Genomic DNA, 72,089 nt, shown 5'->3' on the forward strand with positions numbered 1-72,089 from the left:
CTAAAAGCCGCTTCACAACTGAACTGGCCCCTGTAAAAATAGCCTTATGAAATTTTCTTGAAAATGTGAGAAATTGTTGCTAAAGTTCTAAGCCTTGTGACGTCATAGCAAAATAAAATGACGTTCAAAAAACGACATATGTGGGATGTTAATTAGCAACAATTTTGTGTGGTATAACTGCCTGTCTTACAAGCAGATACATTTACATTTAGAAAAATGCTAATTTTTGCAATATTTCACAAAATTTTGGTGTTTTTCACTGGTAAATATTGAATTTATCGACCACATTTTGCCACTATCATAAAGTCCAATGTGTCACGAGAAAACAATCTCAGAATCGCTTAGAAAGGTAAAAGCATTCCGGAGTTATTACCACATAAAGTGAAATATGTCCGATTTGAAAAAATGGGTCTGGTCCTGAAGGCCAAAATGAGCTTGGTCCTGAAGGGGTTAAGCAAGTGAAATGCAGCTCGATCGGGTTGAGATCTGGTGATTGACTTGGCCATTGCAGAATATTCCACTTCTTTGTCTTAAAAAAAAAAACCTGGGTTGCTTTCGCAGTATGTTTTGGGTCATTGTCCATCAGTACAGAGAAGCGATGTCCCATCTAGAGTGCCTTTAGCAGCCATGCATGCCCATGCCATCATACTGCCCCCACCATGTCATCACACTGCCTCCACCATGCCATCACACTGCCTCCACCATGCCATCACACTGCCCCTACCATGCCATCACACTGCCCCCACCATGTTTTACAGAGGATGTGCTGTGCTTTGGATCATGAGCCGTTCCAAGCCTTCTCCCTACTTTCTTCCTCTCATCATTCTGGTACCGGTTGATCTTAGTTTCATGCTGTTCCAGAACTGGGCGGCTTCTTTACACGTTGTTTGGTAAAGTCTAATCTGGTCTTTCTATTTTTGAGGCTGATTAATGGTTTGCACCTTGTGGTGGACCCGCTGTATTTGCTCTCATGAAGTCTTCTCTTTATGGTAGACTTAGATACTGACACACCTGGAATTAAATCCAGATGTTTTACCTGCTTAATTGATGATGGCTTAATGGGGGAATAGCCCATGCAGCTCATTAAATAGCTCTTGAGATAATTGTCCAATTACCTTTGGTCCCTTGAAATTAATTCTGGACCTAACTGTACCTCACACCACATAACTACATACATAATAATGTATATATTATAGGTAACAAATACAACAGTGCCTTCTACTTGACAGATCAACGCCACACGCTCCCATAAATCCAGTTTTCCTGACCCAATTCTAATAAAATCTATGAAACACCTGTGGGGGCAAAATGCTCACTAAACCCCTAGATGGATTCCTCAAGGGGTGTAGTTTTCTCAATGGAGTCACTTTTTTGGCGTTTTCACTGTTTTGGTCCCACAGGGGCCTTGCAAATGCGACATGGCCTGCGCAAACCATTCCTGCTAAATTTGAGCTCCAAAAGCCAAATAGCGCTCTTTCCCTTCTAAGCTCCGCCGTGTGTCCAAACATCCGTTTATAACCACATGTGGGGTATTGTTTTACTCTGGAGAAATTGCTTTACAAATGTTGTGGTGCTTTTTCTCCTTTAGTCCTCGTGGAAATTAGAAAAAATTTGCTAAACCTACATTTTCTTTGAAATAATGCCGATTTTCATTTTCACGGCCTACTTCCAATAATTTCTGCAAAAAATCTGCGGGGTCAAAATGCTCACTATACCCCTAGATAATTTCCTCAAGGGGTGTAGTTTCCCAAATGGGGTCACTTTTGGTGGATTTCCACTGTTTTGGCACCGAAAGAGCCCTTGAAACCTGACATGGTGCCTAAAATATTTTCTAGTAAAAAGGAGGCCCAAAATCCACTATGTGCTCCTTTGCTTCTGAGGCCGGTGCTTCAGTCTATTACCGCACATGTGGGATATTTCTAAAAACTGCAGAATCTGGGCAATAAATATTGAGTTGCGTTTCTCTGGTAAAAACTTCTGTATTACAAAAAAATAGATTAAAAATGAATTTCTGCAAAAAAAAAATGACATTTGAAAATTTCACCTCTGTTGCTTTAATTCCTGTGAAACGTTTAAAGGGTTAAGAAACTTTCTAAATGCTGTTTTGAATACTTTGAGGGGTGAAGTTTTTAAAATGGGGTGACTTTTTGGCAGTTTCTAATATATAAGGCCCTAAAAGCCGCTTCACAACTGAACTGGCCCCTGTAAAAATAGCCTTATGAAATTTTCTTGAAAATGTGAGAAATTGTTGCTAAAGTTCTAAGCCTTGTGACGTCATAGCAAAATAAAATGACGTTCAAAAAACGACATATGTGGGATGTTAATTAGCAACAATTTTGTGTGGTATAACTGCCTGTCTTACAAGCAGATACATTTACATTTAGAAAAATGCTAATTTTTGCAATATTTCACAAAATTTTGGTGTTTTTCACTGGTAAATATTGAATTTATCGACCACATTTTGCCACTATCATAAAGTCCAATGTGTCACGAGAAAACAATCTCAGAATCGCTTAGAAAGGTAAAAGCATTCCGGAGTTATTACCACATAAAGTGAAATATGTCCGATTTGAAAAAATGGGTCTGGTCCTGAAGGCCAAAATGAGCTTGGTCCTGAAGGGGTTAAGCAAGTGAAATGCAGCTCGATCGGGTTGAGATCTGGTGATTGACTTGGCCATTGCAGAATATTCCACTTCTTTGTCTTAAAAAAAAACTCCTGGGTTGCTTTCGCAGTATGTTTTGGGTCATTGTCCATCAGTACAGAGAAGCGATGTCCCATCTAGAGTGCCTTTAGCAGCCATGCATGCCCATGCCATCATACTGCCCCCACCATGTCATCACACTGCCTCCACCATGCCATCACACTGCCTCCACCATGCCATCACACTGCCCCTACCATGCCATCACACTGCCCCCACCATGTTTTACAGAGGATGTGCTGTGCTTTGGATCATGAGCCGTTCCAAGCCTTCTCCCTACTTTCTTCCTCTCATCATTCTGGTACCGGTTGATCTTAGTTTCATGCTGTTCCAGAACTGGGCGGCTTCTTTACACGTTGTTTGGTAAAGTCTAATCTGGTCTTTCTATTTTTGAGGCTGATTAATGGTTTGCACCTTGTGGTGGACCCGCTGTATTTGCTCTCATGAAGTCTTCTCTTTATGGTAGACTTAGATACTGACACACCTGGAATTAAATCCAGACGTTTTACCTGCTTAATTGATGATGGCTTAATGGGGGAATAGCCCATGCAGCTCATTAAATAGCTCTTGAGATAATTGTCCAATTACCTTTGGTCCCTTGAAATTAATTCTGGACCTAACTGTACCTCACACCACATAACTACATACATAATAATGTATATATTATAGGTAACAAATACAACAGTGCCTTCTACTTGACAGATCAACGCCACACGCTCCCATAAATCCAGTTTTCCTGACACCATTCTCGTCTAATAAAATTTAAAGAGGTATTCCCATCTTAGGCATTTATGGCATATCTACGGGAACCCTCGTCTTTGGGGATAACAGGGGTCTGGTATTTCCTTGTTGCGAAATTTTAATGGGAAATGATGTACTAGGGTAACTTGACCCCATTCTCTCAATAGGTGAAGGACCTAGAGGTGTAAACTGTACCTATCAGGCACTTATGGCATACCCTGTGGATGTGCCGTAAAAGCCTAAGATGGGAATATCTCTTTAGCTATCTGCTATATAAGGTAAAAATGTATGACTTTCCAGTAATATTAACTATTGTCATATGTATTATACCTAACTATTAGACATAGATAAACCCTCTGGGGGGGGGGGAGGTGATGTAAAATTTAAGCATCATGGAGATTAGGTCAACCAATCAAGATGCAGATTTAATTTTTCCAGAGCAGTTGTAATAAAAGCTGCACTGTGATTGGTTGCTATGAGCAATAAGGTCAGTTTTACGATTAGACAGATTTGATAAATGAGGCCTTTTTGATAAAAGATCCCACTGGAGTCCCCACTAAATCCTCCACATGCTAAGCATGGTATTATCCTATGATATTAAAGTAATAGTAATGAATGGCTGGTAAGAACACTATAATATTCCCAAACGCCAAAGAGGAGAAAATGTGACAAAAGCAATCAATGAAAAAAAAAGATATCAGAAATAATAATCAATTAGGCCCTGTTAGCGACTGATTTAAAGTTTCAGCTTATAACCGAAACCACAACGCACTGCCAGATTCTTTGTGCGACTAATACCACAAGTACCCAATTGACTTACAATGGCATCCATCGGGGTCTGATGTGGTGTCCATTGTTTTGACGGGAGAAAAAGCGCTGCTTCCAGCACTACTCTTACCATCAACTCTATCAACTGAGGCTCCAACGCAGATCTGAACATAGCCTTATAATAAATGTCTTCTGAACATCACTTTCTCTATATAATATCTGCACCGTTACGAAAGACTGAATAAGAACATTTCACCGACCCAGTTTATACATGAGCTCCATTAAGAACATTTCACCGACCCAGTTTATACATGAGCTCCATTAAGTTTTTCACTTCATTGTTTATTACTGAAGTTTTATGTTAATAATGTGACAACAAATTATTAATTCTTCCATGATAATAACAAAATTAAAATCTCTTCCTAATTTTTCCAAAGTTAATGTGACATCTGAGCCTAAAGAAAAACCTAAGGATTGTAAAGATGATCAAAGCCTGAAGGCATATGAACAGGAGAAAGATAAGCTGACAACCAGCTATGTGGAACAACAAATTCTCCAACATTACCATCAGATCCAAGATCAAATCCACATCCATGAGACCCTATACATACAATATTATAGTGGTCAGGATCGTGAGAAACATGCTGGAGAGGAGACAGAGGACAGTAAAGGCAGCGCGACACGAAAGACATCACAAAGTTGCAGCAGTTGTCGTGAAGAAAAAAGTGACAATGCCTGTCTGGAAGAGCCGGTGGCCACATCTACTTATAAGAAGAAGACTGCCACAGTAGCCCTATCTCTGAAAACCTTTACTTTCCACACACTATTAGTAAAAGGAGGTTTCGGAAAAGTTTTGGTGGCAACAGATGTCATCCGGAAAGAACATGTTGCCATTAAAGTGGTCAACAAGAAGATACACACAGAGTATGGGTACAACCTGGCAGAACGTGAGATTCTCCATCTATCACACGAGAACCACTACCTAGTTCATGGCCTTGCTGCCTTCCAGACTGAGAGCTACGTCTATTATGTGATGGAACTGGCCACCAGGGGGGACCTAAATGATTTTATTGAGATGAACCTTCGTCTGGATATTCCCACGTCAAGATTCATAACAGCAGAAGTGGTTTGCAGTCTGCAGCTCCTGCATAAAAAAGGCATCATATACCGCGACCTGAAGCCCAAAAACATCCTACTGACCAGAGAGGGCCACATCAAATTAGCCGATTTTGGTATTTCTATCATGAATGGGTATGAACGCACTGCAGAGCGTTTCAGAGGAACACCAGGATACGCTGCCCCAGAAATGGTCAAGTGCCTGGAACATGGACGAGAGGTTGACTTCTTTGCTCTGGGAGTGACTTTGTACAAAATGTCCTCGGGTAGGCACCCTTTCTACGGCACAACAAAGGAATTGATTAATTATGCTGTCACCACCAAAACGCCTTCCTACCCAGAGTACCTAACCCCTGAGACAGTGCAGATCTTAAAAGGGCTTCTAAACAAAAACAAGCACAGACGGCTGGGAGTCAAAGGAAACATCAGAAAACATAAATTTTTCTCAGCTGTGAACTGGAATGATGTGGAAAACCGGACAGCAGTTCCCCCTCAGATACTCGTGTCAGTTCCTGAGTACCTAAACGTTACTTCTACTCTGCGCTACAAGGAAGAGCCGTACAGCATAAAGTCTCAGAAGCTGTTTGAAGACTTCAGCTTTGTATGTCCTGCGTGGTCTGAAAACTATCATCCCACCAACATCGTGTAGATCACTGACTGGGTGGTCAAACTGTTTTCCAAATGGCCATCCACAAAATAAAAACAGGACGGGACTGCTGGACTCACGACTTCTAACTGGTCTACATGACTAGAAGGAGGTGTACATTACCACCTTATATTTATAGCTCTAATAAATATTATAACATCACTGCCGTAATGTCATTACTTTAGGTCACTTTTTTTGAAGTTTAGTTATTGTATTGTTGTTATTGTTATATGCTCTATTATAATAAAGGAGTTCTCCAACCACAGACGTTTATGGCATATCCTGTGGATGTCTAATAGGCGTGTGACCCACACATATCGTGAGAATAGATGTCCCCTATTCCCATCCCACTGTTTAAGCGGGTGCTGGCCCACACACTCAGACATAGCTTGAGTGGAGAGGTGGGGGCACATGTGCGTGTCTCTCTCCACTCCAGTATATTAGAAGCTCATCTCAGCTGTTGTATAGCTCCCATAGACTTGAATGAAGAGAACAGAACATATGCGAGTCCACCTCCAGATTCAAATTCTACTTGGATATAGCCCAGAAGTGGGAGACCTACCTGTCAGCCATTTCTATGGGAAAGGATATGTCATAAATATCTACGATGGGAAAATCCCTACAGGATACGAACACACAGGACAGAAACGCTGCGTAAAAGTACACAGCGTATCTGTCCTGGAAGTCGCAGGGAATTCTGCCCTAAAAACCGCACCAAATTGTGGTGCAGTTTTTCAGGCGGCATGTCCACTGCGGAAATCCATCAGATCTATGGCATACAGGCAGGGCCGCCATCAGGGGGGTATTAGGGGTACTGATGTGAGGGGCCCGGCCAAACCTAATTGAAAGGGGGGGCCCGGCAACTGCCGCGACTTGCCTTTGGTAGAAAAAAACAGGCCCCTGCAAAGGAGCCCGTTTTTTTCACCAAAAGAATGTCGTGAGCTGCGGGCCCCCCCAATCTCATGGGGGCCGTCAAACACCGCCGATCGATCGTGCGCACCCGCAATCTCCCGCGCGTGTGCACTCGCGAGCGCGCACCTGCGAAAGCCCGCACTCGCGACAGCCCGCGCGCGCAGCCGTGGAAGCGCACACCCGTGACAGCCTGATCGCCCGCGCGCGCACCTGCGAACGAAGCACGCGCAGCCGCGGACACACGTGGACCCAACTTACCTGGAGCCTGGCTGGAGATGAAGGACTGGACGTCTGGACCGAAGGCATCGCCTGGAAGACATTGCCTGACGAGGACTGGAGTGGTAGCCAGCAGCTCTTCTGACACAGTGAGTAAAGTGTCTCAAAGTGCTGTTTAAATATGGCCCTGTTCACACAGAGTATTTTGCAGGCAGAAAAAAATCTGCCTCAAAATTCCTTAAAGAATTTTGAGGCAGATTTTGACCTGCCCACACTATCTTGCCGCGTTTTTTTTCTGCGTTTTTTGCCCGCGGCGATTGAGGACAGCACACAAAAAACGCAGCGAAAAATGCATTTTCTGCCTCCCATTGATTCCGCGGCAAGAAAGGACGTGCTGCTTTTTCTTTTTTCCGTGACTGGCTCCCATTGATTTCAGATTAAATCAATGGGAGGTGGTTTTGGAAGTTGTTTGGTGCTGATTCTGACGCAGTGTCCGAGTCAATATCAAGGCCCAAAAACTCTGTGAACTGGGCCTTATTGTTAGGGCTTATTCAGACGAACGTGTAATACGTCCGTGCCACGCGCGTGATTTTCACGCGCCTCGCACGGACCTATGTTAGTCTATGGGGCCGTGCAGACTGTCAGTGATTTTCACAAAGCGTGTGTCCGCTGCGTAAAACTCACGACATGTCCGATATTTGTGCGTTGTTCACGCATCACGCACCCATTGAAGTCAATGGGTGCGTGAAAATCACGCCCAGCACTTCCGCAGCAGTATAAACTATGAATGAAAACAGAAAAGCACCACGTGCTACAAACATACAAACAGAGTGTCATAATGATGGCGGCTGCGCGAAAATCGTGCAGCCGCGCATCATACGCTTCTGACACACGGAGCTGTTATGGACCTTTTGCATGCGCAAAACACCACATTTTTTGCGCGCGCAAAAAGCACACGCTTGTGTAAATCCGGCCTTAGGGTAGGAACACACTAGGCATGAACACTGCGGATTTTAGCCAAAAAACGTGGCAAGCTAGTGTGGGCAGGTCAAAATCTGCCTCAAAATTCGGTGTGCGCTTCCAGGCGGGTGCGCGGGCGGTCGTGCACGCTCGAGAGTTTGCGGGTGCGAGCGATCGGTCCCGCGGGCGGTGTTTGACGGCCCCCATGACGAGAGGGGGGGCCCGCAGCTCACGACATTCTTTTGGTGAAAAAAAACGGGCCCCATTGCAGGGGCCTGTTTTTTTTCTACCAAAGGCAAGTCGTGGCAGTTGCCGGGCCCCCCTTTCAATTAGGTTTGGACGGGCCCCTCACATCAGTACCCCTAATACCCCCTAATGGCGGTCCTGGGTAGCATGATATAGTGCTGGACGGAGTACCGTTAACAGGCGGTGCCACGGTAGGGGGGCCCAGAAAATTTAGCTGTATGGGGCCCTGAAATACCTGATGGCGGCCCTGCAAACAGGTCATGCTGCAGATATTTTTTTCTGCCACAAGGGAATGAGGTTTTGGAAAATTTGTTGCAAAATCTCGGTGTGGAATCCACAAGTCTTCCCTTTCTGTACGTGTCCTAAATACTTTATAATTATGATGTGTGAAATAGCTGAAGCAAAGCTTGTTTTTTTAAGCAAAGATCTATTTAACCCCTTAGTGTCTAAGCCTGTTTTAGCCTTGTGGACACAGCCGATTTTTGCAAATCTGACGTGTCACTTTATGTGGTAATTACTCCAGAATGATTTTGCCTATCCAAGCGATTCTGAGATTGTTTTCTCGGGACATGTTGTACTTTATTATACTGAAAAAATGTTGTCGTTAAATTTATTATTTATTTGTAAAAAACACCAAAATTTTGAGAAAATTTGCAAAAATATGCATTTTTCTAAATTGTAATGTATCTGCTTGTAAAACAGATCGTAACACCACACAAAATATTTACTGGTTAACATTTCCTATATGTCTACTTTATGTTTGCATAATTTTTTGAACATGCTTTTATTTTTCTAGGACGTTACAAGGCTTAGAACTTTGGCTGCAATTTCTCGCATTTTCAAGAAAATTTCAAAAGGCTATTTTTTCAGGGACCAGTTCAGTTCTTAAGTGGCTTTGAGAGCCTTATATATTAGAAACCCCCTATAAAACACCCCATTTTAAAAACTGCGCACCTCAAAGTATTCAAAACAGCATTCAGAAATTATTTTAACCCTTTAGGCATTTCACAGGAAATAAAGCAAAGTAGAGGTGAAATTTACAAATTTCAATATTTTTTTTACGAAATTCATTTGTAATACAGTTTTTTCTGTAACACAGAAGGTTTTACCAGAGAAACGCAACTCAATATTTATTGCCCAGATTCTGCAATGTTTAGAAATATCCCACAAGTGGCCCTAGTGTGGTAATGGACTGAAACACAGGCCTTAGAAGCAAAGGAGCACCTGGAGGATTTTGGGGCCACTATTTTATTAGAATATATTTTAGGCACCATGTCAGGTTTGAAGAGGTCTTGTGGTGCCAAAACAGTGGAAACCCCCCAAAAGTGACCCCATTTTGGAAACTAAACCCCTCAAGGAATTTTTCAAGAGGTATAGTTAGCATTTTTAGCCCACAGATTTTTTGCTAAATTTATTGGAACTGGTCTGTGAAAATGAAAATCTACTTTTTTTCTGAAAAAACATACGATGTTTTCATTTTTACAAGGAATAAAGGAGGAAAAGCACCCCAACATTTTGTAAAGCAATGTCTTCCGATTATGGCAATACCCCATATGTGGTAATAAACTGCTGTTTGGACCCACGGCAGGGCTCAGAAGGGAACGAGGGCCATTTGGATTTTGGAGCGCAGATTTTCTGGAATGGTTTTCGGTGCCATGTCGTGCTTGCAAAGCCCTTGAGGGACCATAACAGTGGAAACTCCCCAAAAGTGACCCCATTTTGGAAACGACACCCCTCAAGGAATTTTTCTAAGGGTATAGTTAGCATTTTGGCCCTACACGGTTTTCGCTGAATTTATGGGAATTATGCCGTGAAATTGAAAATCTAAATTTTTTCTAATAAAATGTAGTTTAGCTCCGATTTTTTCATTTTTACCACATAAAGGAGAAAAAACACCCCAATATTTGTAAAGCAAACTCTTCTGAGCACAGCAATATCCCATATGTGGTAATAAACTGCTGTTTGGACACACGGCGGAAGTTAGAAAGGACGGAGCGCCATTTAACTTTTGGAGCTCAAGTTTTGCTGGAATGGTTTGCGGCCCCATGTCACATTTGCAAAGCCACTGAGGGGCCAAAATAATGCAAACCCGGCAAAAGTGACCCCATTTGGGAAACTATACCCCTCGTGGAATTTATCTAGCGGTATAGTGAGCATTTTGACCCCACAGTTTTTTTGCTGAATTATTGGGATTATGCAGTGAAAATGAAAATCTACATTCTTTCCACTAAAATGTTGAATTGTTTTCATTTTCACAAGGAATAAAGGAGAAAAAGCACCCCAACAATTGTAAAGCAATTTCTCCCAAGTACGGCAATACCCCATATGTGGTCATAAACTGTTGCTTGGATAAACCGCAGGGCCCAGAATGGCAGGAGTGCTACTTGGCATGTAGATTTTGGTTGATTGTTCTACGCAATGAAATCCGCAGATGTTATGTGTGTTGCGTTGCGGATTGCTTTCGCGAACAGGATATTTCATCATTCTGGCTGGACCTATGTGTTTCGAGGTCTATAGCCAGACTGAGATGGAATGTTTGAAATAGAGCAGGATGTGATCTGCACCTGAATCCGCAACGATAAATCCGCAGCATTTTACTTTTACATTTTAGCCAAATCCGCTACGGAATCTGCAACTCGGATTATATGCGGCATTGTTGCGGACAGTGTCTGCAGAATTCTGCCACGTCTGAACATGCCCTCAGGAAAGGAGCGCTGTGTGGCTCTATCTATAGGGGCTGTGTGATGCTATCTATAGGGGGGTTGTGTGTGTGTGTCGCTATCTACAGGTTTGTGTGTGTGTGGGTCGAAATCTACAGGGGGGTGTGTTGGTAGTGCTACCTACATGTGTGTTTTGTGTGTGTGTGTGTGTGTGTGGTGGTATCTACAGGGGGGTGTGTGTGGTGCTAGCTACATGGGTGGTTGGCGCTATCTACAGGGGGCACTGTGTATGTGGTGCTTTACTTTACAGTGTGTGACACAATTATAGTCAGGGGCGCAGTGCATGGTGATATTATATTTAGGGGCTGCAGAAATGGGTCATGGCCGGGAGAAGTCGTCATGAGCGCTGGATCGGATGGAGAAGAAAAGAGGAAAAAAAACTACTAGCATCTAAAACTTTGTCACCTGTGAGTCACTGGATTTGTAGAGAATCTGTCCCCTCTCCTGACATGTTTATTCTAGGAAATCTTTGTATTCCACATAAAGTCTTTCTGAAGTCCAGGATTTAAAGAAAAATTGGTGTTACCATTCCCCTTGTCAGGAGGATGTGTCCCTGCACAGTGTAATACTGTCAGTATGTAGGGACACAGCCCTGTGAAAGGGGAATCGTAACACCCATTTGTTAATGCTTGTGCAAAAAGGTAATGTTAGCAATAGTTACGGCGCGGCGGTGGAGAAGGGGGGCCCAAGTTTGGGTAACAGCCCAGGGCCTATGGTCTACTTAATCTGCCACTGCTGTCCATATATAAACAATAAAGTCAGGGGCTCCTCTGGCACGTCGGAATCCCAGGCCAAAGCATTACCAACGCCTGGCTAGGGATATCGCTCATAGAATGAGTCCATGACTTCCCTGTACTTATAAGAGTGCTGGAAGGCAGAGAGGCAAAAAGAAAAAAAAGTTGTTGGTCATTAAGGCCTTTTCAGGCCCGGTCATTGAAAAGTTAAGGGTAGGGAAAACATATAATATCTCACTTTAATTATTGTTAATTAAAATCCATAACTATCCTGGCAAATGCCCACATACAGTGGAGGAAATAAGTATTTGATCCCTTGCTGATTTTGTAAGTTTGCCCACTGTCAAAGTCATGAACAGTCTAGAATTTTTAGGCTAGGTTAATTTTACCAGTGAGACATAGATTATATTAAAAAAAAAGAAAAGAAAATCACAGTCAAAATTATATATATTGTCCATTGCATTTCGCAAACCAAATGTTTTTCTATTGATCAATGGAAAGCTGTTTGTTACATGTTAATTTTAGTTTTATGTTTATATACCTAAAATGCTGTGTATATTTAGGTACATATATTCAACATATATATATATACATTTTTACCATGACTGTACTTTTTGATAATATCATCTGTGAATTACAGACAGGTTATCCCAGCCACATCACTTAAGGCTGCCATGGGACAATCGCCATATTGAATAAAGCATGATAGATGGAAAAATATGTGACATCATAATGTGAGATGCAAGCTGAAAAGACTTTATTCATATTTCATAGCTGGTGACATCCCAATGTCAGATGCCAGGCTGTAGAACCTTATGACATGGCTGGTGACATCACAATGCCAGATGCCAGGCTGTAGAACCTTATTGACATAGCTGGTGACATCACAATGCCAGATGCCAGGCTGTACAACCTTATGACATAGCTGGTGACATCACAATGCCAGATGCCAGGCTGTAGAACCTTATGACATAGTTGGTGACATCACAATGCCAGGTGGCTTCATACACTGGTGCACAGGTTTGGTACTTTGCACTCACACACTGCAGACGAGGAGAGACGCACGTGAGAGCTCAAAAATGCCGAAAGCGAAGAAGAAGACGAAGCATCTAGAGATTGAAGGAGGAGAGGAGAGTAGAGGAGAGGAGAGAGACAAAAAGAATGTAGGAGAAGAGAGAAAGGAGAAGGCGAGTAAGACTAAGTGGAGCAGAACCACTCGCTTCTTAGCGCGCCTACAGAAAGCCTTTGCAAGGCTTACCGGATGTATGCGGAGGAGGAACAACTCCAAGAAGGAAAATAAATGTTCCGGTGAACTCCCAGAACCCAGTAACATGGTTCTAGTGGACGACAAAGGTAGGAAATTATGTAGATTATATAATAATTATAAATACACAGAATAGGCCTCATCAATCAAAACTGTCTAACAGAAAAACTGTTCTTATTACTCATAGCATCCATTAAGAGCCCAGATTTAATTTCTTAATTCGCCCCTTAATCCGAATTTTTCTTTCTTGGATAGTTTTGATAACTCAGGACGGATATCTCTAGATTCTAAGTGTAAAGGAACTCAACATCCAGAAACTGTGCTCCTGTATAATATACAGTTAGGTCCAGAATTATTTGGACAGTGACACAATCTTCATGATTTGGGCTCTGCTGCCACCACATTGGATTTGAAATGAAACAACTGAGATGCAATTGAAGTGGAGACTTTCAGGTTTAATTCAAGGAGATGAACAAAAATATCCTGTGAAACGTTTAGGAATTGCAACCATTTTTCTACACAGCCTCCTCATTCCAGGGGCTCAAAAGTAATTGGACAAATTAACATTACCATAAATAAAATGTTTTTTGTTTTTTTTTAAATACTTTGTAGAAAATCCTTTGCAGGAAATGTCTGCCTGAAGTCTGGAAACCATGGACATCACCAAACGCTCGGTTTCCTCCTTTGTGATGTTTCCCAGGCCTTTACTGCAGCGGTCTTCAGTTGTTACTTTGTGGGTCTTTCTGTCTAAGTTTTCTCTTAAGCAAGTGAAATGCAGCTCGATCAGGTTGAGATCTGGTGATTGACTTGGCCATTGCAGAATATTCCACTTTTTTGTCTTAAAAAAAACTCCTGGGTTGCTTTCGCAGTATATTTTGGGTCATTGTCCATCTGTACAGTGGAGCGATGTCCCATCTAGAGTGCTTTAGCAGCCATGCATGCCCATGCCATCACACTGACCCCACCATGTTTTACAGAGGATGTGCTGTGCTTTGGATCATGAGCCGTTCCAAGCCTTCTCCCTACTTTCTTCCTCTCATCATTCTGGTACCGGTTGATCTTAGTTTCATGCTGTTCCAGAACTGGGCGGCTTCTTTACATGTTGTTTGGTAAAGTCTAATCTGGTCTTTCTATTTTTGAGGCTGATTAATGGTTTGCACCTTGTGGTGGACCCGCTGTATTTGCTCTCATGAAGTCTTCTCTTTATGGTAGACTTAGATACTGACACACCTGGAATCAACTCCAGAAGTTTTACCTGCTTAATTGATGATGGCTTAATGGGGGAATAGCGCATGCAGCTCATTAAATAGCTCTTGAGATAATTGTCCAATTACCTTTGGTCCCTTAAAAAAGAGGCAGCTACATATTAAGGAGCTGATACCCTCAAACTAAAGCTGAGTGTCTGTGCTTTAAACCCATATTGATAATATAACTGTATATTTAATATGCTTTGGTACAAAATGGCAAAACTTGTGTCACTGTCCAAATAATTCTGGACCTAACTGTACCTCACACCACATAACTACATACATAATAATGTATATATTATAGGTAACAAATACAACAGTGCCTTCTACTTGACAGATCAACGCCACGCTCTCCCATAGATCCAGTTTTCCTGACACCATTCTCGTCTAATAAAATTTAAAGAGGTATTCCCATCTTAGGCATTTATGGCATATCTACGGGAACCTTCGCCTTTGGGGATAACAGGGGTCTGGTATTCCCTTGTTGCCGAATTTTAATGGGAAATGATGTACTAGGGTAACTTGACCCCATTCTCTCAATAGGTGAGGGACCTAGAGGTGTAACCTGTACCTATCATGCACTTATGGCATATCCTGTGGATGTGCCATAAAAGCCTAAGATGGGAATATCTCTTTAGCTATCTGCTATATGAAGTAAAAATATCTATTTATGGTGTTACATAATATTACACATTGCTGCGACTTTCCAGTAATATTAACTATTGTTATATGTATTATAGCTAACTATTAGACATAGATAAACCCCCCGGGGGGGGGGGGGGGGATGATTTAAGCATCATGGAGATTAGGTCAACCAATCAAGATGCAGATTTAATTTTTCCAGAGCAGTTGTAATAAAAGCTGCACTGTGATTGGTTGATATGAGCAATAAGGTCAGTTTTACGATTAGACAGATTTGATAAATTAGGCCTATTGGCAGCAGAAAAGATCCCACTGGAGTCCCCACTAAATCCTCCACATTCTAAGCATGGTATTATCCTATGATATTAAAGTAATAGTAATGAATGGCAGGTAAGAACACTATAATATTCCCAAACGCCAAATAGGAGAAAATGAGACAAAAGCGATCAATGAAAAAAAAGATATCAGAAATAATAATCAATTAGACCCTGTTAGCGACTGCGTTAAAGTTTGAGCTTATAACCGAAACCACAACGCAGTGCCAGATTCTTTGTGCGACTAATACCACAAGTACCCAATTGACTTTACAATGGCATCCATCGGGGTCTGATGTGGTGTCCATTGTTTTGACTGGAGAAAAAGCGCTGCTTCCAGCACTACTCTTACCATCAACTCTATCAACTGAGGCTCCAACGCAGATCTGAACATAGCCTTATAATAAATGTCTTCTGAAGATCACTTTCTCTGAAAGACTGAATAAGAACATTTCACCGACCCAGTTTATACATGAGCTCCATTAAGAACATTTCACCGACCCAGTTTATACATGAGCTTCATTAAGTTTTTCACTTCATTGTTTATTACTGAAGTTTTATGTTCATAATGTGACAACAAATTATTAATTCTTCCATGATAATAACAAAATTAAAATCTCTTTCTAATTTTTCCAAAGTTAATGTGACATCTGATCCTAAAGAAAAACCTAAGGGTAAAGATGATCAAAGCCTGAAGGCATATGGACAGGAGAAAGATAAGCTGACAACCAGCTATGTGGAACAACAAATTCTCCAACATTACCATCAGATCCAAGATCAAATCCACATCCATGAGACCCTATACATACAATATTATAGTGGTCAGGATAGTGAGAAACATGCTGGAGATAAGAGCCTGAAGGCAGATAGACAGGAGAAAGACAAGCTGACAAGCTATTATGTGGAACGGCTCATTCTCCAACATTACTGTGAGATCGAAGACCAAATCCACATAATTGAGACCCTATACATACAGTATTATAGTGATCAGGATGGTGAGAACCATGCTGGAGATAAGAGCCTAAAGATCGATGGACAGTCCAAAGACAAGCTAACAACCAGCTATGTAGAACACCAGATTCTCCAACATTACCATGAGATCGAAGACCAAATCCACATCCATGAGACCCTATACATACAGTATTATAGTGGTCTGGATAGTGAGAAACTTGCTGGAGCTAAGAGCCTGAAGATCGATGGACAGGCCAAAGACAAGCTGACAACCAGCTATGTAGAACACCAGATTCTCCAACATTACCATGAGATCGAAGACCAAATCCACATCCATGAGACCCTATACATACAGTATTATAGTGGTCTGGATAGTGAGAAACTTGCTGGAGCTAAGAGCCTGAAGGCCGATGGACAGGCCAAAGACAAGCTGACAACCAGCTATGTGGAACAACAAATTCTCCAACATTATCATGAGATCGAAGACCAAATTCACATCCATGAGACCCTATACATACAGTATTATAGTGGTCTGGATAGTGAGAAACTTGCTGGAGATAAGAGCCTGAAGGCCGATGGACAGGCCAAAGACAAGCTGACAACCAGCTATGTGGAACAACAAATTCTCCAACATTACCATGAGATCGAAGACCAAATCCATATCCTTGAGACCCTATACATACAGTATTATAGTGGTCAGGATAGTGAGAAACATGCTGGAGAGGAGACAGAGGACAGGAAAGGCAGCGTGACACCAAAGACATCACAAAGTTGCAGCAGTTGTCGTGAAGAAAAAAGTGACAATGCCTGTCTGGAAGAGCCGGTGGCCACATCTATCTATAAGAAGAAGACTGCCACTGTAGCCCTATCTCTGAAAACCTTTACTTTCCACACACTATTAGCAAAAGGGGGTTTCGGAAAAGTTTTGTTGGCAACAGATGTAATCCGGAAAGAACATGTTGCCATTAAAGTGGTCAACAAGAAGATACACACAGAGTATGGCTACAACCTGGCAGAACGTGAGATTCTCCATCTATCACACGAGAACCACTACCTAGTTCATGGCCTTGCTGCCTTCCAGACTGAGAGCTACGTCTATTATGTGATGGAACTGGCCACCAGGGGGGACCTAAATGATTTTATTGAAATGAACCTTCGCCTGGATTTCCCCACGTCAAGATTCATAACAGCAGAAGTGGTTTGCGGTCTGCAGTTCCTGCATAAAAAAGGCATCATACACCGCGACCTGAAGCCCAAAAACATCCTACTGACCAGAGAGGGCCACATCAAATTAGCCGATTTTGGTATTTCTATCATGAATGCGTATGAGCGCACTGCAGAGCGTTTCAGGGGAACACCAGGATACGCTGCCCCAGAAATGGTCAAGTGCCTGGAACATGGACGAGAGGTTGACTTCTTTGCTCTGGGAGTGACTTTGTACAAAATGTCCTCGGGTAGGCACCCTTTCTACGGCACAACAAAGGAATTGATTAATTATGCTGTCACCACCAAAACGCCTTCCTACCCAGAGTTCCTAACCCCTGAGACAGTGCAGATCTTAAAAGGGCTTCTAAACAAAAACAACCACAGACGGCTGGGAGTCAAAGGAAACATCAGAAAACATAAATTTTTCTCAGCTGTGAACTGGAATGATGTGGAAAACCGGACAGCAGTTCCCCCTCAGATACTCGTGTCAGTTCCTGAGTACCTAAACGTTACTTCCACTCTGCGCTACAAGGAAGAGCCGTACAGCATAAAGTCTCAGAAGCTGTTTGAAGACTTCAGCTTTGTATGTCCTGCGTGGTCTGAAAACTATCATCCCACCAACATCATGTAGATCACTGACTGGGTGGTCAAACTGTTTTCCAAATGGCCGTCCAGAAAATAAAAACAGGACGGGACTGCTGGACTCACAACTTCTAACTGGTCTACATGACTAGAAGGAGCTGTACATTACCACCTTATATTTATAGCTCTAATAAATATTATAACATCACTGCCGTAATGTCATTACTTTAGGTCACTTTTTTAGAACTTGAGTTATTGTATTGTTGTTATTGTTATATACTGTTATAACTGTTATATACTGTTATATACACATGTGCGTGTTTCTCTCTCCACTCCAGTATATTAGAAGCTCAGCTCAGCTGTTGTATAGCTCCCATAGACTTGAATGAAGAGAACAGAACATATGCGAGTCCACCTCCAGATTCAAATTCTACCTGGATGTGGCCCAGAGGTGGGAGACCAACCTGTCAGCCATTTCTATGGGAAAGGATATGTGATAAATATCTACGATGGGAAAACCCCTACCGGATACGAACACACAGGACAGAAACGCTGCGTAAAAGTACACAGCGTATCTGTCCTGGAAGTCGCAGGGAATTCTGCCCGAAAAACTGCACCAAATTGTGGTGCAGTTTTTCAGGCGGCATGTCCACTGCAGAAATCCATCAGATCTATGGCATACAGGTCATGCTGCGGATATTTTTTTCTGCCACAAGTGAATGAGGTTTTGGAAAATTTGTTGCAAATTCTCGGTGTGGAATCCACAAGTCCTCCCTTTCTGTACGTGTCCTAAATACTTTATAATTATGATGTGTGAAATAGCTGAAGCAAAGCTTGTTTTTTTAAGCAAAGATCTATTTAACCCCTTAGCCCTTATTCACACAACAGTGAAAAACGGCCATGTGATGGCCGTCCTTTTAAAACATGGCCGATTTCAGAGCAATGATATTCTATGGGTGCATTCACACGGCCGTTTTTTTAACGGCCGGTGAATAATGGCCGTCAAAAAATAGGACATGTCCTATTTTTGGGTCGTTTTAACGGCCTGACGGCGCCCATAGAATTCAATGGATCAGTTTTTAACGGCTGTCAATACATGTAACAACCGTTAAAAACGGATCTGTTACATGGGGATTGGCAAGGGAACCACTAGTTCCCTTGCTGGCTATCGTTGGCATACTCACTGTTGCAGCGCTTCTGCAGGTGTGGTCACTCGTCTTCACGGGTTTGAAGGCGCCTCGATGACGTCATCGCCCCGTCGCGCTGCCTTGCCAGATCCCGTGCAGACAAGTGACCACTCCTGAAGAAGACAAGAGACGGCGTTGCACCCGTGAGTATGTGGCATCATCTACAGGGAGGCTGGTATGGCATCTACAGGGAGGCTGGTGTGGCACGATGTACAGGGAGGCTGGTGAGGCATCTACAGGGAGGCAGTGTGGCATCTACAGGGAGGCTGGTGTGACACGATCTACAGGGATGCTGGTGTGGCATCTAAAGGGAGGGTGGTGTGGCATCATCTACAGGGAGGCAGGTGTGGCATCATCTACAGGGAGGCTGGTGTGGCACGATCTACAGGGAGGCAGGTGTGGAATGATCTACAGGGAGGCAGGTGTGGCATGATATGCAGGGAGGCTGGTGTGGCATGATCTACAGGGAGGCTGGTGTGGCATGATCTAAAGGGAGGCTGGTGTGGCATCATCTACAGGGAGGCTGGTGTGGCATCATCTACAGGGAATCGTGTGTCATCATATACAGGGAGGTGTGTGGCATCATATACAGGGAGGCTGGTGTGGCATCATCTACAGGGAGGCTGGTGTGGCATCATATACAGGGAGGCTGTAAATAGTGTCTAGGTGAACATGTGACCTTCCTTTGGGTGTTTTCAGGGGGCTGGGACAAAAAAAGCCTGACCAATGAAATTCATCCGTTTTTTTAACGGCCATGAAAAACTGATGCATAATGGATGTAAAACGGCCATTAAAAACGGACAGATGGACTGGAAATGGATGAAAATTTGGAGATAAACGGATGCAAAATAGCCATGAAAAACTGACAGTTGATCAGTTTTTAATGGACATTTTTTTTCACTGTCGTGTGAATGAGGCCTTAGTGTCTAAGCCTGTTTTGGCCTTGTGGACACAGCCGATTTTTGCAAATTTGACACGTGTCACTTTATGTGGTAATAACTCCAGAATGCTTTTGCCTATCCAAGCGATTCTGAGAATGTTTTCTCGTGAAATGTTGTACTTTATGATACTGAAAAAAATATAGTCGTTAAATTCAATATTTATTTGTAAAAAACACCAAAATGTAGAGAAAATTTGCAAAAATCTGCATTTTTTTAAATTGTAATGTATCTGCTTGTAAAACAGATCTTAACACCACACAAAATATTTACTAGTTAACATTTCCTAAATGGCTACTTTATGTTTGCATCGTTTTTTGAACGTGCTTTTATTTTTCTAGGACGTTACAAGGCTTAGAACTTTAGCTGCAATTTCTCGCATTTTCAAGAAAATTTCAAAAGGCCATTTTTTCAGGAACCAGTTCAGTTCTGAAGTGGCTTTGAGAGCCTTATATATTAGAAACCCCCTATAAGACACCACATTTTAAAAACTGCATACCTCAAAGTATTCAAAACAGCATTCAGAAATTATTTTAACCCTTTAGGCATTTCACAGGAAATAAAGCAAAGTAGAGGTGAAATTTACAAATTTCAATTTTTTTTTAACGAAATTTGTAATATAGTTTTTTCTGTAACACAGAAGGTTTTACCAGAGAAACGCAACTCACAATTTTTCTAGGGGTATAGTTAGCATTTTGACCCTGCACGGTTTTTGCTGAATTTATGGGAATTATGCCATGAAATTGAAAATCTAAATTTTTTCTAATAAAATGTCGTTTTAGCTCAGATTTTTTCATTTTTAATACAGATAAAGGAGAAAAAACACCCCAATATTTGTGAAGCAAACTCTTCTGAGCACAGCAATATCCCATATGTGGTAATAAACTGCTGTTTGGACACATGGCGGAAGTTAGAAAGGACGGAGCGCCATTTGACTTTTGGAGCTCAAGTTTTGCTGGAATGGTTTGCGGCCCCATGTCACATTTGCAAAGCCACTGAGGGGCCAAAATAATGCAAACCCGGCAAAAGTGACCCCATTTGGGAAACTATACCCCTCGTGGAATTTATCTAGCGGTATAGTGAGCATTTTGACCTCACAGTTTTTTTCCTGAATTATTGGGATTATGCAGTGAAAATTAAAATCTACATTCTTTCCACTAAAATGTTGAATTGTTTTCATTTTCACAAGGAATAAAGGAGAAAAAGCACCCCAACAATTGCAAAGCAATTTCTCCCAAGTACGGCAATACCCCATATGTGGTCATAAACTGTTGCTTGGATAAACCCGCAGGGCCCAGAATGGCAGGAGTGCTACTTGGCATGTAGATTTTGGTTGATTGTTTTACGCAATGAAATCCGCAGATGTTATGTGTGTTGCGTTGCGGATTGCTTTCGCGAACAGGATATTTCATCATTCTGGCTGGACCTATGTGTTTCGAGGTCTATAGCCAGACTGAGATGGAATGTTTGAAATAGAGGAGGATGTGATCTGCACCTGAATCCGCAACGATAAATCCGCAGCATTTTACTTTTACATTTTAGCCAAATCCGCTACGGAATCTGCAACGCGGATTATATGCGGCATTGTTGCGGACAGTGTCTGCAGAATTCTGCCACGTCTGAACATGCCCTCAGGAAAGGAGTGCTGTGTGGCTCTATCTATAGGGGCTGTGTGATGCTATCTATAGGGGGGTTGTGTGTGTGTGTCGCTATCTACAGGTTTGTGTGTGTGTGGGTTGAAATCTACAGGGGTGTGTGTTAGTAGTGCTACCCACAGGTGTGTGTGTGTGTGTGTGTGTGTGTGTGTGTGTGTGGCTGGCGCTATCTACAGGTTTGTGTGTGTGTGTGTGTGTGTGTGTGTGTGTGGGGCGCTTTGTACAGGGGGGGTGTGTGGCGCTATCTACATGGGGGTGTATGTGAGGCGCTATCTACATGTGTGTTTTGTGTGTGTGTGTGTGTGTGTGTGTGTGTGTGTGTGTGTGTGTGGTGGTATCTACAGGGGGGTGTGTGTGGTGCTATCTACATGGGTGGTTGGCGCTATCTACAGGGGGCACTGTGTATGTGGTGCTTTACTTTACAGTGTGTGACACAATTATAGTCAGGGGCGCAGTGCATGGTGATATTATATTTAGGGGCTGCAGAAATGGGTCATGGCCGGGAGAAGTCGTCATGAGCGCTGGATCGGATGGAGAAGAAAAGAGGAAAAAAACCTACTAGCATCTAAAACTTTGTCACCTGTGAGTCACTGGATTTGTAGAGAATCTGTCCCCTCTCCTGACATGTTTATTATAGGAAATCTTTGTATTCCACATAAAGTCTTTCTGAAGTCCAGGATTTAAAGAAAAATTGGTGTTACCATTCCCCTTGTCAGGAGGATGTGTCCCTGCACAGTGTAATACTGTCAGTATGTAGGGACACAGCCCTGTGAAAGGGGGATCGTAACACCCATTTGTTAATGCGTGTGCAAAAAGGTAATGTTAGCAATAGTTACGGCGCGGCCCACGTTTGGGTAACAGCCCAGGGCCTATGGTCTACTTAATCTGCCACTGCTGTCCATATATAAACAATAACGTCAGGGGCTCCTCTGGCACGTCGGAATCCCAGGCCAAAGCATTACCAACGCCTGGCTAGGGATATCACTCATAGAATGAGTCCATAACTTCCCTGTACTTATAAGAGTGCTGGAAGGTAATAAGTATTTGATCCCCTACCAACCATTAAGAGTTCAGCCTCCTCCAGACCAGTTACACGCTCCAAATCAACTTGGTGCCCGCATTAAAGACAGCTGTCTTAAATGGTCACCAGTATAAAAGACTCCTGTCCACAGACTCAATTAATCAGTCTGACTCTAACCTCTACAACATGGGAAAGACCAAAGAGCTTTCTAAGGATGTCAGGGACAAGATCATAGACCTGCACAAGGCTGGAATAGGCTACAAAACCATAAGTAAGACGCTGCGTGAGAAGGAGACAACTGTTGGTGCAATAGTAAGAAAATGGAAGACATACAAAATGACTGTCAATCGACATCGATCTGTGGCTCCATGCAACATCTCAACTCGTGGGGTATCCTTGATCCTGAGGAAGGTGAGAGCTCAGCCGAAAAGTACACGGGGGGAACTTGTTAATGATCTCAAGGCAGCTGGGACCACAGTCACCAAGAAAACCATTGGTAACACATTACGCCGTAATGGATTAAAATCCTGCAGTGCCCGCAAGGTCCCCATGCTCAAGAAGGCACATGTACAGGCCCGTCTGAAGTTTGCAAATGAACATCTGGATGATTCTGAGAGTGATTGGGAGAAGGTGCTGTGGTCAGATGAGACTAAAATTGAGCTCTTTGGCATTAACTCAACTCGCCGTTTTTGGAGGAAGAGAAATGCTGCCTATGACCCAAAGAACACCGTCCCCACTGTCAAGCATGGAGGTGGAAACATTATGTTTTGGGGGTGTTTCTCTGCTAAGGGCACAGGACTACTTCACCGCATCAATGGGAGAATGGATGGAGCCATGTACCGTCAAATCCTGAGTGACAACCTCCTTCCCTCCACCAGGACATTAAAAATGGCTCGTGGCTGGGTCTTCCAGCACGACAATGACCCGAAACATACAGCCAAGGCAACAAAGGAGTGGCTCAAAAAGAAGCACATTAAGGTCATGGAGTGGCCTAGCCAGTCTCCAGACCTTAATCCCATCGAAAACTTATGGAGGGAGCTGAAGATCCGAGTTGCCAAGCGACAGCCTCGAAATCTTAATGATTTACAGATGATCTGCAAAGAGGAGTGGGCCAAAATTCCATCTAACATGTGTGCAAACCTCATCATCAACTACTAAAAACGTCTGACTGCTGTGCTTGCCAACAAGGGTTTTGCCACCAAGTATTAAGTCTTGTTTGCCAAAGGGATCAAATACTTATTTCCCTGTGCACAATGCAAATAAATATATATAATTTTGACAATGTGATTTTCTGTTTTTTTTTTATATAATCTATCTCTCACTGGTAAAATAAACCAAGCCAAAAATTCTAGACTGTTTATGTCTTTGACAGTGGGCAAACTTACAAAATCAGCAAGGGATCAAATACTTATTTCCTTCACTGTACATATAAATACACAAAAAACAACCACTATAATCTATTATTCCCGTGGCCAGGGTACATAAGACTCCAGTATTACTAACGTATTTGAGGAAAAACATATCCAAGGTTCACCAGATAACTGGCCTCCTCTTGTCCATTGCATTACGCAAACCAAATGTTTTTCTATTGATCAATGGAAAGCTGTTTGTTACATGTTAATTTTTGTTTTATGTTTATATACCTAAAATGCTGTGTATATTTAGGTACATATATTCAACATATATATATACATTTTTACCATGACTGTACTTTTTGATAATATCATCTGTGAATTACAGACAGGTTATCCCAGCCACGTGACTTAAGGCTGCCATGGGACAATCGCCATATTGAATAAAGCATGATAGATGGAAAAATATGTGACATCACAATGTGAGATGCAAGCTGAAAAGACTTTATTCATATTTCATAGCTGGTGACATCCCAATGTCAGATGCCAGGCTGTAGAACCTTATGACATGGCTGGTGACATCACAATGCCAGATGCCAGGCTGTAGAACCTTATTGACATAGCTGGTGACATCACAATGCCAGATGCCAGGCTGTAGAACCTTATTGACATAGCTGGTGACATCACAATGGCAGATGCCAGGCTGTAGAACCTTATGACATAGTTGGTGACATCACAATGCCAGGTGGCTTCATACACTGGTGCACAGGTTTGGTACTTTGCACTCACACACTGCAGACGAGGAGAGACGCACGTGAGAGCTCAAAAATGCCGAAAGCGAAGAAGAAGACGAAGCATCTAGAGATTGAAGGAGGAGAGGAGAGTAGAGGAGAGGAGGGAGACAAAAAGAATGTAGGAGAAGAGAGAAAGGAGAAGGCGTGTAAGACTAAGTGGAGCAGAACAACTCGCTTCTTAGCGCGCCTACAGAAAGCCTTTGCAAGGCTTACCGGATGTATGCGGAGGAGGAACAACTCCAAGAAGGAAAATAAATGTTCCGGTGAACTCCCAGAACCCAGTAACATGGTTCTAGTGGACGACAAAGGTAGGAAATTATGTTGATTATATAATAATTATAAATACACAGAATAGGCCTCATCAATCAAAACTGTCTAACAGAAAAACTGTTCTTATTACCCATAGCAACCAATAAGAGCCCAGATTTAATTTCTTAAGCCGCCCCTTAATCCGAATTTTTCTTTGTTGGATAGTTTTGATAAATCAGGACGGATATCTCTAGAGTCTAAGTGTAAAGGAACTCAACATCCAGAAACTGTGCTCCTGTATAATATACAGTTAGGTCCAGAATTATTTGGACAGTGACACAATCTTCATGATTTGGGCTCTGCTGCGACCACATTGGATTTGAAATGAAACAACTGAGATGCAATTGAAGTGTAGATTTTCAGGTTTAATTCAAGGAGCTGAATAAAAATATCCTGTGAAACGTTTAGGAATTGCAACCATTTTTCTACACAGCCGCCTCATTTCATGGGCTCAAAAGTAATTGGACAAATTAACATTACCATAAATAAAATGTTTTTTTTTTTTTTAAATACTTCGTAGAGAATCCTTTGCAGGAAATGTCTGCCTTAAGTCTGGAAACCATGGACATCACCAAACGCTCGGTTTCCTCCTTTGTGATGTTTCCCAGGCCTTTACTGCAGCGTCTTCAGTTGTTACTTTGTGGGTCTTTCTGTCTAAGTTTTCTCTTAAGCAAGTGAAATGCAGCTCGATCAGGTTGAGATCTGGTGATTGACTTGGCCATTGCAGAATATTCCACTTTTTTGTCTTAAAAAAAACTCCTGGGTTGCTTTCGCAGTATATTTTGGGTCATTGTCCATCTGTACAGTGGAGCGATGTCCCATCTAGAGTGCTTTAGCAGCCATGCATGCCCATGCCATCACACTGACCCCACCATGTTTTACAGAGGATGTGCTGTGCTTTGGATCATGAGGCGTTCCAAGCCTTCTCCCTACTTTCTTCCTCTCATCATTCTGGTACCGGTTGATCTTAGTTTCATGCTGTTCCAGAACTGGGCGGCTTCTTTACACGTTGTTTGGTAAAGTCTAATCTGGTCTTTCTATTTTTGAGGCTGATTAATGGTTTGCACCTTGTGGTGGACCCGCTGTATTTGCTCTCATGAAGTCTTCTCTTTATGGTAGACTTAGATACTGACACACCTGGAATCAACTCCAGAAGTTTTACCTGCTTAATTGATGATGGCTTAATGGGGGAATAGCCCATGCAGCTCATTAAATAGCTCTTGAGATAATTGTCCAATTACCTTTGGTCCCTTAAAAAAGAGGCAGCTACATATTAAGGAGCTGATACCCTCAAACTAAAGCTGAGTGTCTGTGCTTTAAACCCATATTGATAATATAACTGTATATTTAATATGCTTTGGTACAAAATGGCAAAACTTGTGTCAATGTCCAAATAATTCTGGACCTAGCTGTACCTCACACCACATAACTACATACATAATAATGTATATATTATAGGAAACAAATACAACAGTGCCTTCTACTTGACAGATCAACGCCACGCGCTCCCTTAGATCCAGTTTCCTGACACCATTCTCGTCTAATAAAATTTAAAGAGGTATTCCCATCTTAGGCATTTATGGCATATCTACGGGAACCTTCGCCTTTGGGGATAACAGGGGTCTGGTATTCCCTTGTTGCCGAATTTTAATGGGAAATGATGTACTAGGGTAACTTGACCCCATTCTCTCAATAGGTGAGGGACCTAGAGGTGTAACCTGTACCTATCATGAACTTATGGCATATCCTGTGGATGTGCCATAAAAGCCTAAGATGGGAATATCTCTTTAGCTATCTGCTATATGAAGTAAAAATATCTATTTATGGTGTTACATAATATTACACATTGCTGCGACTTTCCAGTAATATTAACTATTGTCATATGTATTATAGCTAACTATTAGACATAGATAAACCCCCCGGGGGGGATGATTTAAGCATCATGGAGATTAGGTCAACCAATCAAGATGCAGATTTAATTTTTCCAGAGCAGTTGTAATAAAAGCTGCACTGTGATTGGTTGCTATGAGCAATAAGGTCAGTTTTACGATTAGACAGATTTGATAAATTAGGCCTATTGACAGCAGAAAAGATCCCACTGGAGTCCCCACTAAATCCTCCACATGCTAAGCATGGTATTATCCTATGATATTAAAGTAATAGTAATGAATGGCTGGTTAGAACACTATAATATTCCCAAACGCCAAATAGGAGAAAATGAGACAAAAGCGATCAATGAAAAAAAAGATATCAGAAATAATAATCAATTAGGCCCTGTTAGCGACTGCGTTAAAGTTTGAGCTTATAACCGAAACCACAACGCAGTGCCAGATTCTTTGTGCGACTAATACCACAAGTACCCAATTGACTTACAATGGCATCCATCAGGGTCTGAAGTGGTGTCCATTGTTTTGACGGGAGAAAAAGCGCTGCTTCCAGCATTACTTTTACCATCAACTCTATCAACTGAGGCTCCAACGCAGATCTGAACATAGCCTTATAATAAATGTCTTCTGAAGATCACTTTCTCTGAAAGACTGAATAAGAACATTTCACCGACCCAGTTTATACATGAGCTCCATTAAGAACATTTCACCGACCCAGTTTATACATGAGCTTCATTAAGTTTTTCACTTCATTGTTTATTACTGAAGTTTTATGTTCATAATGTGACAACAAATTATTAATTCTTCCATGATAATAACAAAATTAAAATCTCTTTCTAATTTTTCCAAAGTTAATGTGACATCTGATCCTAAAGAAAAACCTAAGGGTAAAGATGATCAAAGCCTGAAGGCATATGGACAGGAGAAAGATAAGCTGACAACCAGCTATGTGGAACAACAAATTCTCCAACATTACCATCAGATCCAAGATCAAATCCACATCCATGAGACCCTATACATACAATATTATAGTGGTCAGGATAGTGAGAAACATGCTGGAGATAAGAGCCTGAAGGCAGATAGACAGGAGAAAGACAAGCTGACAAGCTATTATGTGGAACGGCTCATTCTCCAACATTACTGTGAGATCGAAGACCAAATCCACATAATTGAGACCCTATACATACAGTATTATAGTGATCAGGATGGTGAGAAACATGCTGGAGATAAGAGCCTGAAGATCGATGGACAGGCCAAAGACAAGCTAACAACCAGCTATGTAGAACACCAGATTCTCCAACATTACCATGAGATCGAAGACCAAATCCACATCCATGAGACCCTATACATACAGTATTATAGTGGTCTGGATAGTGAGAAACTTGCTGGAGCTAAGAGCCTGAAGGCCGATGGACAGGCCAAAGACAAACTGACAACCAGCTATGTGGAACAACAAATTCTCCAACATTATCATGAGATCGAAGACCAAATCCACATCCATGAGACCCTATACATACAGTATTATAGTGGTCTGGATAGTGAGAAACTTGCTGGAGCTAAGAGCCTGAAGGCCGATGGACAGGCCAAAGACAAGCTGACAACCAGCTATGTGGAACAACAAATTCTCCAACATTACCATGAGATCGAAGACCAAATCCATATCCTTGAGACCCTATACATACAGTATTATAGTGGTCAGGATAGTGAGAAACATGCTGGAGAGGAGACAGAGGACAGGAAAGGCAGTGTGACACCAAAGACATCACAAAGTTGCAGCAGTTGTCGTGAAGAAAAAAGTGACAATGCCTGTCTGGAAGAGCCGGTGGCCACATCTATCTATAAGAAGAAGACTGCCACAGTAGCCCTATCTCTGAAAACCTTTACTTTCCACACTCTATTAGCAAAAGGGGGTTTCGGAAAAGTTTTGGTGGCAACAGATGTCATCCGGAAAGAACATGTTGCCATTAAAGTGGTCAACAAGAAGATACACACAGAGTATGGCTACAACCTGGCAGAACGTGAGATTCTCCATCTATCACACGAGAACCACTACCTAGTTCATGGCCTTGCTGCCTTCCAGACTGAGAGCTACGTCTATTATGTGATGGAACTGGCCACCAGGGGGGACCTAAATGATTTTATTGAAATGAACCTTCGCCTGGATTTCCCCACGTCAAGATTCATAACAGCAGAAGTGGTATGCGGTCTGCAGTTCCTGCATAAAAAAGGCATCATACACCGCGACCTGAAGCCCAAAAACATCCTACTGACCAGAGAGGGCCACATCAAATTAGCCGATTTTGGTATTTCTATCATGAATGCGTATGAGCGCACTGCAGAGCGTTTCAGGGGAACCCCAGGATACGCTGCCCCAGAAATGGTCAAGTGCCTGGAACATGGACGAGAGGTTGACTTCTTTGCTCTGGGAGTGACTTTGTACAAAATGTCCTCGGGTAGGCACCCTTTCTACGGCACAACAAAGGAATTGATTAATTATGCTGTCACCACCAAAACGCCTTCCTACCCAGAGTTCCTAACCCCTGAGACAGTGCAGATCTTAAAAGGGCTTCTAAACAAAAACAACCACAGACGGCTGGGAGTCAAAGGAAACATCAGAAAACATAAATTTTTCTCAGCTGTGAACTGGAATGATGTGGAAAACCGGACAGCAGTTCCCCCTCAGATACTCGTGTCAGTTCCTGAGTACCTAAACGTTACTTCCACTCTGCGCTACAAGGAAGAGCCGTACAGCATAAAGTCTCAGAAGCTGTTTGAAGACTTCAGCTTTGTTTGTCCTGCGTGGTCTGAAAACTATCATCCCACCAACATCATGTAGATCACTGACTGGGTGGTCAAACTGTTTTCCAAATGGCCATCCAGAAAATAAAAACAGTACGGGACTGCTGGACTCACGACTTCTAACTGGTCTACATGACTAGAAGGATCTGTACATTACCACCTTATATTTATAGCTCTAATAAATATTATAACATCACTGCCGTAATGTCATTACTTTAGGTCACTTTTTTAGAACTTGAGTTATTGTATTGTTGTTATTGTTATATACTGTTATAACTGTTATATACTGTTATATACACATGTGCGTGTTTCTCTCTCCACTCCAGTATATTAGAAGCTCAGCTCAGCTGTTGTATAGCTCCCATAGACTTGAATGAAGAGAACAGAACATATGCGAGTCCACCTCCAGATTCAAATTCTACCTGGATGTGGCCCAGAGGTGGGAGACCAACCTGTCAGCCATTTCTATGGGAAAGGATATGTCATAAATATCTACGATGGGAAAACCCCTACCGGATACGAACACACAGGACAGAAACGCTGCGTAAAAGTACACAGCGTATCTGTCCTGGAAGTCGCAGGGAATTCTGCCCGAAAAACTGCACCAAATTGTGGTGCAGTTTTTCAGGCGGCATGTCCACTGCAGAAATCCATCAGATCTATGGCATACAGGTCATGCTGCGGATATTTTTTTCTGCCACAAGTGAATGAGGTTTTGGAAAATTTGTTGCAAAATCTCGGTGTGGAATCCACAAGTCCTCCCTTTCTGTACGTGTCCTAAATACTTTATAATTATGATGTGTGAAATAGCTGAAGCAAAGCTTGTTTTTTTAAGCAAAGATCTATTTAACCCCTTAGCCCTTATTCACACAACAGTGAAAAACGGCCGTGTGATGGCCGTCCTTTTAAAACATGGCCGATTTCAGAGCAATGATATTCTATGGGTGCATTCACACGACCGTTTTTTTAACGGCCGGTGAATAATGGCCGTCAAAAAATAGGACATGTCCTATTTTTGGGTCGTTTTAACGGCCTGACGGCGCCCATAGAATTCAATGGATCAGTTTTTAACGGCTGTCAATACATGTAACAACCGTTAAAAACGGATCTGTTACATGGGGATTGGCAAGGGAACTACTAGTTCCCTTGCTGGCTATCGTTGGCATACTCACTGTTGCAGCGCTTCTGCAGGTGTGGTCACTCGTCTTCACGGGTTTGAAGGCGCCTCGATGACGTCATCGCCCCGTCGCGCTGCCTTGCCAGATCCCGTGCAGACAAGTGACCACTCCTGAAGAAGACAAGAGACGGCGCTGCACCCGTGAGTATGTGGCATCATCTACAGGGAGGCTGGTATGGCATCTACAGGGAGGCTGGTGTGGCACGATGTACAGGGAGGCTGGTGAGGCATCTACAGGGAGGCAGTGTGGCATCTACAGGGAGGCTGGTGTGACACGATCTACAGGGAGGCTGGTGTGGCATCTAAAGGGAGGGTGGTGTGGCATCATCTACAGGGAGGCTGGTGTGGCATCATCAACAGGGAATCGTGTGTCATCATATACAGGGAGGTGTGTGGCATCATATACAGGGAGGCTGGTGTCGCATCATCTACAGGGAGGCTGGTGTGGCATCATATACAGGGAGGCTGTAAATAGTGTCTAGGTGAACATGTGACCTTCCTTTGGGTGTTTTCAGGGGGCTGGGACAAAAAAAGCCTGACCAATGAAATTCATCCGTTTTTTTAACGGCCATGAAAAACTGATGCATAATGGATGTAAAACGGCCATTAAAAACGGACAGATGGACTGGAAATGGATGAAAATTTGGAGATAAACGGATGCAAAATAGCCATGAAAAACTGACAGTTGATCAGTTTTTAATGGACATTTTTTTTCACTGTCGTGTGAATGAGGCCTTAGTGTCTAAGCCTGTTTTGGCCTTGTGGACACAGCCGATTTTTGCAAATCTGACACGTGTCACTTTATGTGGTAATAACTCCAGAATGCTTTTGCCTATTCAAGCGATTCTGAGAATGTTTTCTCGTGAAATGTTGTACTTTATGATACTGAAAAAAATATAGTCGTTAAATTCAATATTTATTTGTAAAAAACACCAAAATGTAGAGAAAATTTGCAAAAATCTGCATTTTTTTAAATTGTAATGTATCTGCTTGTAAAACAGATCTTAACACCACACAAAATATTTACTAGTTAACATTTCCTAAATGGCTACTTTATGTTTGCATCGTTTTTTGAACGTGCTTTTATTTTTCTAGGACGTTACAAGGCTTAGAACTTTAGCTGCAATTTCTCGCATTTTCAAGAAAATTTCAAAAGGCCATTTTTTCAGGAACCAGTTCGGTTCTGAAGTGGCTTTGAGAGCCTTATATATTAGAAACCCCCTATAAGACACCACATTTTAAAAACTGCATACCTCAAAGTATTCAAAACAGCATTCAGAAATAATTTTAACCCTTTAGGCATTTCACAGGAAATAAAGCAAAGTAGAGGTGAAATTTAGAAATTTCAATTTTTTTTTAACGAAATTTATTTGTAATACAGTTTTTTCTGTAACACAGAAGGTTTTACCAGAGAAACGCAACTCACAATTTTTCTAGGGGTATAGTTAGCATTTTGACCCTGCACGGTTTTTGCTGAATTTATGGGAATTATGCCATGAAATTGAAAATCTAAATTTTTTCTAATAAAATGTCGTTTTAGCTCAGATTTTTTCATTTTTAATACAGATAAAGGAGAAAAAACACCCCAATATTTGTGAAGCAAACTCTTCTGAGCACAGCAATATCCCATATGTGGTAATAAACTGCTGTTTGGACACATGGCGGAAGTTAGAAAGGACGGAGCGCCATTTGACTTTTGGAGCTCAAGTTTTGCTGGAATGGTTTGCGGCCCCATGTCACATTTGCAAAGCCACTGAGGGGCCAAAATAATGCAAACCCGGCAAAAGTGACCCCATTTGGGAAACTATACCCCTCATGGAATTTATCTAGCGGTATAGTGAGCATTTTGACCTCACAGTTTTTTTCCTGAATTATTGGGATTATGCAGTGAAAATTAAAATCTACATTCTTTCCACTAAAATGTTGAATTGTTTTCATTTTCACAAGGAATAAAGGAGAAAAAGCACCCCAACAATTGCAAAGCAATTTCTCCCAAGTACGGCAATACCCCATATGTGGTCATAAACTGTTGCTTGGATAAACCGCAGGGCCCAGAATGACAGGAGTGCTACTTGGCATGTAGATTTTGGTTGATTGTTTTACGCAATGAAATCCGCAGATGTTATGTGTGTTGCGTTGCGGATTGCTTTCGCGAACAGGATATTTCATCATTTTGGCTGGACCTATGTGTTTCGAGGTCTATAGCCAGACTGAGATGGAATGTTTGAAATAGAGCAGGATGTGATCTGCACCTGAATCCGCAACGATAAATCCGCAGCATTTTACTTTTACATTTTAGCCAAATCCGCTACGGAATCTGCAACGCGGATTATATGCGGCATTGTTGCGGACAGTGTCTGCAGAATTCTGCCACGTCTGAACATGCCCTCAGGAAAGGAGTGCTGTGTGGCTCTATCTATAGGGGCTGTGTGATGCTATCTATAGGGGGGTTGTTTGTGTGTGTCGCTATCTACAGGTTTGTGTGTGTGTGGGTCGAAATCTACAGGGGGGTGTGTTAGTAGTGCTACCCACAGGTGTGTGTGTGTGTGTGTGTGTGTGTGTGTGTGTGTGGCTGGCGCTATCTACAGGTTTGTGTGTGTGTGTGTGTGTGTGTGTGTGTGTGTGTGAGTGGGGCACTTTGTACAGGGGGGGTGTGTGGCGCTATCTACATGGGGGTGTATGTGAGGCGCTATCTACATGTGTGTTTTGTGTGTGTGTGTGTGTGTGTGTGTGTGGTGGTATCTACAGGGGGGTGTGTGGTGCTATCTACATGGGTGGTTGGCGCTATCTACAGGGGGCACTGTGTATGTGGTGCTTTACTTTACAGTGTGTGACACAATTATAGTCAGGGGCACAGTGCATGGTGATATTATATTTAGGGGCTGCAGAAATGGGTCATGGCCGGGAGAAGTCGTCATGAGCGCTGGATCGGATGGAGAAGAAAAGAGGAAAAAAAACTACTAGCATCTAAAACTTTGTCACCTGTGAGTCACTGGATTTGTAGAGAATCTGTCCCCTCTCCTGACATGTTTATTATAGGAAATCTTTGTATTCCACATAAAGTCTTTCTGAAGTCCAGGATTTAAAGAAAAATTGGTGTTACCATTCCCCTTGTCAGGAGGATGTGTCCCTGCACAGTGTAATACTGTCAGTATGTAGGGACACAGCCCTGTGAAAGGGGGATCGTAACACCCATTTGTTAATGCGTGTGCAAAAAGGTAATGTTAGCAATAGTTACGGCGCGGCCCAAGTTTGGGTAACAGCCCAGGGCCTATGGTCTACTTAATCTGCCACTGCTGTCCATATATAAACAATAACGTCAGGGGCTCCTCTGGCACATCGGAATCCCAGGCCAAAGCATTACCAACGCCTGGCTAGGGATATCACTCATAGAATGAGTCCATGACTTCCCTGTACTTATAAGAGTGCTGGAAGGTAATAAGTATTTGATCCCCTACCAACCATTAAGAGTTCAGCCTCCTCCAGACCAGTTACACGCTCCAAATCAACTTGGTGCCCGCATTAAAGACAGCTGTCTTAAATGGTCACCAGTATAAAAGACTCCTGTCCACAGACTCAATTAATCAGTCTGACTCTAACCTCTACAACATGGGAAAGACCAAAGAGCTTTCTAAGGATGTCAGGGACAAGATCATAGACCTGCACAAGGCTGGAATAGGCTACAAAACCATAAGTAAGACGCTGCGTGAGAAGGAGACAACTGTTGGTGCAATAGTAAGAAAATGGAAGACATACAAAATGACTGTCAATCGACATCGATCTGTGGCTCCATGCAACATCTCAACTCGTGGGGTATCCTTGATCCTGAGGAAGGTGAGAGCTCAGCCGAAAAGTACACGGGGGGAACTTGTTAATGATCTCAAGGCAGCTGGGACCACAGTCACCAAGAAAACCATTGGTAACACATTACGCCGTAATGGATTAAAATCCTGCAGTGCCCGCAAGGTCCCCATGCTCAAGAAGGCACATGTACAGGCCCGTCTGAAGTTTGCAAATGAACATCTGGATGATTCTGAGAGTGATTGGGAGAAGGTGCTGTGGTCAGATGAGACTAAAATTGAGCTCTTTGGCATTAACTCAACTCGCCGTTTTTGGAGGAAGAGAAATGCTGCCTATGACCCAAAGAACACCGTCCCCACTGTCAAGCATGGAGGTGGAAACATTATGTTTTGGGGGTGTTTCTCTGCTAAGGGCACAGGACTACTTCACCGCATCAATGGGAGAATGGATGGAGCCATGTACCGTCAAATCCTGAGTGACAACCTGCTTCCCTCCACCAGGACATTAAAAATGGCTCGTGGCTGGGTCTTCCAGCACGACAATGACCCGAAACATACAGCCAAGGCAACAAAGGAGTGGCTCAAAAAGAAGCACATTAAGGTCATGGAGTGGCCTAGCCAGTCTCCAGACCTTAATCCCATCGAAAACTTATGGAGGGAGCTGAAGATCCGAGTTGCCAAGCGACAGCCTCGAAATCTTAATGATTTACAGATGATCTGCAAAGAGGAGTGGGACAAAATTCCATCTAACATGTGTGCAAACCTCATCATCAACTACTAAAAACGTCTGACTGCTGTGCTTGCCAACAAGGGTTTTGCCACCAAGTATTAAGTCTTGTTTGCCAAAGGGATCAAATACTTATTTCCCTGTGCACAATGCAAATAAATATATATAATTTTGACAATGTGATTTTCTGTTTTTTTTTTTATATAATCTATCTCTCACTGGTAAAATAAACCAAGCCAAAAATTCTAGACTGTTTATGTCTTTGACAGTGGGCAAACTTACAAAATCAGCTAGGGATCAAATACTTATTTCCTTCACTGTACATATAAATACACAAAAAACAACCACTATAATCTATTATTCCCGTGGCCAGGGTACATAAGACTCCAGTATTACTAACGTATTTGAGGAAAAACATATCCAAGGTTCACCAGATAACTGGCCTCCTCTTGTCCATTGCATTTCGCAAACCAAATGTTTTTCTATTGATCAATGGAAAGCTGTTTGTTACATGTTAATTTTTGTTTTATGTTTATATACCTAAAATGCTGTGTATATTTAGGTACATATATTCAACATATATATATACATTTTTACCATGACTGTACTTTTTGATAATATCATCTGTGAATTACAGACAGGTTATCCCAGCCACATGACTTAAGGCTGCCATGGGACAATCGCCATATTGAATAAAGCATGATAGATGGAAAAATATGTGACATCACAATGTGAGATGCAAGCTGAAAAGACTTTATTCATATTTCATAGCTGGTGACATCCCAATGTCAGATGCCAGGCTGTAGAACCTTATGACATGGCTGGTGACATCACAATGCCAGATGCCAGGCTGTAGAACCTTATTGACATAGCTGGTGACATCACAATGCCAGATGCCAGGCTGTACAACCTTATGACATAGCTGGTGACATCACAATGGCACATGCCAGGCTGTAGAACCTTATGACATAGTTGGTGACATCACAATGCCAGGTGGCTTCATACACTGGTGCACAGGTTTGGTACTTTGCACTCACACACTGCAGACGAGGAGAGACGCACGTGAGAGCTCAAAAATGCCGAAAGCGAAGAAGAAGACGAAGCATCTAGAGATTGAAGGAGGAGAGGAGAGTAGAGGAGAGGAGGGAGACAAAAAGAATGTAGGAGAAGAGAGAAAGGAGAAGGCGAGTAAGACTAAGTGGAGCAGAACAACTCGCTTCTTAGCGCGCCTACAGAAAGCCTTTGCAAGGCTTACCGGATGTATGCGGAGGAGGAACAACTCCAAGAAGGAAAATAAATGTTCCGGTGAACTCCCAGAACCCAGTAACATGGTTCTAGTGGACGACAAAGGTAGGAAATTATGTTGATTATATAATAATTATAAATACACAGAATAGGCCTCATCAATCAAAACTGTCTAACAGAAAAACTGTTCTTATTACCCATAGCAACCAATAAGAGCCCAGATTTAATTTCTTAAGCCGCCCCTTAATCCGAATTTTTCTTTGTTGGATAGTTTTGATAAATCAGGACGGATATCTCTAGAGTCTAAGTGTAAAGGAACTCAACATCCAGAAACTGTGCTCCTGTATAATATACAGTTAGGTCCAGAATTATTTGGACAGTGACACAATCTTCATGATTTGGGCTCTGCTGCGACCACATTGGATTTGAAATGAAACAACTGAGATGCAATTGAAGTGTAGATTTTCAGGTTTAATTCAAGGAGCTGAACAAAAATATCCTGTGAAACGTTTAGGAATTGCAACCATTTTTCTACACAGCCTCCTCATTTCATGGGCTCAAAAGTAATTGGACAAATTAACATTACCATAAATAAAATGTTTTTTTTTTTTTTTAAATACTTCGTAGAGAATCCTTTGCAGGAAATGTCTGCCTGAAGTCTGGAAACCATGGACATCACCAAACGCTCGGTTTCCTCCTTTGTGATGTTTCCCAGGCCTTTACTGCAGCGGTCTTCAGTTGTTACTTTGTGGGTCTTTCTGTCTAAGTTTTCTCTTAAGCAAGTGAAATGCAGCTCGATCAGGTTGAGATCTGGTGATTGACTTGGCCATTGCAGAATATTCCACTTTTTTGTCATAAAAAAAACTCCTGGGTTGCTTTCGCAGTATATTTTGGGTCATTGTCCATCTGTACAGTGGAGCGATGTCCCATCTAGAGTGCTTTAGCAGCCATGCATGCCCATGCCATCACACTGCCCCCACCATGTTTTACAGAGGATGTGCTGTGCTTTGGATCATGAGCCGTTCCAAGCCTTCTCCATACTTTCTTCCTCCCATCATTATGGTACCGGTTGATCTTAGTTTCATGCTGTTCCAGAACTGGGCGGCTTCTTTACACGTTGTTTGGTAAAGTCTAATCTGGTCTTTCTATTTTTGAGGCTGATTAATGGTTTGCACCTTGTGGTGGACCCGCTGTATTTGCTCTCATGAAGTCTTCTCTTTATGGTAGACTTAGATACTGACACACCTGGAATCAACTCCAGAAGTTTTACCTGCTTAATTGATGATGGCTTAATGGGGGAATAGCCCATGCAGCTCATTAAATAGCTCTTGAGATAATTGTCCAATTACCTTTGGTCCCTTAAAAAAGAGGCAGCTACATATTAAGGAGCTGATACCCTCAAACTAAAGCTGAGTGTCTGTGCTTTAAACCCATATTGATAATATAACTGTATATTTAATATGCTTTGGTACAAAATGGCAAAACTTGTGTCAATGTCCAAATAATTCTGGACCTAGCTGTACCTCACACCACATAACTACATACATAATAATGTATATATTATAGGAAACAAATACAACAGTGCCTTCTACTTGACAGATCAACGCCACGCGCTCCCTTAGATCCAGTTTCCTGACACCATTCTCGTCTAATAAAATTTAAAGAGGTATTCCCATCTTAGGCATTTATGGCATATCTACGGGAACCTTCGCCTTTGGGGATAACAGGGGTCTGGTATTCCCTTGTTGCCGAATTTTAATGGGAAATGATGTACTAGGGTAACTTGACCCCATTCTCTCAATAGGTGAGGGACCTAGAGGTGTAACCTGTACCTATCATGAACTTATGGCATATCCTGTGGATGTGCCATAAAAGCCTAAGATGGGAATATCTCTTTAGCTATCTGCTATATGAAGTAAAAATATCTATTTATGGTGTTACATAATATTACACATTGCTGCGACTTTCCAGTAATATTAACTATTGTCATATGTATTATAGCTAACTATTAGACATAGATAAACCCCCCGGGGGGGGATGATTTAAGCATCATGGAGATTAGGTCAACCAATCAAGATGCAGATTTAATTTTTCCAGAGCAGTTGTAATAAAAGCTGCACTGTGATTGGTTGCTATGAGCAATAAGGTCAGTTTTACGATTAGACAGATTTGATAAATTAGGCCTATTGGCAGCAGAAAAGATCCCACTGGAGTCCCCACTAAATCCTCCACATGCTAAGCATGGTATTATCCTATGATATTAAAGTAATAGTAATGAATGGCTGGTTAGAACACTATAATATTCCCAAACGCCAAATAGGAGAAAATGAGACAAAAGCGATCAATGAAAAAAAAGATATCAGAAATAATAATCAATTAGGCCCTGTTAGCGACTGCGTTAAAGTTTGAGCTTATAACCGAAACCACAACGCAGTGCCAGATTCTTTGTGCGACTAATACCACAAGTACCCAATTGACTTACAATGGCATCCATCAGGGTCTGAAGTGGTGTCCATTGTTTTGACGGGAGAAAAAGCGCTGCTTCCAGCATTACTTTTACCATCAACTCTATCAACTGAGGCTCCAACGCAGATCTGAACATAGCCTTATAATAAATGTCTTCTGAAGATCACTTTCTCTGAAAGACTGAATAAGAACATTTCACCGACCCAGTTTATACATGAGCTCCATTAAGAACATTTCACCGACCCAGTTTATACATGAGCTTCATTAAGTTTTTCACTTCATTGTTTATTACTGAAGTTTTATGTTCATAATGTGACAACAAATTATTAATTCTTCCATGATAATAACAAAATTAAAATCTCTTTCTAATTTTTCCAAAGTTAATGTGACATCTGATCCTAAAGAAAAACCTAAGGGTAAAGATGATCAAAGCCTGAAGGCATATGGACAGGAGAAAGATAAGCTGACAACCAGCTATGTGGAACAACAAATTCTCCAACATTACCATCAGATCCAAGATCAAATCCACATCCATGAGACCCTATACATACAATATTATAGTGGTCAGGATAGTGAGAAACATGCTGGAGATAAGAGCCTGAAGGCAGATAGACAGGAGAAAGACAAGCTGACAAGCTATTATGTGGAACGGCTCATTCTCCAACATTACTGTGAGATCGAAGACCAAATCCACATAATTGAGACCCTATACATACAGTATTATAGTGATCAGGATGGTGAGAAACATGCTGGAGATAAGAGCCTGAAGATCGATGGACAGGCCAAAGACAAGCTAACAACCAGCTATGTAGAACACCAGATTCTCCAACATTACCATGAGATCGAAGACCAAATCCACATCCATGAGACCCTATACATACAGTATTATAGTGGTCTGGATAGTGAGAAACTTGCTGGAGCTAAGAGCCTGAAGGCCGATGGACAGGCCAAAGACAAACTGACAACCAGCTATGTGGAACAACAAATTCTCCAACATTATCATGAGATCGAAGACCAAATCCACATCCATGAGACCCTATACATACAGTATTATAGTGGTCTGGATAGTGAGAAACTTGCTGGAGCTAAGAGCCTGAAGGCCGATGGACAGGCCAAAGACAAGCTGACAACCAGCTATGTGGAACAACAAATTCTCCAACATTACCATGAGATCGAAGACCAAATCCATATCCTTGAGACCCTATACATACAGTATTATAGTGGTCAGGATAGTGAGAAACATGCTGGAGAGGAGACAGAGGACAGGAAAGGCAGTGTGACACCAAAGACATCACAAAGTTGCAGCAGTTGTCGTGAAGAAAAAAGTGACAATGCCTGTCTGGAAGAGCCGGTGGCCACATCTATCTATAAGAAGAAGACTGCCACAGTAGCCCTATCTCTGAAAACCTTTACTTTCCACACTCTATTAGCAAAAGGGGGTTTCGGAAAAGTTTTGGTGGCAACAGATGTCATCCGGAAAGAACATGTTGCCATTAAAGTGGTCAACAAGAAGATACACACAGAGTATGGCTACAACCTGGCAGAACGTGAGATTCTCCATCTATCACACGAGAACCACTACCTAGTTCATGGCCTTGCTGCCTTCCAGACTGAGAGCTACGTCTATTATGTGATGGAACTGGCCACCAGGGGGGACCTAAATGATTTTATTGAAATGAACCTTCGCCTGGATTTCCCCACGTCAAGATTCATAACAGCAGAAGTGGTATGCGGTCTGCAGTTCCTGCATAAAAAAGGCATCATACACCGCGACCTGAAGCCCAAAAACATCCTACTGACCAGAGAGGGCCACATCAAATTAGCCGATTTTGGTATTTCTATCATGAATGCGTATGAGCGCACTGCAGAGCGTTTCAGGGGAACACCAGGATACGCTGCCCCAGAAATGGTCAAGTGCCTGGAACATGGACGAGAGGTTGACTTCTTTGCTCTGGGAGTGACATTGTACAAAATGTCCTCGGGTAGGCACCCTTTCTACGGCACAACAAAGGAATTGATTAATTATGCTGTCACCACCAAAACGCCTTCCTACCCAGAGTTCCTAACCCCTGAGACAGTGCAGATCTTAAAAGGGCTTCTAAACAAAAACAACCACAGACGGCTGGGAGTCAAAGGAAACATCAGAAAACATAAATTTTTCTCAGCTGTGAACTGGAATGATGTGGAAAACCGGACAGCAGTTCCCCCTCAGATACTCGTGTCAGTTCCTGAGTACCTAAACGTTACTTCCACTCTGCGCTACAAGGAAGAGCCGTACAGCATAAAGTCTCAGAAGCTGTTTGAAGACTTCAGCTTTGTTTGTCCTGCGTGGTCTGAAAACTATCATCCCACCAACATCATGTAGATCACTGACTGGGTGGTCAAACTGTTTTCCAAATGGCCATCCAGAAAATAAAAACAGGACGGGACTGCTGGACTCACGACTTCTAACTGGTCTACATGACTAGAAGGAGCTGTACATTACCACCTTATATTTATAGCTCTAATAAATATTATAACATCACTGCCGTAATGTCATTACTTTAGGTCACTTTTTTAGAACTTGAGTTATTGTATTGTTGTTATTGTTATATACTGTTATAACTGTTATATACTGTTATATACACATGTGCGTGTTTCTCTCTCCACTCCAGTATATTAGAAGCTCAGCTCAGCTGTTGTATAGCTCCCATAGACTTGAATGAAGAGAACAGAACATATGCGAGTCCACCTCCAGATTCAAATTCTACCTGGATGTGGCCCAGAGGTGGGAGACCAACCTGTCAGCCATTTCTATGGGAAAGGATATGTCATAAATATCTACGATGGGAAAACCCCTACCGGATACGAACACACAGGACAGAAACGCTGCGTAAAAGTACACAGCGTATCTGTCCTGGAAGTCGCAGGGAATTCTGCCCGAAAAACTGCACCAAATTGTGGTGCAGTTTTTCAGGCGGCATGTCCACTGCAGAAATCCATCAGATCTATGGCATACAGGTCATGCTGCGGATATTTTTTTCTGCCACAAGTGAATGAGGTTTTGGAAAATTTGTTGCAAAATCTCGGTGTGGAATCCACAAGTCCTCCCTTTCTGTACGTGTCCTAAATACTTTATAATTATGATGTGTGAAATAGCTGAAGCAAAGCTTGTTTTTTTAAGCAAAGATCTATTTAACCCCTTAGCCCTTATTCACACAACAGTGAAAAACGGCCGTGTGATGGCCGTCCTTTTAAAACATGGCCGATTTCAGAGCAATGATATTCTATGGGTGCATTCACACGACCGTTTTTTTAACGGCCGGTGAATAATGGCCGTCAAAAAATAGGACATGTCCTATTTTTGGGTCGTTTTAACGGCCTGACGGCGCCCATAGAATTCAATGGATCAGTTTTTAACGGCTGTCAATACATGTAACAACCGTTAAAAACGGATCTGTTACATGGGGATTGGCAAGGGAACTACTAGTTCCCTTGCTGGCTATCGTTGGCATACTCACTGTTGCAGCGCTTCTGCAGGTGTGGTCACTCGTCTTCACGGGTTTGAAGGCGCCTCGATGACGTCATCGCCCCGTCGCGCTGCCTTGCCAGATCCCGTGCAGACAAGTGACCACTCCTGAAGAAGACAAGAGACGGCGCTGCACCCGTGAGTATGTGGCATCATCTACAGGGAGGCTGGTATGGCATCTACAGGGAGGCTGGTGTGGCACGATGTACAGGGAGGCTGGTGAGGCATCTACAGGGAGGCAGTGTGGCATCTACAGGGAGGCTGGTGTGACACGATCTACAGGGAGGCTGGTGTGGCATCTAAAGGGAGGGTGGTGTGGCATCATCTACAGGGAGGCTGGTGTGGCATCATCAACAGGGAATCGTGTGTCATCATATACAGGGAGGTGTGTGGCATCATATACAGGGAGGCTGGTGTCGCATCATCTACAGGGAGGCTGGTGTGGCATCATATACAGGGAGGCTGTAAATAGTGTCTAGGTGAACATGTGACCTTCCTTTGGGTGTTTTCAGGGGGCTGGGACAAAAAAAGCCTGACCAATGAAATTCATCCGTTTTTTTAACGGCCATGAAAAACTGATGCATAATGGATGTAAAACGGCCATTAAAAACGGACAGATGGACTGGAAATGGATGAAAATTTGGAGATAAACGGATGCAAAATAGCCATGAAAAACTGACAGTTGATCAGTTTTTAATGGACATTTTTTTTCACTGTCGTGTGAATGAGGCCTTAGTGTCTAAGCCTGTTTTGGCCTTGTGGACACAGCCGATTTTTGCAAATCTGACACGTGTCACTTTATGTGGTAATAACTCCAGAATGCTTTTGCCTATTCAAGTGATTCTGAGAATGTTTTCTCGTGAAATGTTGTACTTTATGATACTGAAAAAAATATAGTCGTTAAATTCAATATTTATTTGTAAAAAACACCAAAATGTAGAGAAAATTTGCAAAAATCTGCATTTTTTTAAATTGTAATGTATCTGCTTGTAAAACAGATCTTAACACCACACAAAATATTTACTAGTTAACATTTCCTAAATGGCTACTTTATGTTTGCATCGTTTTTTGAACGTGCTTTTATTTTTCTAGGACGTTACAAGGCTTAGAACTTTAGCTGCAATTTCTCGCATTTTCAAGAAAATTTCAAAAGGCCATTTTTTCAGGAACCAGTTCGGTTCTGAAGTGGCTTTGAGAGCCTTATATATTAGAAACCCCCTATAAGACACCACATTTTAAAAACTGCATACCTCAAAGTATTCAAAACAGCATTCAGAAATAATTTTAACCCTTTAGGCATTTCACAGGAAATAAAGCAAAGTAGAGGTGAAATTTAGAAATTTCAATTTTTTTTTAACGAAATTTATTTGTAATACAGTTTTTTCTGTAACACAGAAGGTTTTACCAGAGAAACGCAACTCACAATTTTTCTAGGGGTATAGTTAGCATTTTGACCCTGCACGGTTTTTGCTGAATTTATGGGAATTATGCCATGAAATTGAAAATCTAAATTTTTTCTAATAAAATGTCGTTTTAGCTCAGATTTTTTCATTTTTAATACAGATAAAGGAGAAAAAACACCCCAATATTTGTGAAGCAAACTCTTCTGAGCACAGCAATATCCCATATGTGGTAATAAACTGCTGTTTGGACACATGGCGTTAGTTAGAAAGGACGGAGCGCCATTTGACTTTTGGAGCTCAAGTTTTGCTGGAATGGTTTGCGGCCCCATGTCACATTTGCAAAGCCACTGAGGGGCCAAAATAATGCAAACCCGGCAAAAGTGACCCCATTTGGGAAACTATACCCCTCATGGAATTTATCTAGCGGTATAGTGAGCATTTTGACCTCACAGTTTTTTTCCTGAATTATTGGGATTATGCAGTGAAAATTAAAATCTACATTCTTTCCACTAAAATGTTGAATTGTTTTCATTTTCACAAGGAATAAAGGAGAAAAAGCACCCCAACAATTGCAAAGCAATTTCTCCCAAGTACGGCAATACCCCATATGTGGTCATAAACTGTTGCTTGGATAAACCGCAGGGCCCAGAATGACAGGAGTGCTACTTGGCATGTAGATTTTGGTTGATTGTTTTACGCAATGAAATCCGCAGATGTTATGTGTGTTGCGTTGCGGATTGCTTTCGCGAACAGGATATTTCATCATTTTGGCTGGACCTATGTGTTTCGAGGTCTATAGCCAGACTGAGATGGAATGTTTGAAATAGAGCAGGATGTGATCTGCACCTGAATCCGCAACGATAAATCCGCAGCATTTTACTTTTACATTTTAGCCAAATCCGCTACGGAATCTGCAACGCGGATTATATGCGGCATTGTTGCGGACAGTGTCTGCAGAATTCTGCCACGTCTGAACATGCCCTCAGGAATGGAGTGCTGTGTGGCTCTATCTATAGGGGCTGTGTGATGCTATCTATAGGGGGGTTGTGTGTGTGTGTCGCTATCTACAGGTTTGTGTGTGTGTGGGTTGAAATCTACAGGGGGGTGTGTTAGTAGTGCTACCCACAGGTGTGTGTGTGTGTGTGTGTGTGTGTGTGTGTGTGTGTGTGTGTGTGGCTGGCGCTATCTACAGGTTTGTGTGTGTGTGTGTGTGTGTGTGTGTGTGTGGGGCGCTTTGTACAGGGGGGGTGTGTGGCGCTATCTACATGTGTGTTTTGTGTGTGTGTGTGTGTGTGTGGTGGTATCTACAGGGGGGTGTGTGTGGTGCTATCTACATGGGTGGTTGGCGCTATCTACAGGGGGCACTGTGTATGTGGTGCTTTACTTTACAGTGTGTGACACAATTATAGTCAGGGGCGCAGTGCATGGTGATATTATATTTAGGGGCTGCAGAAATGGGTCATGGCCGGGAGAAGTCGTCATGAGCGCTGGATCGGATGGAGAAGAAAAGAGGAAAAAAAACTACTAGCATCTAAAACTTTGTCACCTGTGAGTCACTGGATTTGTAGAGAATCTGTCCCCTCTCCTGACATGTTTATTATAGGAAATCTTTGTATTCCACATAAAGTCTTTCTGAAGTCCAGGATTTAAAGAAAAATTGGTGTTACCATTCCCCTTGTCAGGAGGATGTGTCCCTGCACAGTGTAATACTGTCAGTATGTAGGGACACAGCCCTGTGAAAGGGGGATCGTAACACCCATTTGTTAATGCGTGTGCAAAAAGGTAATGTTAGCAATAGTTACGGCGCGGCCCAAGTTTGGGTAACAGCCCAGGGCCTATGGTCTACTTAATCTGCCACTGCTGTCCATATATAAACAATAACGTCAGGGGCTCCTCTGGCACGTCGGAATCCCAGGCCAAAGCATTACCAACGCCTGGCTAGGGATATCACTCATAGAATGAGTCCATGACTTCCCTGTACTTATAAGAGTGCTGGAAGGTAATAAGTATTTGATCCCCTACCAACCATTAAGAGTTCAGCCTCCTCCAGACCAGTTACACGCTCCAAATCAACTTGGTGCCCGCATTAAAGACAGCTGTCTTAAATGGTCACCAGTATAAAAGACTCCTGTCCACAGACTCAATTAATCAGTCTGACTCTAACCTCTACAACATGGGAAAGACCAAAGAGCTTTCTAAGGATGTCAGGGACAAGATCATAGACCTGCACAAGGCTGGAATAGGCTACAAAACCATAAGTAAGACGCTGCGTGAGAAGGAGACAACTGTTGGTTCAATAGTAAGAAAATGGAAGACATACAAAATGACTGTCAATCGACATCGATCTGGGGCTCCATGCAACATCTCACCTCGTGGGGTATCCTTGATCCTGAGGAAGGTGAGAGCTCAGCCGAAAAGTACACGGGGGGAACTTGTTAATGATCTCAAGGCAGCTGGGACCACAGTCACCAAGAAAACCATTGGTAACACATTACGCCGTAATGGATTAAAATCCTGCAGTGCCCGCAAGGTCCCCATGCTCAAGAAGGCACATGTACAGGCCCGTCTGAAGTTTGCAAATGAACATCTGGATGATTCTGAGAGTGATTGGGAGAAGGTGCTGTGGTCAGATGAGACTAAAATTGAGCTCTTTGGCATTAACTCAACTCGCCGTTTTTGGAGGAAGAGAAATGCTGCCTATGACCCAAAGAACACCGTCCCCACTGTCAAGCATGGAGGTGGAAACATTATGTTTTGGGGGTGTTTCTCTGCTAAGGGCACAGGACTACTTCACCGCATCAATGGGAGAATGGATGGAGCCATGTACCGTCAAATCCTGAGTGACAACCTCCTTCCCTCCACCAGGACATTAAAAATGGCTCGTGGCTGGGTCTTCCAGCACGACAATGACCCGAAACATACAGCCAAGGCAACAAAGGAGTGGCTCAAAAAGAAGCACATTAAGGTCATGGAGTGGCCTAGCCAGTCTCCAGACCTTAATCCCATCGAAAACTTATGGAGGGAGCTGAAGATCCGAGTTGCCAAGCGACAGCCTCGAAATCTTAATGATTTACAGATGATCTGCAAAGAGGAGTGGGCCAAAATTCCATCTAACATGTGTGCAAACCTCATCATCAACTACTAAAAACGTCTGACTGCTGTGCTTGCCAACAAGGGTTTTGCCACCAAGTATTAAGTCTTGTTTGCCAAAGGGATCAAATACTTATTTCCCTGTGCACAATGCAAATAAATATATATAATTTTGACAATGTGATTTTCTGTTTTTTTTTTTATATAATCTATCTCTCACTGGTAAAATAAACCAAGCCAAAAATTCTAGACTGTTTATGTCTTTGACAGTGGGCAAACTTACAAAATCAGCAAGGGATCAAATACTTATTTCCTTCACTGTACATATAAATACACAAAAAACAACCACTATAATCTATTATTCCCGTGGCCAGGGTACATAAGACTCCAGTATTACTAACGTATTTGAGGAAAAACATATCCAAGGTTCACCAGATAACTGGCCTCCTCTTGTCCATTGCATTTCGCAAACCAAATGTTTTTCTATTGATCAATGGAAAGCTGTTTGTTACATGTTAATTTTTGTTTTATGTTTATATACCTAAAATGCTGTGTATATTTAGGTACATATATTCAACATATATATATACATTTTTACCATGACTGTACTTTTTGATAATATCATCTGTGAATTACAGACAGGTTATCCCAGCCACATGACTTAAGGCTGCCATGGGACAATCGCCATATTGAATAAAGCATGATAGATGGAAAAATATGTGACATCACAATGTGAGATGCAAGCTGAAAAGACTTTATTCATATTTCATAGCTGGTGACATCCCAATGTCAGATGCCAGGCTGTAGAACCTTATGACATGGCTGGTGACATCACAATGCCAGATGCCAGGCTGTAGAACCTTATTGACATAGCTGGTGACATCACAATGCCAGATGCCAGGCTGTACAACCTTATGACATAGCTGGTGACATCACAATGGCAGATGCCAGGCTGTAGAACCTTATGACATAGTTGGTGACATCACAATGCCAGGTGGCTTCATACACTGGTGCACAGGTTTGGTACTTTGCACTCACACACTGCAGACGAGGAGAGACGCACGTGAGAGCTCAAAAATGCCGAAAGCGAAGAAGAAGACGAAGCATCTAGAGATTGAAGGAGGAGAGGAGAGTAGAGGAGAGGAGAGAGACAAAAGGAATGTAGGAGAAGAGAGAAAGGAGAAGGCGAGTAAGACTAAGTGGAGCAGAACAACTCGCTTCTTAGCGCGCCTACAGAAAGCCTTTGCAAGACTTACCGGATGTATGCGGAGGAGGAACAACTCCAAGAAGGAAAATAAATGTTCCGGTGAACTCCCAGAACCCAGTAACATGGTTCTAGTGGACGACAAAGGTAGGAAATTATGTTGATTATATAATAATTATAAATACACAGAATAGGCCTCATCAATCAAAACTGTCTAACAGAAAAACTGTTCTTATTACCCATAGCAACCAATAAGAGCCCAGATTTAATTTCTTAAGCCGCCCCTTAATCCGAATTTTTCTTTGTTGGATAGTTTTGATAAATCAGGACGGATATCTCTAGATTCTAAGTGTAAAGGAACTCAACATCCAGAAACTGTGCTCCTGTACAATATACAGTTAGGTCCAGAATTATTTGGACAGTGACACAATCTTCATGATTTGGGCTCTGCTGCGACCACATTGGATTTGAAATGAAACAACTGAGATGCAATTGAAGTGTAGATTTTCAGGTTTAATTCAAGGAGCTGAACAAAAATATCCTGTGAAACGTTTAGGAATTGCAACCCTTTTTCTACACAGCCTCCTCATTTCATGGGCTCAAAAGTAATTGGACAAATTAACATTACCATAAATAAAATGTTTTTTTTTTTTTTAAATACTTCGTAGAGAATCCTTTGCAGGAAATGTCTGCCTGAAGTCTGGAAACCATGGACATCACCAAACGCTCGGTTTCCTCCTTTGTGATGTTTCCCAGGCCTTTACTGCAGCGGTCTTCAGTTGTTACTTTGTGGGTCTTTCTGTCTAAGTTTTCTCTTAAGCAAGTGAAATGCAGCTCGATCAGGTTGAGATCTGGTGATTGACTTGGCCATTGCAGAATATTCCACTTTTTTGTCTTAAAAAAAACTCCTGGGTTGCTTTCGCAGTATATTTTGGGTCATTGTCCATCTGTACAGTGGAGCGATGTCCCATCTAGAGTGCTTTAGCAGCCATGCATGCCCATGCCATCACACTGCCCCCACCATGTTTTACAGAGGATGTGCTGTGCTTTGGATCATGAGCCGTTCCAAGCCTTCTCCATACTTTCTTCCTCCCATCATTATGGTACCGGTTGATCTTAGTTTCATGCTGTTCCAGAACTGGGCGGCTTCTTTACACGTTGTTTGGTAAAGTCTAATCTGGTCTTTCTATTTTTGAGGCTGATTAATGGTTTGCACCTTGTGGTGGACCCGCTGTATTTGCTCTTATGAAGTCTTCTCTTTATGGTAGACTTAGATACTGACACACCTGGAATCAACTCCAGAAGTTTTACCTGCTTAATTGATGATGGCTTAATGGGGGAATAGCCCATGCAGCTCATTAAATAGCTCTTGAGATAATTGTCCAATTACCTTTGGTCCCTTAAAAAAGAGGCAGCTACATATTAAGGAGCTGATACCCTCAAACTAAAGCTGAGTGTCTGTGCTTTAAACCCATATTGATAATATAACTGTATATTTAATATGCTTTGGTACAAAATGGCAAAACTTGTGTCAATGTCCTAATAATTCTGGACCTAGCTGTACCTCACACCACATAACTACATACATAATAATGTATATATTATAGGTAACAAATACAACAGTGCCTTCTACTTGACAGATCAACGCCACGCGCTCCCTTAGATCCAGTTTCCTGACACCATTCTCGTCTAATAAAATTTAAAGAGGTATTCCCATCTTAGGCATTTATGGCATATCTACGGGAACCTTCGCCTTTGGGGATAACAGGGGTCTGGTATTCCCTTGTTGCCGAATTTTAATGGGAAATGATGTACTAGGGTAACTTGACCCCATTCTCTCAATAGGTGAGGGACCTAGAGGTGTAACCTGTACCTATCATGAAATTATGGCATATCCTGTGGATGTGCCATAAAAGCCTAAGATGGGAATATCTCTTTAGCTATCTGCTATATGAAGTAAAAATATCTATTTATGGTGTTACATAATATTACACATTGCTGCGACTTTCCAGTAATATTAACTATTGTCATATGTATTATACCTAACTATTAGACATAGATAAACCCCCCGGGGGGGATGATTTAAGCATCATGGAGATTAGGTCAACCAATCAAGATGCAGATTTAATTTTTCCAAAGCAGTTGTAATAAAAGCTGCACTGTGATTGGTTGCTATGAGCAATAAGGTCAGTTTTACGATAAGACAGATTTGATAAATGGGGCCTATTGGCAGCAGAAAAGATCCCACTGGAGTCCCCACTAAATCCTCCACATGCTAAGCATGGTATTATCCTATGATATTAAAGTAATATTAATGAATGGCAGGTAAGAACACTATAATATTCCCAAACGCCAAATAGGAGAAAATGAGACAAAAGCGATCTTTGAAAAAAAAGATATCAGAAATAATAATCAATTAGGCCCTGTTAGCAACTGCGTTAAAGTTTGAGCTTATAACCGAAACCACAACGCAGTGCCAGATTCTTTGTGCAACTAATACCACAAGTACCCAATTGACTTTACAATGGCATCCATCGGGGTCTGATGTGGTGTCCATTGTTTTGAATGGAGAAAAAGCGCTGCTTCCAGCACTACTCTTACCATCAACTCTATCAACTGAGGCTCCAACGCAGATCTGAACATAGCCTTATAATAAATGTCTTCTGAAGATCACTTTCTCTGAAAGACTGAATAAGAACATTTCACCGACCCAGTTTATACATGAGCTCCATTAAGAACATTTCACCGACCCAGTTTATACATGAGCTCCATTAAGTTTTTCACTTCATTGTTTATTACTGAAGTTTTATGTTCATAATGTGACAACAAATTATTAATTCTTCCATGATAATAACAAAATTAAAATCTCTTTCTAATTTTTCCAAAGTTAATGTGACATCTGATCCTAAAGAAAAACCTAAGGGTAAAGATGATCAAAGCCTGAAGGCATATGGACAGGAGAAAGATAAGCTGACAACCAGCTATGTGGAACAACAAATTCTCCAACATTACCATCAGATCCAAGATCAAATCCACATCCATGAGACCCTATACATACAATATTATAGTGGTCAGGATAGTGAGAAACATGCTGGAGATAAGAGCCTGAAGGCAGATAGACAGGAGAAAGACAAGCTTACAAGCTATTATGTGGAACGGCTCATTCTCCAACATTACTGTGAGATCGAAGACCAAATCCACATAATTGAGACCCTATACATACAGTATTATAGTGATCAGGATGGTGAGAAACATGCTGGAGATAAGAGCCTGAAGATCGATGGACAGGCCAAAGACAAGCTGACAACCAGCTATGTAGAACACCAGATTCTCCAACATTACCATGAGATCGAAGACCAAATCCACATCCATGAGACCCTATACATACAGTATTATAGTGGTCTGGATAGTGAGAAACTTGCTGGAGCTAAGAGCCTGAAGGCCGATGGACAGGCCAAAGACAAGCTGACAACCAGCTATGTGGAACAACAAATTCTCCAACATTATCATGAGATCGAAGACCAAATTCACATCCATGAGACCCTATACATACAGTATTATAGTGGTCTGGATAGTGAGAAACTTGCTGGAGATAAGAGCCTGAAGGCCGATGGACAGGCCAAAGACAAGCTGACAACCAGCTATGTGGAACAACAAATTCTCCAACATTACCATGAGATCGAAGACCAAATCCATATCCTTGAGACCCTATACATACAGTATTATAGTGGTCAGGATAGTGAGAAACATGCTGGAGAGGAGACAGAGGACAGGAAAGGCAGCGTGACACCAAAGACATCACAAAGTTGCAGCAGTTGTCGTGAAGAAAAAAGTGACAATGCCTGTCTGGAAGAGCCGGTGGCCACATCTATCTATAAGAAGAAGACTGCCACTGTAGCCCTATCTCTGAAAACCTTTACTTTCCACACACTATTAGCAAAAGGGGGTTTCGGAAAAGTTTTGTTGGCAACAGATGTCATCCGGAAAGAACATGTTGCCATTAAAGTGGTCAACAAGAAGATACACACAGAGTATGGCTACAACCTGGCAGAACGTGAGATTCTCCATCTATCACACGAGAACCACTACCTAGTTCATGGCCTTGCTGCCTTCCAGACTGAGAGCTACGTCTATTATGTGATGGAACTGGCCACCAGGGGGGACCTAAATGATTTTATTGAAATGAACCTTCGCCTGGATTTCCCCACGTCAAGATTCATAACAGCAGAAGTGGTTTGCAGTCTGCAGTTCCTGCATAAAAAAGGCATCATACACCGCGACCTGAAGCCCAAAAACATCCTACTGACCAGAGAGGGCCACATCAAATTAGCCGATTTTGGTATTTCTATCATGAATGCGTATGAGCGCACTGCAGAGCGTTTCAGGGGAACACCAGGATACGCTGCCCCAGAAATGGTCAAGTGCCTGGAACATGGACGAGAGGTTGACTTCTTTGCTCTGGGAGTGACTTTGTACAAAATGTCCTCGGGTAGGCACCCTTTCTACGGCACAACAAAGGAATTGATGAATTATGCTGTCACCACCAAAACGCCTTCCTACCCAGAGTTCCTAACCCCTGAGACAGTGCAGATCTTAAAAGGGCTTCTAAACAAAAACAACCACAGACGGCTGGGAGTCAAAGGAAACATCAGAAAACATAAATTTTTCTCAGCTGTGAACTGGAATGATGTGGAAAACCGGACAGCAGTTCCCCCTCAGATACTCGTGTCACTTCCTGAGTACCTAAACGTTACTTCCACTCTGCGCTACAAGGAAGAGCCGTACAGCATAAAGTCTCAGAAGCTGTTTGAAGACTTCAGCTTTGTATGTCCTGCGTGGTCTGACAACTATCATCCCACCAACATCGTGTAGATCACTGACTGGGTGGTCAAACTGTTTTCCAAATGGCCATCCAGAAAATAAAAACAGGACGGGACTGCTGGACTCACGACTTCTAACTGGTCTACATGACTAGAAGGAGCTGTACATTACCACCTTATATTTATAGCTCTAATAAATATTATAACATCACTGCCGTAATGTCATTACTTTAGGTCACTTTTTTAGAACTTGAGTTATTGTATTGTTGTTATTGTTATATACTGTTATAACTGTTATATACTGTTATATACACATGTGCGTGTTTCTCTCTCCACTCCAGTATATTAGAAGCTCAGCTCAGCTGTTGTATAGCTCCCATAGACTTGAATGAAGAGAACAGAACATATGCGAGTCCACCTCCAGATTCAAATTCTACCTGGATGTGGCCCAGAGGTGGGAGACCTACCTATCAGCCATTTCTATGGGAAAGGATATGTGATAAATATCTACGATGGGAAAACCCCTACCGGATACGAACACACAGGACAGAAACGCTGCGTAAAAGTACACAGCGTATCTGTCCTGGAAGTCGCAGGGAATTCTGCCCGAAAAACTGCACCAAATTGTGGTGCAGTTTTTCAGGCGGCATGTCCACTGCAGAAATCCATCAGATCTATGGCATACAGGTCATGCTGCGGATATTTTTTTCTGCCACAAGTGAATGAGGTTTTGGAAAATTTGTTGCAAAATCTCGGTGTGGAATCCACAAGTCCTCCCTTTCTGTACGTGTCCTAAATACTTTATAATTATGATGTGTGAAATAGCTGAAGCAAAGCTTGTTTTTTTAAGCAAAGATCTATTTAACCCCTTAGCCCTTATTCACACGACAGTGAAAAACGGCCGTGTGATGGCCGTCCTTTTAAAACATGGCCGATTTCAGAGCAATGATATTCTATGGGTGCATTCACACGGCCATTTTTTTAACGGCCGGTGAATAATGGCCGTCAAAAAATAGGACATGTCCTATTTTTGGGTCGTTTTAACGGCCTGACGGCCCCCATAGAATTCAATGGATCAGTTTTTAACGGCTGCCAATACATGTAACAACCGTTAAAAACGGATCTGTTACATGGGGATTGGCAAGGGAACTACTAGTTCCCTTGCTGGCTATCGTTGGCATACTCACTGTTGCAGCGCTTCTTCAGGTGTGGTCACTCGTCTTCACGGGTTTGAAGGCGCCTCGATGACGTCATCGCCCCGTCGCGCTGCCTTGCCAGATCCCGTGCAGACAAGTGACCACTCCTGAAGAAGACAAGAGACGGCGCTGCACCCGTGAGTATGCGGCATCATCTACAGGGAGGCTGGTATGGCATCTACAGGGAGGCTGGTATGGCACGATCTACAGGGAGGCTGGTGAGGCATCTACAGGGAGGCAGTGTGGCATCTACAGGGAGGCTGGTGTGACACGATCTACAGGGAGGCTGGTGTGGCATCTAAAGGGAGGGTGGTGTTGCATCATCTACAGGGAGGCAGGTGTGGCATCATCTACAGGGAGGCTGGTGTGGCACGATCTACAGGGAGGCAGGTGTGGAATGATCTACAGGGAGGCAGGTGTGGCATGATATGCAGGGAGGCTGGTGTGGCATGATCTACAGGGAGGCTGGTGTGGCATGATCTAAAGGGAGGCTGGTGTGGCATCATCTACAGGGAGGCTGGTGTGGCATCATCTACAGGGAATCGTGTGGCATCATATACAGGGAGGTGTGTGGCATCATATACAGGGAGGCTGGTGTGGCATCGTCTACAGGGAGGCTGGTGTGGCATCATATACAGGGAGGCTGTAAATAGTGTCTAGGTGAACATGTGACCTTCCTTTGGGTGTTTTCAGGGGGCTGGGACGAAAAAAGCCTGACCAATGAAATTCATCCGTTTTTTTAACGCCCATGAAAAACTGATGCAAAATGGATGTAAAACGGCCATTAAAAACGGACAGATGGACTGGAAATGGATGAAAATTTGGAGATAAACGGATGCAAAATAGCCATGAAAAACTGACAGTTGATCAGTTTTTAATGGACATTTTTTTTCACTGTCGTGTGAATGAGGCCTTAGTGTCTAAGCCTGTTTTGGCCTTGTGGACACAGCCGATTTTTGCAAATCTGACACGTGTCACTTTATGTGGTAATAACTCCAGAATGCTTTTGCCTATCCAAGCGATTCTGAGAATGTTTTCTCGTGACATGTTGTACTTTATGATACTGAAAAAAATATAGTCGTTAAATTCAATATTTATTTGTAAAAAACACCAAAATTTAGAGAAAATTTGCAAAAATCTGCATTTTTTTAAATTGTAATGTATCTGCTTGTAAAACAGATCTTAACACCACACAAAATATTTACTAGTTAACATTTCCTATATGGCTACTTTATGTTTGCATCGTTTTTTGAACGTGCTTTTATTTTTCTAGGACGTTACAAGGCTTAGAACTTTAGCTGCAATTTCTTGCATTTTCAAGAAAATTTCAAAAGGCCATTTTTTCAGGAACCAGTTCAGTTCTGAAGTGGCTTTGAGAGCCTTATATATTAGAAACCCCCTATAAGACACCACATTTTAAAAACTGCACACCTCAAAGTATTCAAAACAGCATTCAGAAATTATTTTAACCCTTTAGGCATTTCACAGGAAATAAAGCAAAGTAGAGGTGAAATTTACAAATTTCTATTTTTTTTTAACGAAATTTATTTGTAATACAGTTTTTTCTGTAACACAGAAGGTTTTACCAGAGAAACGCAACTCGCAATTTTTCTAGGGGTATAGTTAGCATTTTGACCCTGCACGGTTTTTGCTGAATTTATGGGAATTATGCCATGAAATTGAAAATCTAAATTTTTTCTAATAAAATGTCGTTTTAGCTCAGATTTTTTTCATTTTTAATACAGATAAAGGTGAAAAAACACCCCAATATTTGTAAAGCAAACTCTTCTGAGCACAGCAATATCCCATATGTGGTAATAAACTGCTGTTTGGACACATGGCGGAAGTTAGAAAGGACGGAGCGCCATTTGACTTTGAGCTCAAGTTTTGCTGGAATGGTTTGCGGCCCCATGTCACATTTGCAAAGCCACTGAGGGGCCAAAATAGTGCAAACCCGGCAAAAGTGACCCCATTTGGGAAACTATACCCCTCGTGGAATTTATCTAGCGGTATAGTGAGCATTTTGACCTCACAGTTTTTTTGCTGAATTATTGGGATTATGCAGTGAAAATTAAAATCTACATTCTTTCCACTAAAATGTTGAATTGTTTTCATTTTCACAAGGAATAAAGGAGAAAAAGCACCCCAACAATTGTAAAGCAATTTCTCCCAAGTACGGCAATACCCCATATGTGGTCATAAACTGTTGCTTGGATAAAGCGCAGGGCCCAGAATGGCAGGAGTGCTACTTGGCATGTAGATTTTGGTTGATTGTTTTACGCAATGAAATCCGTAGATGTTATGTGTGTTGCGTTGCGGATTGCTTTCGCGAACAGGATATTTCATCATTCTGGCTGGACCTATGTGTTTCGAGGTCTATAGCCAGACTGAGATGGAATGTTTGAAATAGAGCAGGATGTGATCTGCACCTGAATCCGCAACGATAAATCCGCAGCATTTTACTTTTACATTTTAGCCAAATCCGCTACGGAATCTGCAACGCGGATTATATGCGGCATTGTTGCGGACAGTGTCTGCAGAATTCTGCCACGTCTGAACATGCCCTCAGGAAAGGAGCGCTGTGTGGCTCTATCTATAGGGGCTGTGTGATGCTATCTATAGGGGGGTTGTGTGTGTCGCTATCTACAGGTTTGTGTGTGTGTGGGTCGAAATCTACAGGGGGGTGTGTTAGTAGTGCTACCCACAGGTGTGTGTGTGTGTGTGTGTGTGTGTGTGTGTGTGTGTGTGTGGCTGGCGCTATCTACAGGTTTGTTTGTTTGTGTGTGTGTGTGTGTGTGTGGGGCGCTTTGTACAGGGGGTGTGTGTGGCGCTATCTACATGGGGGTGTATGTGAGGCGCTATCTACATGTGTGTTTTGTGTGTGTGTGTGTGTGTGTGGTGGTATCTACAGGGGGGTGTGTGTGGTGCTATCTACATGGGTGGTTGGCGCTATCTACAGGGGGCACTGTGTATGTGGTGCTTTACTTTACAGTGTGTGACACAATTATAGTCAGGGGCGCAGTGCATGGTGATATTATATTTAGGGGCTGCAGAAATGGGTCATGGCCGGGAGAAGTCGTCATGAGCGCTGGATCGGATGGAGAAGAAAAGAGGAAAAAAAACTACTAGCATCTAAAACTTTGTCACCTGTGAGTCACTGGATTTGTAGAGAATCTGTCCCCTCTCCTGACATGTTTATTATAGGAAATCTTTGTATTCCACATAAAGTCTTTCTGAAGTCCAGGATTTAAAGAAAAATTGGTGTTACCATTCCCCTTGTCAGGAGGATGTGTCCCTGCACAGTGTAATACTGTCAGTATGTAGGGACACAGCCCTGTGAAAGGGGGATCGTAACACCCATTTGTTAATGCGTGTGCAAAAAGGTAATGTTAGCAATAGTTACGGCGCGGCGGTGGAGAAGGGGGGCCCAAGTTTGGGTAACAGCCCAGGGCCTATGGTCTACTTAATCTGCCACTGCTGTCCATATATAAACAATAACGTCAGCGGCTCCTCTGGCACGTCGGAATCCCAGGCCAAAGCATTACCAACGCCTGGCTAGGGATATCACTCATAGAATGAGTCCTTGACTTCCCTGTACTTATAAGAGTGCTGGAAGGCAGAGAGGCAAAAAGAAAAAAATGTAGTTGGTCATTAAGGCCTTTTCAGGCCCGGTCATTGAAAAGTTAAGGGTAGGGAAAACATATAATATCTCACTTTAATTATTGTTAATTAAAATCCATAACTATCCTGGCAAATGCCCACATACAGTGGAGGAAATAAGTATTTGATCCCTTGCTGATTTTGTAAGTTTGCCCACTGTCAAAGTCATGAACAGTCTAGAATTTTTAGGCTAGGTTAATTTTACCAGTGAGAGATAGATTATATAAAAAAAAAAAAAAGAAAATCACAGTCAAAATTATATATATTTATTTGCATTGTGCACAGAGAAATAAGTATTTGATCCCCTACCAACCATTAAGAGTTCAGCCTCCTCCAGACCAGTTACACGCTCCAAATTAACTTGGTGCCCGCATTAAAGACAGCTGTCTTAAATGGTCACGAGTATAAAAGACTCCTGTCCACAGACTCAATTAATCAGTCTGACTCTAACCTCTACAACATGGGAAAGACCAAAGAGCTTTCTAAGGATGTCAGGGACAAGATCATAGACCTGCACAAGGCTGGAATAGGCTACAAAACCATAAGTAAGACGCTGCGTGAGAAGGAGACAACTGTTGGTGCAATAGTAAGAAAATGGAAGACATATAAAATGACTGTCAATCGACATCGATCTGGGGCTCCATGCAAAATCTCACCTAGTGGGGTATCCTTGATCCTGAGGAAGGTGAGAGCTCAGCCGAAAAGTACACGGGGGGAACTTGTTAATGATCTCAAGGCAGCTGGGACCACAGTCACCAAGAAAACCATTGGTAACACATTACGCCGTAATGGATTAAAATCCTGCAGTGCCCGCAAGGTCCCCATGCTCAAGAAGGCACATGTACAGGCCCGTCTGAAGTTTGCAAATGAACATCTGGATGATTCTGAGAGTGATTGGGAGAAGGTGCTGTGGTCAGATGAGACTAAAATTGAGCTCTTTGGCATTAACTCAACTCGCCGTTTTTGGAGGAAGAGAAATGCTGCCTATGACCCAAAGAACACCGTCCCCACTGTCAAGCATGGAGGTGGAAACATTATGTTTTGGGGGTGTTTCTCTGCTAAGGGCACAGGACTACTTCACTGCATCAATGGGAGAATGGATGGAGCCATGTACCGTCAAATCCTGAGTGACAACCTCCTTCCCTCCACCAGGACATTAAAAATGGCTCGTGGCTGGGTCTTCCAGCACGACAATGACCCGAAACATACAGCCAAGGCAACAAAGGAGTGGCTCAAAAAGAAGCACATTAAGGTCATGGAGTGGCCTAGCCAGTTTCCAGACCTTAATCCCATCGAAAACTTATGGAGGGAGCTGAAGATCCGAGTTGCCAAGCGACAGCCTCGAAATCTTAATGATTTACAGATGATCTGCAAAGAGGAGTGGGCCAAAATTCCATCTAACATGTGTGCAAACCTCATCATCAACTACTAAAAACGTCTGACTGCTGTGCTTGCCAACAAGGGTTTTGCCACCAAGTATTAAGTCTTGTTTGCCAAAGGGATCAAATACTTATTTCCCTGTGCACAATGCAAATAAATATATATAATTTTGACAATGTGATTTTCAGTTTTTTTTTAAATATAATCTATCTCTACCAAAAAAGAAAAGAAAAAAGATCCAGAAATATATCAAGGCACTCTCAGGTAAATATAATTTATATAATATCAATTTTATTTATTTAAACCTCCGAATATTTTCAGATACATTAATATAAACATACAAAAAGTTTTTTAAAAAAAGATCTCCTGGCCAAGAGATGAAGGATGACATATAATCTAAACCACCTTTACATATTAATTGAATCGCTCGTACAATACGTTTGTTCTCCCTAGGCATAGGGACATATAATAAATTTGGAACAATCGCTAGGTTGTGTTCACACTTGCGTTTTTGAACAGAATAGATTTTATATGCTCAAGGTGGCCACCATGCCTATTCATGACAAGTGGGAATATCTTTATCCTTATAATCTCCTATATAGTGGAATTCCAATCCTGGAGGGGGTACTCTAAGAAACTAATTAAAAAAGGATATAATAGAGCACTCAGACAAAATAGAGAGGAAATTATGAAGAGAGACAAGGGGGACAATGGTGACAACAGAGTCAGATTTATCTCCAGATATGGATCTCACTGGGATATATTGCGGAACCTTATGATAAAGAACTGGCCATATTTAACATTGGATAAAAGGATCAATTCAATAGTAGGAAACATTCCAAGTATGGTCCCCAAAAGGGCACCTACACTAAAGGATAAATTGGTCAGCTCTGAATTTAAGAGAAATACCCCAGAAAGGGACCTATGGCTACAAAAACGCCCAAAGGGAATGTTCAAATGTGGCTCGTGTAGATGTTGTAAATATGTAACGAAGTCAGATACTTTTTCCGATAGTGAACATAAAAAGGAATTTAAAGTTTACAATTTTATCAATTGCCGCTCAACGATGGTGGTATATTCTGTTACCTGCCCATGTGGGAAACAATATATCGGGAAAACGAAACGTGAGTTACATATACGTATAAGTGAACACATTTTCGATATCACCAAGGGGGAAATGAAGAATCCACTAGCAGCACATTTTAAGATACATCATGGACAGTCACCTATAGGTTTGAAATTTATGGGAATTTATCAATTATTTGAAGATAGAAGAGGGGGTGATCGGAACCGTATACTGCTACAAAAGGAAACCATGTGGATTTATACGCTAGGCACCCTAAACCCTAAGGGACTAAATAACTAAATAAAATTTAATATGTTCCTTTGAGTATTAAAAATGTTGAGAGCAGGTTGATTACTGCTGGGATGGCTGCTTACCAGCGTCCATAGCGGTCTCCACCTGCCCCCTATCATTAAAAATATAAAAATTTGAAAATAAAAACTTAAAATTTTGAATTAAACGGTTAAATTGTTATTCCCAATGGGGAATATGAATACTATATGGTGCCAACAAATGGGTCTATCGGTTTTCTCTATCTTTTCCCTATGGTCCTTTTGAATAAATGGCAATCCCAGTATATATGAAATATCCCTATCCAAAGGCTACAACTTTGGGATATAATGAAAAAGATAAAGAATCTATATTTGTATTTGTTTTCCCTATGGCTCCCTTAAACAAATGGTAATCCCAGTAGATATGAAATATCTCTATCCAAAGATTCTTATTTTGGAATGTGATGAAAACAAAAATAATCAAAATTAATGGAAAATATTGTCTTTGAAATATGGAATATTTATATAGATGGTCCTATTTTGGCTTTTTGAAATTTATATTAAAAGATTATTAAATGATCAGATTGCGCTATAATATAAATAATCCTTCCTCTTCATAAATAGGTACCTGACATATCGATCAGAGAATTTCTTGTTGGTTCCATATAGAATGGTGATATTAATAAAAATTATGTATTAAGATTGCGTTATTGAAAGAATTTTCTTTCTGGCAGATTGGCAATGGATTTGCGGACTCTCGGGGTGGGTGGGGACACAGGTCATATTGCCCTTTGGCATGAGACGTGTTCCCCTGCCCTCCCCGAGAGACTGTATAATCTAGTCAATGCATGACGCTAAAAAAGGTGAGAAATTGGCTATATGATTAGAACGGATGCATTGGGGGAAGGGGAAAAACTTTGTTTTCCGTTTTTCTATGATCCGGGAATAAATTATAATCTGGAATAGTTCTTTTGTGAAAAATTATACTGTTCTATGCTATTCGTGTCAGACTAAACAGATTATCTGTATTGGTTTTCGAAACATACCACTGATCCTCCATTACTATGTTAATAAATTAAATATCGTATAGATGTGGGTTAATGATAAAAGGAATTATCTATTTATTTACTTGTTCTGTTTAAAATGTAAGGGAAAAGCTTTTTCCTTTTTTGAATTGTAAATTACAAATAAATATATTGTGCAAAGATAACATGATATAATCTATACACATCTGTTCTTATATATATATATGAAATAAAGCCTCTTTAAACTTATAATTGAGGAACCAATGAATAACTGTTGGGACACTATAAATACAATGCCCTTGGCTACACTTGCTAAAACAGCTCTGAGGAAATCCCGTGTAGGGATGAAACGCGTCAGCTGACTTAATCAAGTTGGGCAGGTAGTGACGTCTATACCTGGCCCTGCAAATCCCTGACCAAACTTGGAGACATGATATGGAAGGAGACATCATGTGAATTGTAATTCACTTTACTGCCGGCCTATGCTCTTGCCTTCCCGGACCTCGTATCGCCTTGTGCACGGTGTGGAATAAGCGGGTATTCAGAAGAAAACCTAAAGCCATCTGACCTTGCGGTGGAGCCCCAGGGCCGCCATCAGGAATTTCAGGGCCCCCTACAGCTAAATTTTCTGGGCCCCCCTACCGTGGCACCGCCTGTTAACGGTACTCCGTCCAGCACTATATCATGGTACCCAGGGCCGCCATCAGGGGGGGTATTAGGGGTACTGATGTGAGAGGCCCGGCCAAACCTAATTGAAAGGGGGGCCCGGAAAACTGCCGCGACTTGCCTTTGGTAGAAAAAAAACAGGCCCGTTTTTTTCACCAAAAGAATGTCATGAGCTGCGGGCCCCCCTTTCAATTAGGTTTGGCCAGGCCTCTCACATCAGTACCCATAATACCCCCCCTGATGGCGGCCCTGGGTAGCATGGGGGCCGTCAAACACCGCCGCCCGTGCGACCGATCGCGCGCACCCGCAAACTCCCGCGCATGCGCTCCGGCGACCTCCTGGAACCGCGCACCGAATTTTGAGGCAGATTTTGACCTGCCCACACTATCTTGCCGCGTTTTTTTGCTGCGTTTTTTGCCCGCGGCGATTGAGGACAGCAGACAGAAAACGCAGCGAAAAATGCATTTTCTGCCTCCCATTGATTTCGATGGGAGGTCAGAGGCGGAACCGCGGCAAGAAAGGACGTGCTGCTTTTTCTTTTTTCCGCGTCTGGCTCCCATTGATTTCAGATTAAATCAATGGGAGGAGGTTTTGGAAGTTGTTTGGTGCTGATTCTGACGCCGTGTCCGAGTCAATATCAAGGCCCAAAAACTCTGTTAACTGGGCCTTATTGTTAGGGCTTATTCAGACGAACGTGTAATACATCCGTACAACGTGCGTGATTTTCACGCGCCTCGCACGGACCTGTGTTACTCTATGGGGCCGTTCAGACTGTCAGTGATTTTCACGCAGCGTGTGTCCGTGTGTCCGCTGCGTAAAACTCACAACATGTCCGATATTTGTGCATTGTTCGTGCATCACGCACCCATTGAAGTCAATGGGTGGGTGAAAATCACGCCCAGCACTTCCGCAGCAGTATAAACTATGAATGAAAACAGAAAAGCACCACGTGCTACAAACATACAAACAGAGTGTCATAATGATGGCGGCTGCGCGAAAATCACGCAGCCGCGCATCATACGCTGCTGACACACGGAGCTGTTATGGATCTTTTGCAAGCGCAAAATGCCACGTTTTTGCGCGCGCAAAAAGCACATGCTCGTGTGAATCCGGCCTTAGGGTAGGAACACACTAGGCATGAACGCTGCGGATTTTATGCAACACATTTTATTGTGGAAAATCCGCAGCGTATCACAGTCGCAGCAGAGCGGATGAGGTTTAAACAAATCTCATTCACACGCTGCAAAAAAAAATTTACATGCTGCGGCTTTTTGGCTTTTTAAGCCGCAGCGTGTCAATGTATTCTGTGGAATCGCCGCTCCTCTGTTGCGGAAATGCTGCGGTTCTGCCGCAAAAATCACACGAGAGAAAAAAAAAAAAAGGCACTTTTTTAAATTTATAAAAAAGTTTAGACTTGCCCCGGCCGTAGTCCTGGTGACGCGATCCTCTATTATTAGCGCAGCCCCGCCTCCTGTCATGACGTTTCATCCCATGTGACTGCTGCAGCAGTCACATGGTCTACAGCGTCATCCCAGGAGGCGGGGCTACGTTCAGAAGAGAGAGACGCGTCGCCTAAACTACGGCCAGGGCAAGTCTAAACTTTTTTTTCCCTGCAGGATTCCCGCAGCGGACACGCCTCCCGAAACCTGCGCCACTATTTGGTGCGGTTTTGCTGGCAGAATTCCCTGCGGCTCCCGGGATAAGCTGTGTAGTCTTACTCAGCATATCCGCCTAGTGTGTCCCTTATGATGTCGCTCCTGGAGCTGCTGCCGGTCTCTAAATAGGCAGTTGGTCCAGTAGAATTTGGAATTATTTTTTTTTGTGAACCAGCTTAAAAAAATACAAAACTTTTGTGTTAGGGCCTGTTCACATAACCGTTCGCTTGCGTTCCGGGGTTCCGTCTGAGGTTTCTGTCGGGTGAACCCCGCAACGGAAAGTGAAAGTGACAGCACAGCTTCCGTTTCCATCACCATTAGCGCAGTCGACTGCGCTATTGATTCCGTCCGAAAACCAGCCGGAATGGTGACGAACGGAAACCATTAGCGATATTTCCGTCACCATTGAGATCAATGGTGACTGAAACGGAAGCTGTGCTATCACTTTCACTTTCCGTTGCGGGGTTCACCCGACGGAAACCTCAGACGGAACCCCGGAACGGAAGTGAACGGTGATGTGAACAGGCCCTAACACAAAAGTTTTGTATTTTTTTAAGCTGGTTCACAAAAGAAAATAATTCCAAATTCCACTGGACCAATTGCCTATTTAGAGAGCGGCAGCAGCTCCAGGAGCGACATCATAAGGGACACACTAGGCGGATATGCTGAGTAAAACTACACAACTTATCTGCCCCGGTAGCCGCAGGGAATTCTGCCAGCAAAACCGCACCAAATAGTGGCGCAGGTTTGGTGAGGCTTGTCCGCTGCAGGAATCCTGCAGGGAAAAAAAAGTTTAGACTTGCCCCGGCCGTAGTTTAGGTGACGCATCTCTCTCTTCTGAACGTAGCCCCGCCTCCTGGGATGACGCTGTAGACCATGTGACCGCTGCAGCAGTCACATGGGATGAAACGTCATGACAGGAGGCGGGGCTGCGCTAAGAATAGAGGATCGCGTCACCAGAACTACGGCCGGGGGAGTCTAAACTTTATCAATTTAAAAAAGTACCTTTTTTTTTTCTCATTTGTGATTTTTGCGGCAGAACCGCAGCATTTCCGCAACAGAGGAGCAGCGATTCCACAGAATACATTGAATCGCTGCGGCTTAAAAAGCCACACTGCAGGTCCATTATTTTTGCAGCGTGTGGATGAGATTTGTTCTAATCTCATCCACTCTGCTGCGACTGTGATACGCTGCGGATTTTCCACAATAAAATGTGTTGCATAAAATCCGCAGTGTTCATGCCTAGTGTGTTCCTACCCTAAGGCCGGATTTACACGAGCGTGTGCTTTTTGCACGCGCAAAAAACGTGGCGTTTTGCGCTTGCAAAAGGTCCATAACAGCTCCGTGTGTCAGCAGCGTATGATGCGCGGCTGCGTGATTTTCGCGCAGCCGCCATCATTATGACACTCTGTTTGTATGTTTGTAGCACGTGGTGCTTTTCTGTTTTCATTCATAGTTTATACGGCTGCGGAAGTGCTGGGCGTGATTTTCCCGCACCCATTGACTTCAATGGGTGCGTGATGCGCGAACAATGCACAAATATCGGACATGTCGTGAGTTTTACGCAGCGGACACACGGACACACGCTGCATGAAAATCACTGACAGTCTGCACGGCCCCATAGAGTAACACAGGTCCGTGCGAGGCGCATGAAACTCACGCACGTTGCACGGATGTATTACACGTTCGTCTGAATAAGCCCTAACAATAAGGCCCAGTTAACAGAGTTTTTGGGCCTTGATATTGACTCGGACGCTGCGTCAGAATCAGCACCAAAAAACTTCCAAAACCGCCTCCCATTGATTTAATCTGAAATCAATGGGAGCCAGTCGCGGAAAAAAGAAAAAGCAGCACGTCATTTCTTGCCGCGGTTCCGCCTCTGACCTCCCATCGAAATCAATGGGAGGCAGAAAATGCATTTTTCGCTGCGTTTTTTGTCTGCAGGCCTCAATCGCAGCGGGCAAAAAACGCAGCAAAAAAACGCGGCAAGATAGTGTGGGCAGGTCAAAATCTGCCTCAAAATTCTTTAAGGAATTTTGAGGCAGATTTTTTTTTGCTTGCAAAATACTGTGTGAACAGGGCCATAAATGATCAGCACTTTGAGATAATTTACTCACTGTGTCAGAAGAGCTGCTCCCACTCCAGTCCTCTTCCGGCGATGTCTTCCAGGCGAGGTCTTCGGTCCAGACGTCCAGTCCTTCACCTCCAGCCAGGCTCCAGGTAAGTTTTGTCCATGTGTGTCCGCGGCTGCGCGCGCTTCGTTCGCGGGTGCGCGCGCGGCCGATCGCGGGTGCGCGCGCGGGCGGTCTCCAGTGCGGCCGTTCGTGGGTGCGCGCTCGGGAGTTTCCTTGGGCGCGCGATCGGGTGCGCGCGCGCGGGCGGACGGTTTGACAGCCCCCCATGACGAGGGGAGGGGGCCCGCAGCAGCAGCAGCTCACGACATTCTTTTAGTGAAAAAAACGGGCCCCATTGCAGGGGCCCGTTTTTTCCTACCAAAAGAATGTCGCGGCAGTTGCCGGGCCCCCCTTTCAATTAGGTTTGGCCGGGCCCCTCACACCACTACCCCTAATACCCCCCTGATGGCGGCCCTGTGGAGCCCCAAAGTGGGTTGAGAAACAGATGAATATATAGCCTGGAATTTACCGTTGGAAGGCCTTTTCGTCCCACCTGTTAACAGATTGCTCCCGCATATGTATTACAGAGGCTCACCGGAACATTAGAGGTAAAAACACAAGCTATTTTTCGAAATCTTGGAAAACCGATTGCCTTTTGAATAAAGAGGATCGAGGGGGATATACTTAAAACCTTGCGTCTACTAAAATAGACTGCCTATTACTTATTATCCCCAAAATCCAATGATATATGCAATAGGAGGGAAGAGCTAAATAATATAAGGATCTGCCGTCAAGACAGTTTATGTGCCGTGAGATGATTATTCTCCCAGGATTGGAATTCCACTATATAGGAGATTATAAGGATAAAGATATTCCCACTTGTCATGAATAGGCATGGTGGCCACCTTGAGCATATAAAATCTATTCTGTTCAAAAACGCAAGTGTGAACACAACCTAGCGATTGTTCCAAATTTATTATATGTCCCTATGCCTAGGGAGAACAAACGTATTGTACGAGCGATTCAATTAATATGTAAAGGTGGTTTAGATTATATGTCATCCTTCATCTCTTGGCCAGGAGATCTTTTTTTTAAAAACTTTTTGTATGTTTATATTAATGTATCTGAAAATATTCGGAGGTTTAAATAAATAAAATTGATATTATATAAATTATATTTACCTGAGAGTGCCTTGATATATTTCTGGATCTTTTTTCTTTTCTTTTTTGGTATATATCTTCTCCAGAAATGGCACCGTGCTATATGTATATTGCATTTTTGGGTATGATTTTTGGGTATGGTCTAGCCATGACCTGTTTCCTTTTTGTATAATCTATCTCTCACTGGTAAAATAAACCAAGCCTAAAAATTCTAGACTGTTTATGTCTTTGACAGTGGGCAAACTTACAAAATCAGCAAGGGATCAAATACTTATTTCCTTCACTGTACATATAAATACACAAAAAACAACCACTATAATCTATTATTCCCGTGGCCAGGGTACATAAGACTCCAGTATTACTAACGTATTTGAGGAAAAACATATCCAAGGTTCACCAGATAACTGGCCTCCTCTTGTCCATTGCATTTTGCAAACCAAATGTTTTTCTATTGATCAATGGAAAGCTGTTTGTTACATGTTAATTTTAGTTTTATGTTTATATACCTAAAATGTGTGTATATTTAGGTACATATATTCAACATATATATATACATTTTTACCATGACTGTACTTTTTGATAATATCATCTGTGAATTACAGACAGGTTATTCCAGCCACATGACTTAAGGCTGCCATGGGACAATCGCCATATTGAATAAAGCATGATGGATGGAAAAATATGTGACATCACAATGTGAGATGCAAGCTGAAAAGACTTTATTCATATTTCATAGCTGGTGACATCCCAATGTCAGATGCCAGGCTGTAGAACCTTATGACATGGCTGGTGACATCACAATGCCAGATGCCAGGCTGTAGAACCTTATTGACATAGCTGGTGACATCACAATGCCAGATGCCAGGCTGTACAACCTTATGACATAGCTGGTGACATCACAATGGCAGATGCCAGGCTGTAGAACCTTATGACATAGATGGTGACATCACAATGCCAGGTGGCTTCATACACTGGTGCACAGGTTTGGTACTTTGCACTCACACACTGCAGACGAGGAGAGACGCACGTGAGAGCTCAAAAATGCCGAAAGCGAAGAAGAAGACGAAGCATCTAGAGATTGAAGGAGGAGAGGAGAGTAGAGGAGAGGAGAGAGACAAAAAGAATGTAGGAGAAGAGAGAAAGGAGAAGGCGAGTAAGACTAAGTGGAGCAGAACAACTCGCTTCTTAGCGCGCCTACAGAAAGCCTTTGCCAGGCTTACCGGATGTATGCGGAGGAGGAACAACTCCAAGAAGGAAAATAAATGTTCCGGTGAAGTCCCAGAACCCAGTAACATGGTTCTAGTGGACGACAAAGGTAGGAAATTATGTCGATTATATCCGAATTTTTCTTTGTTGGATAGTTTTGATAAATCAGGACGGATATCTCTAGATTCTAAGTGTAAAGGAACTCAACATCCAGAAACAGTGCTCCTATATAATATACAGTTAGGTCCAGAATTATTTGGACAGTGACACAATCTTCATGATTTGGGCTCTGCTGCCACCACATTGGATTTGAAATGAAACAACTGAGATGCAATTGAAGTGTAGACTTTCAGGTTTAATTCAAGGAGCTGAACAAAAATATCCTGTGAAACGTTTAGGAATTGCAACCATTTTTCTACACAGCCTCCTCATTTCATGGGCTCAAAAGTAATTGGACAAATTAACATTACCATAAATAAAATGTTTTGTTTTTTTTTAAATACTTTGTAGAGAATCCTTTGCAGGAAATGTCTGCCTGAAGTCTGGAAACCATGGACATCACCAAACGCTCGGTTTCCTCCTTTGTGATGTTTCCCAGGCCTTTACTGCAGCGGTCTTCAGTTGTTACTTTGTGGGTCTTTCTGTCTAAGTTTTCTCTTAAGCAAGTGAAATGCAGCTCGATCAGGTTGAGATCTGGTGATTGACTTGGCAATTGCAGAATATTCCACTTCTTTGTCTTAAAAAAAACTCCTGGGTTGCTTTCGCAGTATATTTTGTGTCATTGTCCATCTGTACAGTGGAGCGATGTCCCATCTAGAGTGCCTTTAGCCAGCCATGCATGCCAATGCCATCACACTGCCCCCACCATGTTTTACAGAGGATCGGCTGTGCTTTGGATTATGAGCCGTTCCAAGCCTTCTCCCTACTTTCTTCCTCCCATCATTCTGGTACCGGTTGATCTTAGTTTCATGCTGTTCCAGAACTGGGCGGCTTCTTTACACGTTGTTTGGTAAAGTCTAATCTGGTCTTTCTATTTTTGAGGCTGATTAATGGTTTGCACCTTGTGGTGGACCCGCTGTATTTGCTCTCATGAAGTCTTCTCTTTATGGTAGACTTAGATACTGACAAACCTGGAATCAACTCCAGAAGTTTTACCTGCCTAATTGATGATGGCTTAATGGGGGAATAGCCCATGCAGCTCATTAAATAGCTCTTGAGATAATTGTCCAATTACCTTTGGTCCCTTAAAAAAGAGGCAGCTACATATTAAGGAGCTGATACCCTCAAACTAAAGCTGAGTGTCTGTGCTTTAAACCCATATTGATAATATAACTGTATATTTAATATGCTTTGGTACAAAATGGCAAAACTTGTGTCACTGTCCAAATAATTCTGGACCTAACGGTACCTCACACCACATAACTACATACATAATAATGTATATATTATAGGTAACAAATACAACAGTGCCTTCTACTTGACAGATCAACGCCACACGCTCCCTTAGATCCAGTTTTCCTGACACCATTCTCGTCTAATAAAATTTAAAGAGGTATTCCCATCTTAGGCATTTATGGCATATCTACGGGAACCTTCGCCTTTGGGGATAACAGGGGTCTGGTATTCCCTTGTTGCCGAATTTTAATGGGAAATGATGTACTAGGGTAACTTGACCCCTTTCTCTCAATAGGTGAGGGACCTAGAGGTGTAAACTGTACCTATCAAGCACTTATGGGCATATCCTGTGGATGTGCCATAAAAGCCTAAGATGGGAATATCTCTTTAGCTATCTGCTATATGAAGTAAAAATTTCTATTTATCGTGTTACATAATATTACACATTGCTGCGACTTTCCAGTAATATTAACTATTGTCATATGTATTATACCTAACTATTAGACATAGATAAACCCTCCGGGGGGATGATTTAAGCATCATGGAGATTAGGTCAACCAATCAAGATGCAGATTTAATTTTTCCAAAGCAGTTGTAATAAAAGCTGCACTGTGATTGGTTGCTATGAGCAATAAGGTCAGTTTTACGATAAGACAGATTTCATAAATGAGGCCTATTGGCAGCAGAAAAGATCCCACTGGAGTCCCCACTAAATCCACCACATGCTAAGCATGGTATTATCCTATGATATTAAAGTAATAGTAATGAATGGCAGGTAAGAACACTATAATATTCCCAAACGCCAAATAGGAGAAAATGAGACAAAAGCGATCAATGAAAAAAAAGATATCAGAAATAATAATCAATTAGGCCCTGTTAGCGACTGCGTTAAAGTTTGAGCTTATAACCGAAACCACAACGCAGTGCCAGATTCTTTGTGCGACTAATACCACAAGTACCCAATTGACTTTACAATGGCATCCATCGGGGTCTGATGTGGTGTCCATTGTTTTGACGGGAGAAAAAGCGCTGCTTCCAGCACTACTCTTACCATTAACTCTATCAACTGAGGCTCCAACGCAGATCTGAACATAGCCTTATAATAAATGTCTTCTGAACATCAATTTCTCTGAAAGACTGAATAAGAACATTTCACCGACCCAGTTTATACATGAGCTCCATTAAGAACATTTCACCGACCCAGTTTATACATGAGCTCCATTAAGTTTTTCACTTCATTGTTTATTACTGAAGTTTTATGTTCATAATGTGACAACAAATTATTAATTCTTCCATGATAATAACAAAATTAAAATCTCTTTCTAATTTTTCCAAAGTTAATGTGACATCTGATCCTAAAGAAAAACCTAAGGGTAAAGATGATCAAAGCCTGAAGGCATATGGACAGGAGAAAGATAAGCTGACAACCAGCTATGTGGAACAACAAATTCTCCAACATTACCATCAGATCCAAGATCAAATCCACATCCATGAGACCCTATACATACAATATTATAGTGGTCAGGATAGTGAGAAACATGCTGGAGATAAGAGCCTGAAGGCAGATAGACAGGAGAAAGACAAGCTGACAAGCTATTATGTGGAACGGCTCATTCTCCAACATTACTGTGAGATCGAAGACCAAATCCACATAATTGAGACCCTATACATACAGTATTATAGTGATCAGGATGGTGAGAAACATGCTGGAGATAAGAGCCTGAAGATCGATGGACAGGCCAAAGACAAGCTAACAACCAGCTATGTAGAACACCAGATTCTCCAACATTACCATGAGATCGAAGACCAAATCCACATCCATGAGACCCTATACATACAGTATTATAGTGGTCTGGATAGTGAGAAACTTGCTGGAGCTAAGAGCCTGAAGGCCGATGGACAGGCCAAAGACAAGCTGACAACCAGCTATGTGGAACAACAAATTCTCCAAC

General features: G+C 42.3%; 5 protein-coding genes across 5 annotated transcripts in view; all 5 read left to right on the top strand.

Moving 5' to 3' along the window:
* The first annotated feature begins 12,723 nt into the window (after nt 1-12,723).
* On the top strand, nt 12,724-18,172 carry LOC142750901 (uncharacterized). Its single transcript, XM_075859879.1, has 2 exons — nt 12,724-13,111; nt 15,864-18,172. Exons 1-2 carry the CDS (start codon nt 12,748-12,750, stop codon nt 18,011-18,013), a joined length of 2,514 nt encoding a protein of 837 aa, XP_075715994.1. The 5' UTR covers nt 12,724-12,747; the 3' UTR covers nt 18,014-18,172.
* Nucleotides 18,173-24,841: 6,669 nt separating this feature from the next.
* Nucleotides 24,842-29,998, top strand: LOC142750902 (uncharacterized). Its single transcript, XM_075859880.1, has 2 exons — nt 24,842-25,219; nt 27,958-29,998. The coding sequence occupies exons 1-2, from the start codon at nt 24,856-24,858 to the stop codon at nt 29,940-29,942; spliced, it is 2,349 nt and encodes a 782-aa protein (XP_075715995.1). The 5' UTR covers nt 24,842-24,855; the 3' UTR covers nt 29,943-29,998.
* Nucleotides 29,999-36,582: 6,584 nt separating this feature from the next.
* On the top strand, nt 36,583-41,759 carry LOC142750903 (uncharacterized). Its single transcript, XM_075859881.1, has 2 exons — nt 36,583-36,959; nt 39,701-41,759. The coding sequence occupies exons 1-2, from the start codon at nt 36,596-36,598 to the stop codon at nt 41,683-41,685; spliced, it is 2,349 nt and encodes a 782-aa protein (XP_075715996.1). The 5' UTR covers nt 36,583-36,595; the 3' UTR covers nt 41,686-41,759.
* Nucleotides 41,760-48,289: 6,530 nt separating this feature from the next.
* On the top strand, nt 48,290-53,462 carry LOC142750904 (uncharacterized). The gene is made up of 2 exons (XM_075859882.1): nt 48,290-48,672; nt 51,413-53,462. The coding sequence occupies exons 1-2, from the start codon at nt 48,309-48,311 to the stop codon at nt 53,395-53,397; spliced, it is 2,349 nt and encodes a 782-aa protein (XP_075715997.1). The 5' UTR covers nt 48,290-48,308; the 3' UTR covers nt 53,398-53,462.
* Nucleotides 53,463-68,507: 15,045 nt separating this feature from the next.
* LOC142748553 (uncharacterized) overlaps nt 68,508-72,089 on the top strand; it is a 4,952-nt gene continuing 1,370 nt past the window's right edge. The window contains exons 1-2 of the mRNA XM_075855620.1: nt 68,508-68,851; nt 71,475-72,089. The exon at nt 71,475-72,089 is cut by the window's right edge and continues 1,370 nt beyond it. Coding sequence (XP_075711735.1) covers nt 68,578-68,851; nt 71,475-72,089 — 889 coding nt within the window. The 5' untranslated portion in view covers nt 68,508-68,577. The remainder of the gene's footprint in view (nt 68,852-71,474) is intronic.

The sequence above is a fragment of the Rhinoderma darwinii genome, chromosome 3, assembly GCF_050947455.1.
Source record: "Rhinoderma darwinii isolate aRhiDar2 chromosome 3, aRhiDar2.hap1, whole genome shotgun sequence".
Lineage (NCBI taxonomy): Eukaryota > Metazoa > Chordata > Amphibia > Anura > Rhinodermatidae > Rhinoderma > Rhinoderma darwinii.

Bases quoted from the DNA above. Each gene is read 5' to 3' on its own strand.
- LOC142750901 (XM_075859879.1), top strand. From the start codon at position 12,748: ATGCCAGGTGGCTTCATACACTGGTGCACAGGTTTGGTACTTTGCACT. The intron at 13,112-15,863 runs GTAGGAAATTAT...ATTTTTCCAAAG, and splicing joins GGTTCTAGTGGACGACAAAG to TTAATGTGACATCTGATCCT.
- LOC142750902 (XM_075859880.1), top strand. From the start codon at position 24,856: ATGCCAGGTGGCTTCATACACTGGTGCACAGGTTTGGTACTTTGCACT. The intron at 25,220-27,957 runs GTAGGAAATTAT...ATTTTTCCAAAG, and splicing joins GGTTCTAGTGGACGACAAAG to TTAATGTGACATCTGATCCT.
- LOC142750903 (XM_075859881.1), top strand. From the start codon at position 36,596: ATGCCAGGTGGCTTCATACACTGGTGCACAGGTTTGGTACTTTGCACT. The intron at 36,960-39,700 runs GTAGGAAATTAT...ATTTTTCCAAAG, and splicing joins GGTTCTAGTGGACGACAAAG to TTAATGTGACATCTGATCCT.
- LOC142750904 (XM_075859882.1), top strand. From the start codon at position 48,309: ATGCCAGGTGGCTTCATACACTGGTGCACAGGTTTGGTACTTTGCACT. The intron at 48,673-51,412 runs GTAGGAAATTAT...ATTTTTCCAAAG, and splicing joins GGTTCTAGTGGACGACAAAG to TTAATGTGACATCTGATCCT.